The sequence below is a fragment of the Misgurnus anguillicaudatus genome, chromosome 2, assembly GCF_027580225.2.
Source record: "Misgurnus anguillicaudatus chromosome 2, ASM2758022v2, whole genome shotgun sequence".
NCBI lineage: Eukaryota > Metazoa > Chordata > Actinopteri > Cypriniformes > Cobitidae > Misgurnus > Misgurnus anguillicaudatus.
This window is the reverse complement of record NC_073338.2, coordinates 12,420,519-12,492,607: the sequence shown is the minus strand read 5'-3', so window position 1 is coordinate 12,492,607 and position 72,089 is coordinate 12,420,519. Positions and strand designations below refer to the sequence as shown.

The following is a 72,089-nucleotide window of genomic DNA, read 5'->3' as shown; positions in this document are numbered from 1 at the left end:
GAAAAGTTAAATGTACACATAAGGAACAGCTGGAAGAGGACCAATGTTTAAGAATAGTAATGTTGTCCCATTCTGGTCTAAAACAGGCTTCTAGTTGCTCAACTATCTTAGGTCTTTTTTGTCGCATCTGCCTCTTTATGATGCGCCAAATGTTTTCTGTGGTTGACAGATCTGGACTGCAGGCTGACCATTTCAGTACTCAGATCCTTCTTCTATGCAGTCTTGACATTGTAATTGATGCAGTATGTGGTCTGGCATTGTCATGTTGCAAAATGCAAGGTCTTCCCTGAAAGAGACGACGTCTGAATGGGAGCATATGTTGTTCTAAAACTTGGATAAACCTTTCAGCATTGATTGGGCCCTCTTCAGAAATGTAAGCTGCCCATGCCACACGCACTCATGCAACTCTAAACCATCAGAGATGCAGGTTTCTGAAATGAATGCCAATAACAACTTGGGATGTCCTTGTCCTCTTTAGTCCGGATGAAATGGCGTCCCAGTTTTCCAAAAAGAACTTCAAATTTTGATTTCGTCCGACCACAGAACAGTTTTCCTCTTTGCCAAAGTCCGATTTAAATGAGCCTTGGCCCAGAGAAAACGCCTGCGCTTCTGGGTAATGTTTAGATATGGCTTCTTGTTTGACCTAAAGAGTTTAAGCTGGCAACGGCGAATGGCACGGTGGATTGTGTTCACCTACAATGTTTTCTGGAAGTATTCCTTAGCCCATGTTATGATTTCCATTACAGTAGCATTCCTGTATGTGATGCAGTGCTGTCTAAGGGCCCGAAGATAATGGGCATCAAGTATGGTTTTCCAGCCTTGACCCTTACACACAGAGAGTTTTCCAGATTCTCTGAATCTTTGGATGATATTATGCACTGTAAATGATGATAACTTCAAACTCTTTGCAAATTTTCTCTGAGAAACTCAGAAAACTATTTTTCACCGCAGCATTGGTGGAATTTGTGATTCTCTGTTCATCTTGACTTCTGAGAGACACTGCCACTCTGCCAACTGCCAACATTTTTTGGAATGTGTAGCTCTCATGAAATCCAAAATGAGCCAATATTTGGCATGACATTTCAAAATGTCTCACTTTCAACATTTGATATGATATTTATATTCTAATGTAAATAAAATATAAGTTTATGAGATTAGTAAATTGTTCCATTCCTTTTTTTACTTACAATTTCTACAGTGTCCAAACTTTTTCTGATTTGGGGTTGTGTTAATGTCTATTGCGAGTAGCTATTTTGTTAAAATACAAGGGTATGTTAGGTAACTAAACCTACATGTGCTTTAAAGCTAACTAACATTTTTCTGTTGTTTTGAGAATAGCCTTTGGTGATAACCAGAATTCACAAATAGGAAATTGCTTTGGCTTAAAAGTTGCAGAACGGATAATATAATAAATAAAATATATAATATAATAAAATTGCACAGCAATTACGGGATTGGGAAACTCAGGGGAAGGTTTTCCGCTCATAAAATGCTACATGAAAGATTAAAACAAATTATTTAAAGTTGATTGTTAGGGCCCTATGTTCAACTTTGTCGTAAACTGACGAAAAATAAAGTTGGGGAGCTGAAAGTCCCAACACAACAGTAGCTAATGTAGCTAGCGTTAGCTAACATGTTAACTAATGTTGGCGAAAGAAGTCATTAAACTTAGCTTAGAGAGTAGGTTAACATTCCGGCAATTATATTTATGGTAATCATAACTTTGGTCCAATTTGTGTTCTTGCCTCTAGTTAGTAGATCTAGACAACACTGTAACTAGTTAGCTGTAAGCCTTACATTTGTGCAGGCGTATTTATGCTTTGTAAATGTTCGACACATTTAACTGAGTCGGGCCGTCCACACTGTTTTATCCATTGTATGCACCGCTCACGTTGTGTTTTCGGCTTTGGGAATGGAAAGAACACAACTCCTCCATACAATCTCTCGGCTTAATTTATCTAGTGTCCGATTTACAAACGCCGCAGGCGTTAATGTTTGTCGGACATGCTCACATAGTAACGGTTGTTGTGATATGTGATTGGACAATGGTTGTTTTTGGGGAGGAGCCGGCGAGAGGTCAATTGACCCAATTGCTTCGTAAATTGATTACGTTTTTCGAAGCGTTCAAAACACCATACACGCTGGCGACACCTGCTTGTCAAAATAGTGTAAAAGCAGCCAGATCTGTCCAAACATTTTACACTTTTTACAAAATAATAGCAAGATTGTTCTAAAAATATGTTTAAAAATATTTAATTTAATTAAGACACAATTAAAAGTGTATTGTGTTTTTAGGTTTATTTATGGCATACAAATAATTAAAACAAACTTTCTTCTGCAAATTTTTTGTCATTAAATCTGTCTATAAACAAAAAGTAGATAAAAAATGGTAGTGTTATTAGTCAGAAGGATTGAATGTTTTATAAACTTTTACAATAAAACTGAACCGAGGTCACCTACATTGGTCATTTGTGATCAGCTCCCCCTAGTGTTGAATCGTCGGATTTTCGAAACGTTTCGAAACAGTAATAACGTAATGAAGCCTCGTTTGCTAAAATCACGTGACTTTGGCCAGTTTGAAACAAGCTTTGAACCAATGATTCGAAACAAAAGATTTGTAAATGTTTCAAAGCCTCATGAAGCGTGCTTTGAAATCACCCATCACTAAGCAACATTAAGGCTCTACACCAGCATGGCCAACCGTTGGGGTGTCTGACACAACAATTTTGGATGTTGTCTCGCGCCTTGGGCTATAATGATGCTGCACTTAAGGACCTTTTTAATGGTTGCCTGGATGACCCACTACCGCAGTGGGAAATTAACGGACTAGAGATCCTGGATTTTTGGGGATTCATCAGTTACTTAGAGCATCGAAGCCGGTGGGATACTAAAGTTAAAGTCACACCCGAACCTGATGGCTGCCACCTCTAAACCACTTCACAAGATGGCTGCCACACCCGAATCCCTTCACAAGATGGCCGCCACACCAGCCTTGCCGGTTCATAAGAGGACTCAGCAGTTGAGATCTAGTCTTACGGAGACGTTAAAGTCAGTGCGGACAGTTGATGTTCCTATTCCAAGGATGACCATTCCGAAACCCATCACATCAAGAGACCAGGACGAGGTTCTAGACTGGCTATCAGAAGGAAACCCTTCCCTTAAAAGTCTTCCAGGAGGGCCACCATCATGCCTGCCCCCTTTTTTAAGATAGCCACCTTCATACCTGCACCCGTTTTTAGGAGGGTCGTCATCATGCCTGCTCCTGTTCTCAAGATGGCCGCCGCCAAGCCAGCATCTGTTCCCAAGATGGCTGTCTCAAGGTTTGCACCAGTTTTTGAGACTGCAGTGGTTATACCTGCACCTGTTTTCCAGATGCCCGCTGTCTTACAGTCACCTGTTCTCGAGAGGGTCACCATCACGCCTGCACCTGTTCTCAGGAAGGCACCGTAGGTAAGTTCTTTGGACTCTGTTTCCTCTATTAAACATGGTCCTGTGGTGTGTGTGTGGTCTACTGTCTGCTCTTCTGTTCAGCAAGATGTTTCTCAAGTCAAGAAACCTGAGTCTCCTGCACTATCTGTCACGACTGAAGGGTCCGAACCTGAGTCCTCTGGACTTCCAGTAACTGCTGAAAGGTTCGATATTGAGTCCCCTGAGCTTTCTGTCCCAACCAAGTTGCTGAGCCTACCTTTCCTGAATTTGCTGTCCTGACCATAAGGCCTGTTTCCGAGTTCCCTAAGCCATGGGTGAGGCTAGCCCCTTTTTAGGGGTGCTTCAGCACCCCTAAAAAGGAGCTCAGCACCCCTAAAACTTGGAGCAAGAAATTTATGTATTTTAAAATGTTCGTTCGTCTTTGACAAGGTTAAATAATGTCCAAAACATACTCCGTAGTTTGTGGTTTAAAATGTATATGTTAAGGATGAAAAAGAAAACCTCCCTGCTTAGCAAATGGTGTCATCCTTTTCTTCTACTTCTCTGTACCTGCATTGCTTAGCCCGACAGTCATCCAGCGCGAAACACACGCAGAGTGAGAATCAAGTAAAAGTGTTGTGATGCAACTTATTTGTTCAAATCTTACAAAATGTTTATGTTATGATTATAATGAGCGGGTACATCACGAATCAATCTTTCAAGCCTTGTTTTTGTCTTATACTGAATCACCATGGTACACGTATAATAAGTGTTTATTTTCGGATTATTTTTTCCAGCGGGTACCTGTGCCAGCGGAGTAGCACAGCACCTGGGTGACTCGTCCATAGATTTAAACGGAGAGAAGTACACAAGTACACAAGTTACAATGTTCTTCAGCAAGACACATGCTGTTTTGTGCGTCTCAGTGGATAGTTGATGCTTTAAAATATGTAATTTAAAAAAATTCTAAGGAAGAGCATGCTCCCAGACTCTAGAGGGGTAATATTCTTCTCATCTTTTTCACCCCTGACCCGTTTTCATGCCTGAAAAGTCTCCAAAAAAATCTGGATTTTGGAGTTAGTTGAACCAATGTTAAAATGATAGTTATTTTACAATAGACATATTATTGGTTTCTGTAGGAAAAAGAGTGGGTGGTGGCAGCGGAGCTCATTGGGTGCTCAGCACCCCTAAAGCTCTAACCCTAGAATCACCTCTGCCCTAAGCTCTCTGTAAAGGCCGAGATGGTTACTCCTGAGCATCCTGTTTCCTGTAGGTCAGCCAACATGGTCACTCCCAAGCTCCATAGACTCTCTACTCATGCCATGATGGCCGTGCACAATTCCCATAGGCTCTCTGCTCTTGCCAAAATGTCTGTTCCTGAGCCTCCTAGTCTCTCTGTCCCGCCCAAGATGACAGAATCCGAGCTCATTGAACTCTCTGCCTGGCCCAAGATGGCTGTCTCTGAGCTCCCTGAACTCTCTGCCTGGTCCAAGATGGTCGACCTAGAGCTCTTTGAACTTTCTCCCTGTCCCAAGATGGCTGTTACCGACCTCCTGGAACTTTTTGTCTGGTCCAAAGAGGCCATCCCAGAGGTCCCGGGGTTCTGTGGAACAATTAACCTGGCTTTGAGGGCCTTTTTTCTTTTATTTTCTCTGTTATTCAGGTTCCTGCTTCTGCCAGCTCCACCCTGGCCTCCTGCACTGCCGGCTCCGCCCTGGCCTCGTGCACTGCCGGCTCTCCCCTGGCTTCTGGATCCTTGGCCTCTACACGATCCTGGCCAACCTGCCCTCCCCCAGATCCACCTTTTTTCTTCCACCCACCTGAACTCTTTGCATTATGGAGTGTCTGGAAGCCACTCCTTTAGAACTGTCACAGTGCTAGACTGTAGCCGTTTCTCAATATGCATTCTTGTCTGTACTTGCGTTCTTGTGGACTTGTGAAACGTCATCAGTCACGGCCCAAGTACTGTTCCAATTCAAAGTTCGCATCAAGCGCAAGTTCACATAAAATCCCCGGATGTGTTCTTGATCCGCCCATTTTATCGAGGATGCATCAGAGGAGACTTGTGTGGACTTATGACAGCGAAGTTTCCCAGAATGCATTTCGCGTAAGGAGTTCATTCTTCCGAGTCTGTACTTGCAAGTTCGAACTACGAAGGACACAAGTCCGAGTTTGGCGTACTTGGTATTGAGAAACGGCTTCTGTTCTGTGTCTGTGTGTTTCATAGGGCTGTCACTTTGTGAAAAAATCATTTTCGATTTTTAATATATAAGTGTTCATTGAATCGATTGTAAAATCGATTTTCCATGTCTAAAAAAACGTTTCCATTTAACGCCAAATAACAGACAAATGTAAAGAGAGCGCCTGAAACGCACAAGTCAGCAATATTTCTTATTCATTGTCATTAAGTTTCGTGCAGAATAAAAAATAGCAACAGTAGTGCAACATTCTCTAAAAGAGTAGACTGCTGCCATAAATGAAAAACATTACTGCAGGTTCAACCGGCTGCTTTTATGATTTAGGCAATTCAAAATTTATTTTAAAAAATGATTCGATCCATTTCAAACAACTGTTCAAAAATGAAACTTTAAATAGACTTACTTAAGTTGAGAACATGCTGTGTATTTATTAAACGTAACCGACACTTAGGTGGCACTAGGCAGGCATAATGAAATGCGCAAAAAGACTAGGGCCATTACAAATTATTGGTCAGGAAAACAAGTCGATCAACATTTTAGGGGTCAAGAGCAGAGCGCTTTTCATTCACTATGTCCATCTGTTGAGAAGACGCACTCCGACCGCACTGATGTCCCAGGGAAACTCGGGTACTTCGTTGCCAGCTGCGTATTTCGTACTGCCAATCTTCCATCTCAAAAGCGGGTCGCTGTCAGCTCGCAAGGGTGGCTCCTTGTCATAACTCATCATCTCCTGTAAGGTCACAATTTCGACGCTGTCTCGTGTTGCACAGGTTTATTGACGTTGTCCTCCATTTTCTTTGCAAAACACTAGATGCAGCGATTGAAAGCGTGAAACTATAGGTGCGTAAAATTGCTGGGTATTTTCTGTCTAGCTTTCGCACACCTACTGCACTTTCGGAATGCTTTATTTTCTTTTTCTTCTTGTTTGTGAGTTTTGTTACTCTATATTTTTAACTGTTTAATTCTTTTAAAATTAATAGTGTACATATTTGGTTAAAATCGATTGCCTATTTTCGTTTTCGAAACGTTTTTTGGTTGGTCCGATCGATTGTGCAATCGATTTTCGAACGAAAAGTGACAGCCCTAGTGTTTCACGTTAGTGTTTTCACCTGGCAGTGCTCATTAGCCACTGATTAGCTCTTAACACCTGTTTGTATTCTGAAATCAGTCATTACTTGTATTTATACCTGGTTTGTTCAGTGTGTGTTCATGGAGTCCTTGTATTTGTCACCCCGCTTCTGTGTTTTTGTTTTTGCATGTTTGGACTGTCTATTTGGATTTTGACCCTTGCCTGGCTAGATAATGATACTTGGATTACCCAATAAACTGCTTTTGGATCTTTACCTCATTTGTGTGTGCGTGTCGTGACAAACATGCATCTAAGTCATTTATTAATCAATATTACAAAAAAGCTGTTTAGGTAAAATTATAAGAGTTGTTTTGTTTATGATTTATAGGTGATGAGTGTATGAAGGTAACTGTTCAGACTGGTGGATCTGTTATTATTCCATGTCGCTATAAGAGTAAATACAACCAACACAAGAAATACTGCTTCTATCATTCATTAGGATATTACAGGTCCTGCTCTATTCTGGCATATGCAAATAAAACTAAAGGAGACGTGTCAGTAATTGATCATCCTGATCAGAGTTTGTTTACTGTCCCTATGAGAAACCTGCAGGAGCAAAACACTGGAACGTACTGGTGTGCTGTGGATATTAAAGGAGACATTGATGCGACAGAATGGTTTTATCTCAAAATCCAATCAGGTATGATATTTATTTTACACTTAAACATCAGATTGCTGTTGCTTTTAATAAATGTCAATCATAAATATCATCTGTCTGTGTGATGACAGCTCCTGATCTCTCTGTGATGTCCAACAGTGTAACTGTAGATGAAGGTGGTAATATCAGTGTACAGTGTCTCTACAGCATTGAATATAAGAATAAAACCAAACAGTGGCGCAGATATAAAGACAACAGAGGTTACACAGTGGGAAGATCTGACACATCCCAGAATGCATCAGTTGAGATCAGTGATGATGAGAGAGGATCTTTGACTGTGGTGATGTCTGGACTGATGAAGAGTGATTCTGGCTGGTATTTGTGTTCTGTAGAAGATCTACGGGCTCCTGTTCAACTCACAGTCACTGGTAAAACTCATTCAATAATCAACTTTATAAAGCCATGCAAAGAAAAAAAAATCTAAAAATTAATCTGTGTTTAGTTGCTGAAGTCTCTGTTGGAAATTCAACACCTGTTGAATTCACTGCTGGAGAAGCGACGACAGGTAATACAGTCACTGATGGAGAAGCAAGAACAGTAGGGGTGTAACGGTATGTCGTGTATTCGTACTGGACCATTTTGGTTCAGGGCTTTCGGCACGGTGCACACGTGCACCGAAAGGCCGAATCTTTTGTGTGCGCCTGTGCGGAACATAATACGTGCGTTTCCACACGAACATATTAAGTGTCGGAAGTCTCCGTGTTCAGCGCAAGTCTTCTGTCAAACATATAACATAATTCGGCCCGCAGAAAGATTTTTATTTACTTAGTTGTATATTCATTTGATTATTGATGTAAACGTTTACGTGTCGTGTCTAAAAGCGCATGTTAAACGCGTGTCAACGCGCTGTTTTGTTCTTTCAAAAGTGCGTGAGAGGTTGCGCGTCTTCCGTTGCTACGCAATCATGAGACGCGCTTTCTGTGACAGCGAGAATAAGGAATGCGTGATCAGATTTTTCATCTGCACCTGACGTCAATCATATCATTGTCACAATGCGATCAGCTGGTCGGGACAGAGAAGAGCTGTAACCCGGGCTTACTCAGCAGTTACTGCGGAGGGGTTCGTTAGTTTAAGTCACAGCTTACATTGACGACACAAGCAAAGATTAGGAGAAACGTGCAAAAGATCAAAGATGGCTATGTATGCAACCCACTAATCTCAAAATGAGTGTATAATAAGTATATCATCATGTTGCTTGCTATACAGTTACACATAGAGCAGTAATTTTATTTGTATACAGAGATGGTACATAGCCAATTCAATAGTGTGAGTTAAACAATCCAAAATAAATCAAAACAGAAAATTTTTGGTGGCAAAAATGTAGGCTAATAGTTCATAAATGTATTCAGGAATTGAATTTGTTAGTTTAGTGCAAGGTTTAAGTAGAAAAAGTTTAAGAGAAGGTTAAGAAAAGAGTTACCTACTGTTATAAAATAATGTAAAAAAGAACTTTGCAGTAGTATTTTATTTATTATTTTTTCATTTTATATATATTTTATATATTATATTTTAATAAAAAGTGTTTAAAAAAGTGTAAACAAATTGTAAAAAAAAGTTTATAGTAATAAACCAACCTGCAGTTTAATGTTTGCATTTTTCCCTTACTGTACCGAAAATGAACCGAACCATGGCTTCAAAACCGGGGTACGCACCGAACCGTGATTTGTGCGTACCGTTACACCCCTAAAGAACAGGTAATACAGTCTTAGTATAAAATAATTTAAATGTTGCCAGCGGTGATAACATGAAAATAGCAAATAAAACACTGTAATTCATTACTTATTACATGGCACTCTCGAATGGTTGATTCTGATTGGTCAGTCACAACCTTCCGAAGTTCACCAACCTCAGAAAGCAAACAGCTGACACTAACAACACAGTCTCATCTGAGTAATGCGACTCATCTTGACAGGTGCAGTTGAATCCTTACAAATAAATTAAATATAAAATGCATAAATAATAACACATCCATCTATCTATTGGCTTTTTTCCATTGCATAGTACCACACGGTTTAGTCCAGTTTGGGTCGGGTCAGCTCACCTCACTTTGGCGTGGTTAGCTTTTCCATCGAGTTTAGTATCACTTCGTAGTGGGAGGAATTATAGGCGTGTCAATATATTGCCGCTGCCTACTGCTGTGACATCATACAAGTGAGAGCGTCGTTGTACATTCCCATACATTTATTTGTTTCTCAGTCCGCCAGAAAATTAAAATTGGCCACCAAAAATAGATGTTTGCACATCGCGTTTATCACTACCTCTGTCTCACATGACAGTTTCTGTTCAAACACCCGTGGCGTCAGTCGACGGCACTCCGCTGAGCCTCACTGTAGTTGCATTTAAGCATAATTCTGACGTGCTCGTCGCGAATGTTCCAGCACAAACTGCAAGTCTGGAAAAAATTGTTATGGTGTCCCTGATTCTCAACCTGTGGATGTTTTTCATTGCTAAAAGGGAGTTTGGGAACTTATAGCAGAGCACAGATGACAACATTTTTGCTCGAGACAGCGCAAGCTAGCACTATGGTAAAGCTAATCTTATTGCGATGACACTGGTAGTGACGATTCTCTCAGACCAATCAGTGATCTAGTTCAAACACCTGTGGCGTCAGTCGACGGCACTCCGCTGAGCCTCACTGTATTTGCATTTAAGCATAATTCTGACGTGCTCGTCGCGAATGTTCCGGCACAAACTGCAAGTCTGAAAAAATTGTTATGGTGTCCCTGATTCTCAACCTGTGGATGTTTTTCATTGCTAAAAGGGAGTTTGGGAACTTATAGCAGAGCACAGATGACAACATTTTTGCTCGAGACAGCGCAAGCTAGCACTATGGTAAAGCTAATCTTATTGCGATGACACTGGTAGTGACGATTCTCTCAGACCAATCAGTGATCTACAGTGTTTTCGAGTCACGTTTGGTATCAGCTCGAGTCGCTTGGAACCCCAGCTGAAGTGGTACGAAAAAAAGTATCAGGTACCATGTACTGCACTTAATGGAAAGGCTCCCAAAAGTAAGCTGATCCAACCCAAACTAAACCAAACCGTAGGGTACTATGCAATGGAAAAGCACCATATGTGTCTGTCTCTCAGTCTTTATTTCTGTTCTTTGTCTTCATTTCTGTTCTTTGTTACTTACAGGTAACAGACCTACAGCTCTCTCTACTTTAACTTTTTTTTTCACTTAAAAAATAATGCTCGACTCCGTCCTTTTCTTTCCTTCTCCGCTGCTGAAACCCTCATCCACACCTTCATCACCTCCAGAATCGACTACTGTAACAGCATCCTCTACGGCATAACATCAAAAAGCTTAAACAAACTCCATTACATTCAAAATTCTGCTGCCCGTCTACTCACCAACACCCGCACCCATGACCACATCACTCCAGTCCTTAAGAACCTCCGTTGGCTTCCGGATCCACAACAAATTCAATTCAAAATCCTTCTCCTCACACATAAAGCTCTTCATAACCAAGCCCCTTCCTACCTTACCGACCTAGTTCATCGCCTCAATCCATCACGCTGCCTCTGCTGTTCCGATGCAAACTTCTTGACTCTACCTCCCAGGACCAAGCGCCGAACCTGGGGTGATAGAGCCTTTTCTGTTGCTGCCCCTTCCCTCTGGAACTCTTTACCTCAAAAAATACGAGACTGCACTGAATTTCCAAAATCATGATAAAAATCCATCTGTTTAAACGGCTTTTAATGTTTAGTTTTTTTTCATCTTTTTCTCTGTAAAGCGTCTTCGAGTACCTAGAAAAGCACTTTTCTTTTTAAATTGAATGTATTATTATTATTATTATTATTATAAGTATTGAATAGAGATGTTCAATGCTTCAGTTGATTAATTATCATTTTTGTTGAATTAAAATATTATGTAACATTTTCTAAAAATTATTGTATTAATCTTATTTGTGTTTCATTCTTTAAGATCCATTTTCTGCTATTTTTTACTGCATTGTTATTTATTATAACAGACCATATGATCATCTGATGATGTGGCTTCTACCCATTGTTCTGCTTCTGCTGCTGATTCTGGTTACTGTGACATCTGTAACACTGAGAAACAAACACAGTCAGTATTATATTACACTTATATTACAGTGCATTCAATGTACATTTAATATCAGTATTTGTGTTCTCTTAAGTTTAAGTTTAATTATTTCTGTCCAATTGTCATTTGTATGTTTCAACAGTTCGTACTGATGTATAAGTTCTGTATAGTTTCTGTATAATTGAAAATGTGTTCTTTTACACAAGGAAGAAAAAACAATCACATCTTAAACAAGAAAAGAGACAAAGCCAGTGATGAAGTGAGTATTAATTTCAGTTTACAATAGATTAAAACACCTGCTAAATAAACCAAGGTAAATTCAGTTCTGAGGAATGTAGGAAGAGATTCTTCCTATATGAATATTACATGTAGCTTTTTGGGCTAACGTGAACTGAAAGTACTGTATTACTGCCTGATGAACATTACTGTGAACTCGTTCATTCTGATGTTTGTGAACAGCACGCTCTCTCAGGTTCCGTCCGAAACCGCATACTGTACAGTAGGTACTGAATAAGATGAAGTTCCTACTTACTTGCCGTTAAAAACAGTAGGTACTGTTATAGTATGAATCGTGGTAGTATGAATGGGATTCGGACGTACTACATCCGCCATGTTGCTACATCACGTGACCAAAGTCATCATCACGTCATGTCATTCCAGCGCGAAAACAGACGCATGCCTCTTCTTTTCGTGGGATAACTCCTCTCCCGGTGCATCATGGGATAGTGAAGTGTCCATCGTATGCACACTGCAAAAACTAACCGGAAGTAGTAGGTCATCCGGGTACTTTTCGCATACTGTTTTTCGAATACTATGTATTTGGACATACTACTTGCCACGCCTACTGCTTTTCCATACTATACAGTAGGCGGTTTTGGACGCAGCATCAGTTTAACGTCATTCAATAGGGTGCCAGATTTCTACAGAGTCTTCCAGACAAAACCCGGCTAAAACACACTGTAAACACGCCTGAATGTGTAGCAGAAAAAAACACCCAATTTGGCATCACTAGCCAGTGTTTCATGGTTGCATGCGTCATCAAAACAAAACGCAGAATGGAGGTGACACACTGACTCTGGATGCTGCTGAAATCATTTTAACATTAAATAACATCATATTTGTCCCAATCATTGACAATTAACATAGGCTGCTAAAGTTGGATATGAAGATGAAATCTGACGCATTTAGCTTCAGTGTTAAAACTGATAAAATAGGGTTGTAACGGTATACCAGTATGGCGGTATACCATGATATTAACATGTACGATTATCATACTGTAAACATTTGCTTATATCAGGTTTTGGAAAAAATTATAATAAAGCAGTTCTCATGTGTGCTGCTGCACATGCAACTTCATTCCATGTGACTGCTAGACTCCACTCGTTTATGTACAGCAGAAAAAATGTCAGAGCCAGAAACGTCTCGGTTACGGATGTTACCCTCGTTCCCTGAAGGAGGGAACGGAGACGTCACGTCGTGACCGACGAATTGGGAGCTCGCTTAGAGAGACCAATCTGCTTCGAATACTACTAAAACGCCAATGAACTTGGCATTGAGATATTTGCATAATGCTGGCGCCGCCCCGCCAGGTGCGTATATAAGGCGCACGTGCAAATAGGGAAATCAGCTTCTGTTCGCTGAGAAAGCCGGAAGGTGACCGGCCTAAACAGCAGGTGGCAGCACCTGTGGCGACGGGACGTGACGTCTCCGTTTCCTCCTTCAGGGAACGAGGGTTACATCCGTAACCGAGACGTTCCCTTTCAGTCGGTCACTACGACGTCACGTCGTGACCGACGAATTGGGAAACCCTACTAAAACGCCACTAGGGGCTGACCTCTTCCAGTGTCTGCATAAAGCCCTCCGGTTCCACTTAAGGATAGGAGAATTAGGTTTTAAGGCAGAAGGCCGGGCACTAGATGTTCCTTTAACCCACAGTAGTGCCAGCGACTGGGAAGCGCCCTATCTGAGCGGTATAGGGACGCTGCGGAAGCCACCGCCCCGTTAAGGGCTATTGGTGGGCGAAAGTCAACCGTAGTTGAGGTAAATGACAGCCGTGGCTGTGTAAGCAAAGCAGTGCTCTGCTAAGGGAAATGTGGGGCCCTGGCCAAACACGTAGGTTCGTAAGAATACAGCTAGTGAAAGGCTGACAGCCAATGCTCCGCAACAAAGGCTGTCAAGGCAGTGGAGAGAGCAAATCAAACCATTACGCATTTTTGCTCTGTTAGCCTTCCATACTGAAACTCAATTTGGAGCCTCAGTCGGAGGCTGCAAGCCGACTTGCGAGTCTGCTCTCCGTGTCCTCCCTGGTGAGGACAGAACACGAGAGGATACAGGCTCGATACGAACATTGTAGAATCTAATGAACGTATTAGGTGTCGCCCAACCAGCAGCTCTACAGATGTCTGTTAGCGAGGAACCACGAGCTAATGCCCAAGATGAGGCAACACTCCGAGTGGAGTGCGCTCTCAAATTAAGGGGCAAGGAATGCCCTGCAAATTATAAACCAGGGCGATAGTCTCAACTATCCAATGAGACATCCTCTGCTTAGTGACAGCTTTCCCTTTCTGCTGGCCACCATAACAAACAAAGAGCTGGTCTGAGGTCCTGAAGCTTTGCGTGCGGACCACGTAGAATCGCAGTGCGCGTACGGGGCACAACAAAGCCTCGGTTGGGTTTGCCTGCTCCAAAGGCAACGCTTGCAAGCTCACCACCTTATCTCTGAAGGGAGTGGTGGGAACTTTGGGCACGTAGCCTGGTCTGGGTCTTCAGTGAGACAGCAGGACCAAACTAAAGGCACGAATCGTCAACAGAGAATGCATGTAAATCTCCTACTCTCTTCATGGAGGCCAAAGCTAGCAGGGTCAGAGCTTTCATTGATAAAAACTTCAGACTCGCAAACTGCAAAGGCTAAATCGGAGACCTGAAGGCTTCAGCACCATGGACAGGTCTCAGGAAAAAAGAGGGAGGGCGCGAGGGGTTTAGCCTGCGAGCGCCTCTTTAAAATGTAATAATTAAATCATGCTGGCCAACTGATCTGCCGTAGATAAGTGAGTGATGAGCAGAAATAGCGGCGATATCAATTTTAATGGCGGAGGGACAGCCTACCATCTAACCCATGTTAAAGATATAAAGCATAATGTTAAAGGGCATTCTCTGGGTCCTCGCGTTGCGAAGAGCACCGGGTGACGAAAAGGTTTCATTAAGCGTGTAAGCCCGTCCTGTGGACGGTGCTCGAACCGCGTCGATGGTGTTAGATACCGCTTGCGATAAATCACCTAAACCTTGCGCGCGCTCAACGACCGTACATGGATATCCACAGGTCGGGGCGCGAGTGCCAAATGTGCCCCTTCCTAAGAAAGAAAGTCCTTCCTCAGGGGAATCCGCCAGGGAGGGCTGTCGCGAGGAGCATTAACTATGAAAACCAATTCTTGGTCGTCCAGTACGGACGATTAATAAAAGGCTCTCCTCGTCCTGCCTGACTTTGCACAGTGTCTGCGCAATAAAGCTCACTGGAAGGAATGCGTATTTACGCACCCCCCGCGGTCAGCTGTGTGCCAACGCATCCACGCCGAGGCTGCCCTCGGTTAGTGAAAAATAGGCGACAGTGGGTATCGTCCGGCGACGCAAACAGATCTATCTACACACAACCGAACTTCTTCCAAATTAGCTGGACCGTCTGGGGGTGGAGTCGCCATTCGCCGGGGGCGCAGCTCGGAAGCGCGTACCGCTGTATTGAGCGATCCCGGGATGTAAATGGCACGAAGGGACCTCAGATGCTTCTGACTCCAAAAGAGGAGATGACGAGCGAGATGCGACAGGTGACGAGAGCGCAAAAACCGCCTTAACGGTAAATAACGCAACAGTCGCAAAGTTATCGGTGTCGACAAATACATCCTTCCCTCGCATCTCCATAGCGGAGCGTACAAGTCCCAGATATACAGCGCACCGCTCGCGGCAGTTGGGGTGCTATTCACTAGGGGTGTGCATTGGCACTGCCCTCACAATTCAATTCAATTACGATTCAACAGGTAACGATTCAATTCAATTCGATTCTATGATGCATCAGAATTCTACTGTACACAACAAGGCACATTTTTCATCAGTCAAGTAGTAAAGTCAAGTGCAACTATTCTCAACAAAAATGGAAGCTTAGCAGCTTTAAGACAATGACAATTATATACCCGAGATGGGAATTTTACACACAGCGTAAGTCTTGTCTAGTTTCCCATTAACTTTGTAGAATCTGAAATGTGCCCATATGTCCACTTTCCATGGAAAAGGGTGCGTTTTTATTTACCCGTCTATCACGATCATCTCTCTCCACCTCAGCCATCTTGATTGTTGTTGTTATGCATCCGGAAGTAATTGAAACTTCACAACTTTATTGTCCACTCGAGGCCAGAAAATAAACAGTGACATAATCGATTATGGCAGTTTGCTGCATCGATGCTGAATCGTGCATCCACGCATTGCGATGCATTGCCGAATCGATTATTGTTGACACCCCTACTATTCACACCCCAGACTGCAGGCCCGTCATACGTGGCTGAACATCCCGTGCTTAGGGCATCGCATGCTACAGAATGCCAGGAGACCCCTCAGAGGCATATCTTGTTCTATCAGAAATGCTGGGTCTACTACGGGGAAATTTAAATGACACGCAGGTGTAGTGTTTACACAATGTATGCCGGTGCGCCACGCTCTCCTCGAGACTCGATCGTAAAGCCAACGCTGAAGCGGTCTCATATGACGCAGCTCGAACAGTGTCACGGCTGCAGCATGCTGTCATATGTCCAGGAGCTTCTGAAATTGTATCAGAGGGACCGCGTACTTCCCTCGAATTAAACCGAGGCAAGTCAGAACTGACTAGTTGCGCGCTCTTGTAAAACACGCCAATTAGTTGATCGAGTCTAATTCCATACTGAGAAAAAGGATCCTCTGCACGGGGCAAAGTTGCTCTTTCCCAGTCGACCTGATGACTTAAACGAGCGAGATGCCGAAGCATTAACTCTCTGTGTTCGCGCACGTCTGCCAAGAACGGGCTATTATAAGTCAACGTAAATAAAGCAGAATGCGAACAACGCTCTCTCTCTGATATTTTAATGCCGTGACACTTTCATGGAGACACGGAGAGAGAGAGACAGCTCGAATGGTGTACTTAATATTAATATGCCCACCCCGCGACGCAGAGCGAAAAAACGGTCTAAGGCGAGGGGAGATGGACACAAAAGTACACGTCTTACAGGTCTAAAGCTGCAACCGATCTGAATATTGAAATACGAGCCTCGGCGTTATCATCCAAAAAAGACCACCTCCGTAGAGCCGGGCGTAAATCAAATCGATCGTAACCCACCGCGTATTTCGGGTACTATGAGATAAAGGCTGGAAAAACCCTATCATCATATCATCATCTCGGTAAGAGGGACCGGCTCGATAATCCTTCGCCAGCAGGACATCGACTTATGCACGCAGTACATGTGCATCGGATACTTTCACTATAGTGAAACGAAAGCCCGAGAATTTCGGGGTTGTGCCGGTAATTGTATTTCGTAACCGAGGCGGATCGTGCGTAAAACCCAACGAAACGGCTGGGAACTGAAGCCAAGCACCCAGGCACCGTACGAGGAGAATTAACGACACTACCGGTGTACCCGCGGCGGGGCAGCGAGGCGGGACAGGCGGGACTGCCGGTGCGTCTGCCGTGACAGCATAAGCATCTACAGTATGTGTGTGTGTGACACTGACCTGAGCCCGCTGAGGGAAACGGTCGTCCGGTCTCCTCAGCTGAGGACGCAGACTCCGACGGGTTTGCTGGTGGTCCGGTCTCCTGAGTGGAGGGCTCGGACTCCTCAGAACACCCGCTGGCGATAGAGGAGAGGTAGGGTGAGCTGGTGTGTGCCCGCTCACGGCTCTCTCGATCCTCTGGAGACCTGAAGAGGGAAGAGGAATGCACTCTGTGTGTGGTTAGTGGGCACCGGCTAAACAGCCGGTGGAACATATGCAAACCAAGAATTTTCCACCCGACCCTCTATCGGGGGAAGGAGCGAATCACCGTCTCCTGAAGAGTGATCCTCTGCCAATCCAGGTCGCCCGCTTACTGGCCACTTAAACTCCCGATCTCACGGGAAGCGGCTAAGCGGGCGGGGCGAGCTGCTGACGACCGGTTCCCCCGCGCTGCCGAGATGGGGTCCGAAGAGGGGAACGGAGGTGGTCGCCGCAGGACGCCGACGGCGAGAGGCAGACTGAGGAACCGGCGTGGTGTTTTTACCAAGGGCAGCTCTCCTTCGCCGGGGCATGACCACAGAGATCGCCTCAGTCTGCGCAGCGGAGCTGTACGACTCCACGGCCTCGCCGAAGAGGCCGGTCTGTGAGACAGGAGCATTCAAGAAGTTGTTCTCGCCTGCGTCCGTCAGCCAGACACAGCCAAAGGTGGCGATCTTGAACCACTGTCGTGAACATCGCACGACTGAAGGTCGCGGCCTCCCTCGTAAATCCTTGGTGAACCCGTAGCAACGTTAATGCGTGCAGGGCTGAAGCCGCCTCTCCGCATGCCTGACGGACAGCGCCCGTAACCGGACGACTATCTACAAACACGGGAGGGAAGGGTTGGGTGGTCCCTCCAGGAACGCAGCTGCATCGCAACCCCCCGCTCCACTGGAGGGTCCCTGCCCTTAGCGGCTCCATTGGTGAGGGAGGTGAGGGGTGAAAGCTGAAGCTGAACGGCCGGATGGCCGCAAACCACGTCAGCTCTTCGTGCCGTCGGAAAGAAAGGCACAGGAGCAGAGGACCGAGAGGCCCGAGCAGCTCCGAAATACCAATCACGTGGGCGGTACGGTTCGGGCGGAGAGGGGTTAACCCCTCCAACTCTACCGTTACCGCTGCTCGAGCGGGCACGGCCGCCATCTCCGGAACGACTCCACTTCGGAGGAAATTGGACACCCCTCTGATGCTGCAGAAGTGAACGGGACCAGAAGGAGGTCCAATGGATTCGGCAGACATCGTAGAACACGACTCTGCCGTCTCCACCGGAACCTCAACCGGCTGAGGATGAAAGGCCGGTAGGTGGAGGACGCATCCTCCGTCCTCCTCAGCGTAGTGATGCGAAGAGCGTCATGCGAGCGCTTGACAGCCGCACCATGGCGGTGTCAGCACTGCAAAGACGCGGACAGCATTCCCGTAGAAACGTCAGTCGTCTCCGCAATCCAAGAGGGTTATGCTCTCACAGAGAGAACAAAAACTCTCCACGAGCGCAGCCTCAGAGTGCTTGATGCCCAAGCATGAAGACAGCGCTCGTGACCGTAACTGGAACCCTTATACCTCTCACATCCAAGATCGCACGGACGAAAAGCAATCCTGAAAAGGACGCTGATCTCCAAATATACGAGAGAGTGGCTGTCTTTAAAAAGACACAGAGCTCTCACGTATCACTCTTTTAGGGAAATCACTCTTTAGGTGCTCAGCTGATGATGCGCACAGGGAAAGGCAACGCACACACTAAACTCAAAACAAAAAATATGCAGAGCAGTGGAATACTGCGAGCGTCCGCTGTGTTAGTACTGCTTGTCAATCAACTTCAGCAACCGTTCCCAGAAGAGCAGATAGTAGCTTCTCAGTCAGATAAAGCCGGCTTTCGAAGCGAAAAAAGCTGATTTCCCTATTTGCACGTGCGCCTTATATACGCACCTGGCGGGGCGGCGCCAGCATTATGCAAATATCTCAATGCCAAGTTCATTGGCGTTTTAGTAGTATTCGAAGCAGATTGGTCTCTCTAAGCGAGCTCCCAATTCGTCGGTCACGACGTGACGTCGTAGTGACCGACTGAAAGGGAACTACAAATTCTAACCTCTATCCCCCGTTGGATAAAAAGTTAAAATCTGCAGTATGGGAATTCTTTGGGTATCCAAAAAACAAACGTGGGGTTGTCATTGAAGATGGATATCCAGTTTGCAAGAAATGTGGACAAAGAGTGGCTGCAAAAGGAGGACATACGTCGAACATGTGCTACCATATTCGCAAACACCCCTTTGTGCAGATAAAGGTGTGTTTTGTTTATAATTTTAAGCAGTATTATTTCCATGATGCAGAGGGAATCCCGAAATCCAGTAATGAAAATCGGTCATAAATGGGAACCGGATTTGTGTTTAATTTTTGGCCGATCTGTTTTCGGACACAAAGCTGTTATATAAATGCACCTTTGAAGGGAACTGTCTTGAAAAAAGTCTTTATGGCATTTTCTTTCCGTCTAATCTCAGTATAATGCCTGATAAAGAATTGTTTATAAGCGCACATGTCTGCTTTGTTTACATGGGAATGCTGGTCACCTTTCTCTCTCGCGCCCGTGCTCTCTTTTTCTTGCGTGCTCTCATTCTCTTAAAACACTAGAGCCCATTTAAGTGATTTATATTACAAGTCAATTTTAAGTTGATTATACGTAGGCCATATCTAAAGAGAAATAACTTATTCCTTATTTTGTTCAAATGGAAGATGCAGCTTTAGTTTGTCTTTATTTTTTCAAAAGTTTTTTTTCCAAAAAAAGTTTTATATAATAAACCAAATGTTCAACCAAAAACCATATCTGTTTGCATTCATTTGGTCATTGTAGGTAATGATTACAATGATAGTTTAATACCTTATACCGTGAAAACCGTGATAGTTTCAAAGACTATTTCAGTTCATATTTCACAATTTTGAACTAGTTCACAGTACCAAAAATGAACTAATTATAGTTCTTTTTCCCATATTGTTTTTTTTAATTATTGCCATTATAGCCCATATAGAACCTAGGGTTGTAACGGTAAGATATTTTCACGGTATGATAATTGTTTCCTAACACTGACAACTACAATGCTCTTGGTCAATTCAAAATGTTAACAAACCCCCAAACCTAAACAAAAGTGAAGTTTGGGCTTTCTTAAGAGAATATTTTATTATGCAACTAAATAAAAAACAAACAAGTAAGATGGGAAAATCTTTATTTACACCTGTTAAAGGGACCATGGCACAAGACTTTTTTAAGATGTCAAATAAATCTTTGGTGTCCCCAGAGCACACAAGTTTTAGCTCAAAATACCATATAAATAATTTATAATAGCATGTTAAAATTGCCACTTTGTAGGTGTGAGCAAAAATGTGCCGTTTTGTCTGTGTTCTTTAAAATGCAAATCAGCTGATGAAATTCAAATACTGATCACAATGATGGTGGTTTGTTGCAATTAAAACTCAATTGTGCTTTTCTCTGCACTAAATGGCAGTGCTGTGGTTGGATAGTGCAGAATAAGGGGCGGTATTATTATAATAAGAGCTCCTTATGACATCATAAGGAGAGCCAAATTTCAACAACCTATTTTTTCATGCGCTTGTAGAGAATGGTTTACCAAAACTAAGTTACTGGGTTGATCTTTTTCACATTTTCTAGGTTGATAAAAGCACTGGGGACCCAATCATAGCACTTCAACATGAAAAAAGTCAGATTTTCATGCCATGGCCCCTATAAAGTGAGAATAATAAACAAACTCTAAATTGACAAATAAACATTTCTGAAATTAAAAAAAATCAGTGACCAATAATGCCACCCTTCTTTTTGATAACAGTCACAAGCCTTCCAGTCTGTCAGTTTTTTTGATCTGGTCAAAATCAACAATTGTGCAGCTGCAACCACAGCCTCCCAGACACTGTTCAGAGAGGTGTACTGTTTACCTTTTACCTTACCTTCACTGTAAATGTCCTGCTTAATAAGGGCCTAAACCCTGGGTTTGGGTTAGGATATCTAAAAATGTAACAGAAAATCGTTCTAACCCCAAACACACGCGACAATGGTAAGAAAATAGGAAAACCAATTGAGTAACCAATACTTGAAACTGACACAGAAAAGTGAGTCTGTGGTATGGACACTGAAAAATGCGTTGATCCTTGATAATGAAACGGATAAATGAGCAAAGTATTCTGTGACTATAACATGGAAATTTGTGAGTTCAGGTTGTAAAAATATCTATAACCTGGAACTTATTCTCTCAATGTAAAATTGAATACAATTGAATTCACAAATAAAAAATACAAAAGCTCGCAGCACGTTTTGTCCAGAAAGCAGGAACTTCACTCATCAAAACAAAAAAAACAAAACAAAAATGCAGCATGAATTGATTTTGCAAATCAATTCAACCTACTATTTTAGGTTTTGACTTAAAGTTGCCATTACAAGTTCAAATTGTTTAATGGTGCCGTGTGTAATTTTAGAAGGTCTCTTGACAGAAATGCAAAAATAATATACAAAACTATATTATCAGGAGTGTATAAAGACCTTTCATAATGAACCGTTATGTGTTTATTAACTTAAAATGAGACCTTTTTATCTACATACACCGAGTGTCCCCTTACATGGAAGTCGTCATTTTGTGCCGCCATTTTTCTACAGAAGCCCTTAACGGACAATTTTTTTAAATAAGTTGTCTCTGACAATGATGTGTTTGTCCTATGGTGGCTACCGTAGCTTTTCTATGTGTTTCAAAAGCGAGGTGTGGACTGAGCTGTTGGTTGCAATTCGCAACCTCACCACTAGATGCCACAAAAATTTACACACTGCACCTTTAAGGCAAGGCAAGTTTAGTATAGCACATTTTATACACAGAGGTTATTTAAAGTGCTTTACATACACTCACCTAAAGGTTTATTGGGAACACCACACTAATACTGTGTTTGACCCCATTTCACCTTCAGAACTGCCTTAAATCTACATGCATTGATTCAACAAGGTGCTGAAAGCATTGTTTAGAAATGTTGCCCCATATTGATAAGATAGCATATTGCTTTGATGGAGATTTGTGGGATGCGCATCCAGGGCACAAAGCTCCCGTTCCACCACATCCCAAAGATTGGGTGAGATCTGGTGACTGTGGGGGCCATTTTAGTACAGTGAACTCATTGTCATGTTCAAGAAACCAATTTGAAATGATTCGAGCTTTGTGACATTGTGCATTATCCTGCTGGAAGTAGCAATCAGAGGATGGGTACATGGTGCTCATAAAAGGGATGGACATGGTCAGAAACAATGCTCAGGTAGGCCGTGGCATTTAAATGATGCCCAATTGGCACTAAGGGGCCTAAAGTGTGCCAAGAAACATCCCCCACATCTTTACAGTACCACCACCAGCCTTCACAGTGGTAACAAGGCATGATGGATCCATGTTCTCATTCTGTTTATGCCAAATTCTGACTCTACCATCTGAATGTTTCAACAGAAATCGAGACTCATCAGACCAGGCAACATTTTCCAGTCTTCAACTGTCCAATTTTGGTGAGCTCATGCAAATTGTAGCCTCTTTTTCTTATTTGTAATGGAGATGAGTGGTACCCTGTGGGGTCTTCTGCTGTTGTAGCCCATCTACCTCAAGGTTGTGTGTGTTGTGGCTTCACAAATGCTTTGCTGCATACCTCGGTTGTAACGAGTGGTTATTTCAGTCAAAGTTGCTCTTTTATCAGCTTGAATCAGTTGGCCCATTCTCCTCTGACCTCTAGTATCAACAAGGCATTTTTGCCCACAGGACTGCCGCATACTAGCCTGGCTAACACCGGAAGAGTCTCATAGAGAATGAGACGTGGTCTGGGAACCATATGCTTATTTTCTTGTATTTGAGGCGTGGTTTACGAATGCCCAAAGCCGTTTATTGGGCACTATGAATGTTTATCAAATGCGGGTGTACGTAGCTCATAGCCAATCATTTCAATTATACCAGATGACGTATGTAGAGCGACATCAATTCAAACGTAAACGACTTTTATCGGTTTGTGTGCACACAGCTGAAAGCTACAGTATGCAACTAAACCGGTAGGTGTATATTGAAAAGCAACACAATTTAGTGGCAACCACAGTACAGACATAATGACAATTCAATTCAATTTTTATTTATATAGCGCTTTTCACAATTTGTGATTGTTTCAAAGCAGCTTTACAATAATAGAAGCAGTGAAAAGCATAGAAAAACGACAGATAGCACAACATAATACACGATAGCAAAAGCAGCTAATTTTGCTGCGGCTATGAATCAACATTATAAGCGTGCGTATTGCTAATGTAACGTAAAGAAGAGGGTGCTAAGTTAAGCCCAAGAAGGCTGCCTCCCCGGGTTGAAAAACCCCCTAGGAGAAAAAAAAACCCAGGCTCAGCCGGGGAAGTAAAAAAAAAGTCTTAGGAGGGAAAAACCCTTGGGAGATATATTTATATATACATTGAAACGATTAAGGAGATTAGGCGGAGGTAAAGTGGGTTCTGCTGGTGGTCGTTGGTCATGTATCAGCTGGGCATCACGTTGACGGTCTGCCGGTGAGTCAGAGGTGTGCCGACTTTCACATTTACCGGAACTGGGTCTGTTTGTCTCAGTGTCCTCGGAGACAAGGACGAGACATGAAGAAAGAAAAACAAAACCCAATTAGCGTAGGGGCCATTCATATGTATACACATGTACATATACACAAACATACATATACGTATTGAAGATACAACGTCATCCCAGTGACAGACTCTGCACAGTTTGGTTTAGGGTAGGGATGCACAGAATCCAGATTTTTTAGGTTCGGCCGAATCCCGAATCCACCGTTTAAGATTCGGCCGAATCCGAAACCGAATACCGAATCCTACACGCATCCTTATTCCAACACAGTAAAACACATTAATGAAGTAAAAAACGTCCACAGCAGTGTATTTTTCATTTTATTTAATTTTAACTGTACATTATGCCAGGATGACAAGTTGGAAAAACTATTTTGACAATTACCATAAGCCTATGCATAATGAAAGCGATGCGTTGCGACACGCTCGTTTTTCCATTAAGCAAGCAGCTCCGCGCTGAAAACTATATTTAACTTTGAGTGAGAAGCTCCGCTCGTCAATGTCAGTCTTCACACGGCCGTCCAATTACAGTGGAGGAGGGGCAGGACATTACCACAGCAACCAACCGGCTCACAGTTGAAGCATCACAGCTACCAAGCGCTCGGCTGAAAAACAGCTGGCATTTGGGGTCCTCAAGGCGTTTTCAGCGGTGTTTAAAAGTTTTGGTGTGTCCAGCTGACCGAAAGAAAAAGCTCATCTCCACGTCAGCACCCGATGTGTGTAATCAATGGCTGCATGACGTCGACCAGCGTAGCGCAAGCCTAGGGTTCGGTTCGGTGGAAAAAAAATCTAGGATTCGGCCGAACCCGAACCCCGCCAAAAAGCCCAGTATTCGGCCGAATCCGAAACCGAATCCTGGATTCGGTGCATCCCTAGTTTAGGGAGAACGAGAAAAATGCACGGGACGGCGAATGTTTTAGGAAATGAATGCAGTGACACCCTTTTAAGGACTGAAGTCCCGCCCCCGACTAGTGGGCTTAACACCACAAATCTATACCCACCGAGCTTTATTGAAATCCGGACGAGCAAGGGAGTAAAGGGGAGACGGGGACGTGACTGCGCCAGCCATCTCCCTGATGCCTGTCTGGGCTTCACAGTACTCCCCTACTCGACTCAGAAACCTCAGGTGGAGGGCTGAGCAAGTGATAACATAATGCCATAAATAACTTTCAATCACTCCTCTGCGCTTGGCAATTAATGGCCCGATTCGGGGTAGGAAAAGGATCTTCCACCTTTAGACACTTTTGATATTTTAGGGATAACTAAGAGACCAGAGTTTTGCGAACACAGTGCACGTGATGGATTGTATTCTGATAGTAAAGATATGAGGGTGCTAGGCCATTTAAGGCTTTGTAGGTGGTAAGTGATATTTTAAATTGTATGCGATAATTAACTGGTAGCCAGTGTAAAGATGCTAGAATTGGACTTATGTGGTCATACTTCTTAGATCGAGTAAGCACTCTTGCAGAAGCGTTTTGAACTAGCTGCAGCTTGTTTACCTGATTTGCATGGCATCCCCCAAGTAGCGAGTTACAATAGTCTATTCTAGAGGTCATAAAAGCATGGATAAGCTTCTCTGCGTCAGATGTAGACAGTATATGGCGTATTTTTGAGATATTTCTAAGATGGAAGAATGCTGTGCGGCAGACGTTGCCGATATGACTATCGAAGGATAAATTGCTGTCGAACATCACACCTAAGTTCCTAACCGAGGAAGATGGTACCACAGTGCAGCCATCTATGTGCAACAATATGATATTAATAAATACCACTTACCATTTATAAGTTCATTGTACTTTGTCAACAACTATGCCTAGCAGGTTGGTCCCATAAAACTCTGGTTATCATGTCTTGCCATATCCAAACATCCTTCTTGGTTATGAAATTGTTTAACGCCAAAAGTTGCTCTTTTTTAAATAAACTTGCATTTTAAAACCACTTAGAACAATGTCTAAGGCTGCATTGGAAAGTAACTTCGCGTCTGTTGCCGTGTTATAACAAATAACAAAGCTACTTTGGTGTGTCGCATAGACGACGTCATAGTCTTGCTGCCCCCTCCCCGTTCTATGATTATTTCCTTATGTCAGGGGCAAAAAAGGGACATAGTTTCCATGCTAGACTTGCAGCGTGAATAAATCTGCACGCAAGGCAGCATGGGAAAACCCAGGCTAGCCGCATACTGGATGTTTTACCCTTTTTACACCATTCTTTGTAAACCCTAGAAATGGTTGTGTGTGAAAATCCCAGTAACTGAGCAGATTGTGAAATACTCAGTTCGGCCTGTCTGGCACCCACAATCATGCTACGCTCAAAATTGCTTAAATCAACTTTCTTTCCTATTCTGACATTCAGTTTGGAGTTCAGGAGATTGTCTTGACCAGGACCACACCCCTAAATGCATTGATGCAACTGCCATGTGATTGGTTGATTAGATAATTGCATTAATGAGAAATTGAACAGGTGTTCCTAATAATCTTTTAGGTGAGTGTAGAAATGATAAAACAATATATAAAACATATGTAAAAATTATTTAAAATGTAATAAATGTGATTTATATTAATTTAAACTGTTTAAAATATAAAAAAGTATAAAACAGGAGCAGGGGCGTTTGTAAAGGGGTGTCCCCTTCAATCTCATTTGGCTAACTGGATTAACTGTCAATCTGAATATGCCCACCGCACCATTGGACGTAGAGAGCTGTCAATCACTGTTTGATTTGAGACTCACGCAAATGCGAAGAAGCGAGCAAAGTAGTTCAGCATTTTTAAAACAGGAGGAAAGAGACACCAAGACACCCACCGCACCATTGGACCAGAGGGCTGTCAATCACTGTTTGATTTGAGACTCGGGCAAAGCGGAAAAGCAGGCGCGCCACAGAATCAACACTGGCCACCACAAATCGATTTTTCATGTTTACCATTTACATTTCTATTTTACTATTTAAAACGGCTTCATTCGCTGTTGCAAGTGCTCAGTGGCACTTCTCTCTCTCTGCATGAGAAAAACAGGTAATCCGAAATCACCTCGTATCAGCCCTTCAATGTAAATGTATTTTGATTTTGTCAGATGATGTCGCATTTATAATTCAGGATTTTAGCAGTAGTTAAAGTAACAGCTGGTTGGATTAAACACCAGGTGTTATTGGGTCGTGTTTTGTCACTATTTTAAACTCATTATCTGTTGTCAGACATAAAGAAAATGTAAAAACAGCATTCAGTTGTGTTAAAATACAATATAACAAACAATGAAAGTCAGATCAGACAGAAAAAAACTCTGTATAATTTAGATAGCCTACTTAAAGGACAAGTTCGGTATTTTACACTTAAAGCCCTGTTTTCAGATTGTTTATGATGAAATAGAACGGTTTTGACTGAAATTTCGACATATGCGGCTGCCCTGAGAATTTTCGCGTGGTTATGTTTCACCTCCCACCTTTACAATGGGTTTAATGGTGCACTGGAACAATCCTTCCTAAAATGCATTAAAGTTTCCTTTACAAAGACGTGAAACTTACCGAGTGGTCAGGGGTGTTCACTGATATGCTCACACAAAAATCGCTGCAAAAGATGCTTTCCAACAGCTGTTTTAGCATTCGTTGTTAACTTGTGGACCTATTTTTCCAAACGCCTCACACCCGTACATTCTTCTGCTCAGAGCTTGAATAATAGACACTCCAGCCCAGGTGGTGGCGCTAATCCGCCATTGCCAATTGCAAGAATAGAAACAAAGTTCCCGGCGCCGAGTAATACTGTACCTCACAGCACATCTAATACAAGTTAATGGAGTTGGAAAAAACTACGATAAAACCTGTTGGAATGCGTATTTTGCAGCGATTTTTGTGTGAGCATACCAGTGAACAACCCTGACCACTCGGTGAGTTTCACATCTTTGTAAATGAAAGTTTAATGCATTTTTGGAAGGATTGTTCCACTGCACCATTAAACCCATTGTAAAGGTGGGAGGTGAAACACAAACACCAGAAAATTCTCGGGGCAGCTGCATATGTCCAAATTTGAGTCAAAACCATTCTATTTCATCATAAACAATCTGAAAACAGGGCTTTAAGTGTAAAATACCGAACTTGTCCTTTAAAGGAATAGTTTACTTAATTTAAATGGTCAGTTACTCACCCTAAACTTGTTTCAAACCTGTATGAGTTTCTTTCTTCGGCTGAACACAAAAAAGACAAGAGTTAAGAATGTTGGTAACCAAAATCAAGTGATTTATAAACGAGTAACTATTCTTTAAAATCTATTCTTCGTAACAGGAAGCCAGTGTAAGGACCTGAGCACTGGAGTGATGTGCTCAGATTTTTTGGTTCTGGTCAGAATTCTGGCAGCAGTGTTTTGTATTAGCTGCAGCTGTCTAATGGTCTTTTGGGGGGATCCCAGTAAGGAGTCCACTGCAATAATCCACCCTGCTTGTGATGAAAGCATGAACAAGTTTCTCTAAGTCCTGTCTTGAGACAAAACAGCTAATTCTGGCAATATTTCTGAGATGGTAGTAAGCTGATTTGCTTATCGCTTTCACATGACTAGTGTAATTAAGGTCAGACTCTAAAATTACACCAAGGTTTCTGACTTTATTTTTTGTGTTTAGACCCCTAGAGTCAAGGTATGTGTTAACCTTGAAAGTTTCATCTTTATTTCCAAATACAATGACTTCAGTTTTGTCTTTGTTTAACTGGAGGAAGTTTTGATGCATCCAACAGTTAATTTCATCAATGCATTTACATAGTGAGTCAATGGGGCTGTAGTCATTGGGTGACAGGGCTAAGTATATCTGGGTGTCATCTGCATAGCTGTGATAAGCAATTTGGTTCTTTTTCATTATTTGACCAAGTGGGAGCATATACAAATGAAACAGTTAGTATGCCACATGTTTAAAAATGGCCATTGTTAATATACTCTGTTTGAAATAAATTATGTTTAAACTCAAAATAGCTTTAGATATACGCAGAATTCTGCAGATTTAATGTGTAATCATTGACAACCACACATACCCCGCCCTTGAGTGTTTTTGAGCAGAAGCCGTCATTGACAGCACACATATTCCACACATATTGTGAGCGGTCATTGACAAGCGGTACATAAACCCTGAGCGTGCTGCTTTCTGTGACCGTATTTAATGATGGAGAGCATGAATCATTTGATATTTGAGATTAAATAAAACTTACAGTGGAGATCTCACTTGACTCTGTTGTCTATGTGACGCAATAGTCGTCAATCTGCACATGATAATTTTAAATCCGTTTACAAGATGAATGCTCTTGATATGTTATTTATCAAGTTTACATTGCGCTGTTAAAATTATACATGCTAAATTCATAATGAGAATGCATTAACACTTTTTAAAGCTTTTTAATCTGCTATAATATTTAACAATATAAACAATAATATATGTAATTTTACATACAAAATATAATTCTGTCTTGACATGCACATTATCTGGTTCATGTTGGTCCATTTTAATTCAGAGGACTCATTGGTTTGGTGTTTTAATTTTCATTGTAAGCCTTTAGATACAATTTTGTAATATTTGCAGCTTAAATGTCTAATATCATTTGAAAACATTTAAATCATTCAGCCGAATTCAGCAGATTTAAAAAAAAATCTGCAGAAAAAGCATAAGTCTGCAGCTTCCGTCTGGCCCTGGTCATGACCTGTACATGACATACAGGGCTTCATTTATAAAGAGTTTGTACGCACAGATTTGATTGCAAAAATCCATGGCATATTTATAAAAACTGTCTTTGACGTGGAAAAGTGCTTAGCAACACATCAGGGTCTAAGCAAACATAAACACTTTTACTTGTTCGATTATGTTTATAATATTAATTAGGGATTGTTGAAATGCGGAGATCTGAAACTAATCAGCTGCGCACAAGTTTCATTTGTGATTTATAGATTTCACATCTGAACAAAAGGGGTTCGCACGTTTTCTGAGTACGTTTGTTTTATGAATCACATGTATGCATTTTTGATAAATGATCGTAATATCAAATGTAGAATGGTATCTACGCAACATTTTATAAATGAGGCCCACAGTTTATCACATTATCACCTAATGGTGAGATAGATGATTTACATGCCTATAACTTTGGCTGTGCTCGAGTTATTTTCATGGGATTATTTTCTTTTGATGGCAGCCACTTTTATGCTTTTGTAAGGTTAAATTAACTAACTCGTACATTATCACCAGCTTTGACAGGTTGGTTTATGGGCACAGTCTAAGGACACACAAAAGCTGGTGAGACAGTAGGGCTGTCACTTTTGTGAAAAAATCATTTTCGATTTTTAATATATAAGTGTTCATTGAATCGATTGTAAAATCGATTTTCCATGTCTAAAAAAGACGTTTCCATTTAACCGCAAATAACAGACAAATGCAAAGAGAGCGCCTGAAACGCACAAGTCAGCAATATTTCTTATTCATTGTCATTAAGTTTCGTGCAGAATAAAAAACAGCAACAGTAGTGCAACATTCTCTAAAAAAATATGCAGAGTGGACTGCTGCCATAAATGAAAAACGTTACTGCAGGTTCACCCGGCTGCTTTTATGATTTAGGCAATTCAAAAATTATTTTAAATAATGATTCGATCCATTTCAAACAACTGTTCAAAAATGAAACTTTAAATAGACTTACTTGAAGTTGAGAACATGCTGTGTATTTTTTTATTAAACGTAACCGACACTTAGGCGGCACTAAGCAGGCATAATGAAATGCGCAAAAAGACTAGGGCCATTACAAATTATTGGTGAGGAAAACAAGTTGATCAACATTTAAGGGGTCAAGAGCAGAGCGCTTTTCATTCACTATATGTCCATCTGTTGAGAAGACGCACTCCAACCGCACTGATGTCCCAGGGAAACTCGGGTACTTCGTTGCCAGCTGCGTATTTCGTACTGCCAATCTTCCATCTCAAAAGCAGGTCGCTGTCAGCTCGCAAGGGTGGTTCCTTGTCATAACTCATCATCTCCTGTAAGGTCACAATTTCGACGCCGTCTCGTGTTGCACAGGTTTATTGACGTTGTCCTCCATTTTCTTTGCAAAACACTAGATGCAGCTATTGACAGCGTGAAACTATAGGTGCGTAAAATAGCTGGGTATTTTCTGTCTAGCTTTCGCACACCTACTGCACTTTCGGGATTCTTTATTTTCTTTTTCTGCTTGTTTGTGAGTTTTGTTACATCTATATTTTAACTGTTTAATTCTTTTAAAATTAATAGTGTACATATTTGGTTAAAATCGATTGCCTATTTTCGTTTTCGAAACGTTTTTTGGTTGGTCCGATCGATTGTGCAATTGATTTTCGAACGAAAAGTGACAGCCCTTATGAGACAGCTACACTTGCTAGCTCTAATTTGTAATAACTTTCTTTAACCTGTTAGCCCTCATTCCATTTTCCGAACCCCCCCACAAAAACTGTCATAGCCAAACTAAAATAGATACAGTTTATGAAGTCTTTGCACTAAAAGCATAAGTTTGGTCTCATTTGAAAGCAGACACTTGGAAGTTTATTAAGAGGTGAACATTAGTTACTGTCATAATGAAAAAAGTTGTTATAGAGAGCTTAAATTATACTTTTTTATAAACTCCACCAAACATGTATGAAATATTGTTATGAAAATCTCAATGAAATTGGCCTTGGAGCAATTTAGAAATGCTCTGCAGATAAAGCCACAGGTCTGACCATGTTCTGTTTTAAATCTGAAGATGATACCTCTAAAACTCTGTATTTTATGAAATGTTTTTTAGACCCATGTCATGTAAATTTATTTAGAGAAAACAGCAAAAATGCTAAGCTAATGTTTGTTTATTTATATCTCACAACATCCTTTCAGTTTATTGTCCTATTGCTCCGTGTTTTAAACAGACTCATTAAATAAGCATCCGGATGAGTCATTAACAACTTTTAATCCTGGATATGGCTGTCTAAATGTTTATTTTATTATTATTATTATTATTATTATTAATTGCTCATAATTTCTATTTAGTGTTTTATTTCCTCCTTTTGTCTCAATTCACTTTCTTTTTATTAAAATCCTTTCTTACAAAAAGAAACTTACCTTAAAGAAGCTTTACCAGTCAAAATTATTCCTAGAAACATATATCTCATATCTCCAGACAGCAGATGTTTACAGAACAGCTAGTACGTTAGCTTAGCATACCATCAAAACACTACAAATAAAAGCATTTATAATAAAACTCACATTATAACATCAAAAGTCGAGTGCTTAAACAATCATGCGTGATCTGATGTGGCTTTGGATCATAAAATAAGACCGAAAATAAACAATTTTATGTTATTTATGCTGTTAGCTTAGCATAGCATTATAATATACAGTACTGTTATGAAAATAACAGACATAGCGTTAAAAATACAGACAAACCATATATAATCTTAATCGTGTTTATTGTCTCCATGGTTTCAAAACATCAAAACATCTTTATTTGCATGTTATTATAAAAACAGCGATCGCTCGTTGCAGGTCACTGTTCAAGTTCACGTCTGACTGACAGCTGCTGCTGAGCTCTGACGTCTTATTCTTTCTATGAAAGTTTCATATTGATACTTTAGCGCCCTCCGGCTTCACGTATGAATGAAACAAACTGAGTGTAAATGACAGCAGACTCAAACTTGCTCATATCGCAACGTTTGAAATAAAAATGGGTGAAATATTACCCCCCCTGTAGAAATTTGAAGTAAACATATAAAATTGAAGTAATATTTCTCCAAATATGCATACTTTGAATTAAAAGCCCAGATGGATGTTGTTTTATCGGGTGCTTTTATGACGATCACGGAGGAGTGTTTTTATCAATGAGTGCGGCTGAGGGTTATATTTCAAATTAAAGGTATGTACCGTTTTTCATTTTCATAACTCCTGACAAAAATGAAGAAATTACTGTCACTAGGACTTTCAGATTAAAATAAAGGTCAAAAACTAAATCTTAAGTCACAACACTTTTTAATGATGTATAGTTGTTTGATGAAAGTACATTTAAACTAACAGTAATTTAAATTATGTAAATAAATAGCTCTTCAGTACATCCACGTCCTCGCGCAGGTTATCAAGTTCTTTAACTGCAGTACTTTTGGTCTGATTGACTTAAAAATTGGCATTTAGTGTCTTTTTCTTATCTGCTATCATAATCATTCATTATGGTGCTGGTGTACCTTGATAAACATGTGTGACAGTCAAGTAAGTGAGAGACTAAAACAGATGTGTGTTTATTGACAGGAGGACTCTGTTTACTCATCCGTGACGTACAGTTCTGTCATTAAACTTCCAAAAAAGAGTGAAGCAGTAAGTGAATTCATAAAAACAAACACAAACACAATCTCTGATCTCAGTACAGTGCTTTAGTTTGTAACAGTAACATTTGTGTTATTGTCAGTATGACTCTATATGTATTATATTTTCAGTTTAGATCAGCAGATGTAGAAGAAAATGTGAACTACAGCTTTGTGTCTGAATAGGTGAGATGTTAATGTTGGGTTAATCACAATAGATATGCAATGTTGTGCACGCTGTAAATACTAAAAAAGATACTTTCTCATTTTATCAAACAGGTGTGTCTGGATTAAATACTTGAACTAAATATGAACACAGTGATACAAACAACCAAAACAAGCAGTTGTTTGATAAGATATGACATTATCAAGTTATTTTAGCATTTGACATACCCACCTCTATATTTATAATTCAGTCTGAATATATTTCGATTGTTTATGTATACGGACTACCGGCACATCCGGGAACTTGACTGTAAATTTCGTCACCGCCCCTTTTTGGGGGATAAAAAAAGCAGACCTTCCATTGGCTTCCATTCAAAATAGCGGAACAAAGCAACGTTTTTACACAGCAGGCGTAAATAACTTATGAAATCACTCAGATTAAACATATCGAGTATTTATCTGTCCACCCTGCCTGCCAAAGAGCCCAAAAGATACATTAACACATTTAGTTTGGTCAATATAAAAACATGTCCCTTTCATTCTCACAGCGTCAAATTTGTGTAACAACACCATCCAGTGATTGCTGGAAATATCGCTAAGCCAGTTAGTTGTATGACTCGACGTAAAAGTGCACTCATTACTCTAAATATAAAGACATAATAAATAAATACAAAGTAACTTTCAAATACGAAGTAAAATCATTCACTTGCTTCCCTGTTGACTCGATGAGGTATGAGTAAATGTCCGGGTAAGACACCTCTGGCCAATAGGGAGCGTTGTTACACAAATTTGATGCTGGGAGAATGAAAGTGACATGTTTTTATATTGACCAAATTAAATATGTTAATGTATCTTTCGCGCTCTATGGCAGGCAGGGTGGACAGATAATTACTCAACATGTTTAATCTGAGTGATTTCATAAGTTATTTACGTCTGCCGGCTGTGTACGAAGGTTGCTTTGTTCCGCTATTTTGAATGGAAGCCAATGGAAGATCTAGTCTGATTTCCCCCAAAAGTGGGCGTGAACCTGTTCAGAGACATTCTATGACGTTGCGCCGGTTGTGCGTATGCAAACATATAATTTTCCTAAATGTGTCTTTTTTAAATAAACTGTTTGTATTTCATTCATTTTTAGTTGATTTATATAAGAATATTCAGAAACAAGCCCGTTGGTGTTTGTAAAAAAGTTTAAGTGTAACGTCAAAAGAAACTTCATAAGAAAAATTTGCTTTCGAAAATGTTTTATAATTTTCTGTTTAACATTTAGCATCATGTAATATTCACATCAGTAATATCTTTATAAGTCTTTTAAGGCAAAATGTGAAAAGTTGTTTTATTAGTAAGTTGACTACTAATTAAAAACATGTAAATGTATTTGGTTTGGGACAGCAGTTCTGTTAAATGCTTGATACATTTTTTAACAAGAAAAAAAAAGGTTTTGAGGAACAACATACACCTCGTCTATACCACTAATATCTGTGATTTAATAATAGATGCATGGTTTTTGTATTAGTTATTTCTGACCACGTATTTCCCGGGTCTCGTCACTTTTTAACCGCTCCCTTACTCGTTATTAATTTCAGCTGTGTCCCTCATTAATTTTCCCTATTTATTGTTCTTGTGTTTGCTGTTCTCTGCACGTTCGTCTTTTTTCATCTTGTGTCCATACCGTGGTCATGCTTGTGAGTTTCTAGTTACCATGTTATTTTAGTCCTAGTCTGTTGAATGTATTTGTAAACTTTATTGTTAGTTGTTATGTCTAGTTTAGAGTTAGTCTAGTGTCGTGTTTTATCTTGTTCTGTTCTGTTTTGCCCCCTCATGGATTTAGTTTTCTGTTATTTTTTTCAATAAAGTGTTTTTTGGTTCGTCAATGTCTGCACTTGGTTGCGTTTCCTGCCAAAACCCTAACAGTCATTACATTTGACAAAGCACTGCAGGTGAATAGGATAAACAAAATAAATTACACAAAAGTTAAATATAAATATTAGCATTTTTTGGTTAATTTATAAAAAATTCTTCATATGCAAACAGATGAAGGGTACTACATAAAATATGAGAAGTGTCCTTTGTCACAAACAAGAGATAATGAATAATCACCTTGGCTTAAACGTAACAGGTGAGAGTAGTAAGCTGATTCGTAAGCATTAATTAAAGCATGTATTAAAATGATGAAGTCCAGTTACCAACATGACACTAAAACAGGTACTGTTAATGGATATTTTTTACTTAAGTACATGTGAGAGCCCATACTTCTTTACTTAAACTTAAGCAAAAAGTGAAGTCAGTACTTTATCTTTTACCAGAGTATTTTTAAACATGAGTATCTGTACTTCTATTTGAGTAAAGGATTTGTGTACTTTTCCCATCTATATGTCAGGTTAAAGGGATAGTTCGGCCAAAAACGATATTAAACCCATGATTTACTCACCCCCAAGCTGTCCGAGTTGCATATGTCCATCGTTTTTCAGACAAACACATTTTCAGATATTTTAGAAAATATTTTAGATCTTTCTGTTGATTAAATGTAATATTACGGGGTCCAGCCATAGTCCACGACCTTCAAGTCCAAAAAAAGTGCGTCCATCCTTCACAAATTAAATCCAAACGGCTCCAGGATGATAAACAAAGGTCTTCTGAGGGTAATCCGTGCGGTGTTGTTGTAGAAATATCCATATTTAAAATTTTATTAACGTAATTAACTACCTTCCGGTAGCACCGCCATCTTAGACTCAGGAGAGAGTATTAGCGTAGGGTACGCACTTTTCTTAGTGACATATGAGTGACATATGACAAAAATATATTTTTTATATATTTTAATTTTAATATAGGCTATATAGTATATTATGTTTTGTTGTTTTTATATGTGAGGTGGGGCTTCCGCGCAAATAGGTACCGGAACACAGACAGTCAAAACCTGAGAAGTCCCGGACCCTGCAGTTATTAAACAAATGACTACTTTAAGAAATGCGGGCCAGGAAGCGGGGCGGGTATAATATATATATTTTTTTCTTTGCGGGCCGAGTTGCGGGCGGGTTAGATGAAAACGTCGGTCGGGTGCGGGTTGTTTATACATTGACCCGCGCATCACTGGTGACAACCAACTGAATATTACTTTCTAGCCCCCCCCCCCCCCCATTCAGAGCGTGTTTTAACTCGTACGGTGGCCGAGTCATGCCAAGGTTAACATGGCTTTCAGTACAAAGCAAAAGCAATGAAAAATAATGAACAATTTGTAATGTCCTTTGCCTGTGATGCGTCATAGCACACAGATTCATGTTAAACATGGAAAAAGTCAGATTTTCATGATATGTCCACTTTAAATCACATACAAAAAGCAACCATAAACGTAGCTTTGGCACTACTTTTTCATCGAAGCGAGGAAAAATATCCTAGGGGCTGTTAGACTTGGTATTTAGATGTGTTTTCGTCCATCGGATCACAAGTGCATGAGAGAGACACATCACGTTTACACTTGGTATTTAAATCTGTGTCTTTTTGTCCATTTTCGACCGCTTCTCTCCAGATTACTGAGGGGATGGTCTGTGGACGAGTCCCTCTCCTGTCATTTAATCATGAGCGGGAGTAATGACAGGTTTAAATGGACGTGAACTAATATTATGTCAGAGTCCAATGCTTATGTTTTAAGTAAACGTTACCGTCCGTGTATATGTAAGAGCTTTCTCTGATATTGGTGAAAAAAGATTGTGCAACTTTCACACGCTTGTAAAATGAAACGAAAGACGCACAGATCAGCGGGGTTAGTTTTATCAATGAAAGGCTAAAAATAGCGCTGTACACCGTGTGTTTGTGCTAGAGGTCAGAAAAGATGAAAAACATTTATCTCAGTACCTCAGATTACATAAATGGGCAGAGACACGGCGTGTGGCTGTTCATACACATTAAACCACATGTTTTTACACTAACAAGTGTTATGCATAACCATGCTATAGTTAGCCAAGCAACTATAACACTTAGAGTTTACACCATAGACTGTATAGATGTAAACAAATATGCTGAATTACCTGTGGAGAAGATAGAAAGCAGGCGACTTTGGTGTCCCTTGAGCCTCATGAAACTAACATTAACTTGCTCCAATACTGACTTTGGTCTTGTTGTTTTTCGCGTTGTCGTTTTAAATCTCTTTATCGCTTCCTTGGCGACTTGTTTTAATGTCCTCGGGAATAGGTCTTCAACAGGCTTTCAAATCTGCCTCAAATCAAGGCATTAGATTGCGGGATCATCACGGTGTGTGGCTGTTGTAAAATCCGAAGGATTCAGTCTACGCAGGTCGCATAGGCTGCATACGTCATCAAGCCTGGTTTATTTAAGTTAACTGAGCATTACATTCGCAAGTCATAAGCATATTACATCAATTTACTATTAACTAAGAATAATTGTCAGCTTTATAATTGTTAATATTCTGAAATAAGACTGTCTTAAAAGCGTGAAAGGCGGAGCTTGAATTTCAGGAATGTCCCTTGTCAGCGAATGTATTTCAAAGATGGAGGTACAAAATGGATTTAGCCAGACTCGACCGTATGTATTTTAAATAGCAGATTCTACACTTACGAGAATACTTTGATTAGTGAGTGGAAGTAATTACACATGAATGAGCACATACTTTTGAAAGAACACATGGGTTTTTGCTAAGAATTAACTCAAAAAAGTACACAGTGGAGCTTTAATAACGAATGGACTGCAACATACTCTTGGTTTTGCAGTTTTTCTGTTGGGCATGGTGGTAGTGCCTTCATCTTTTGGTCGGTGGGTTTAAAAATGTTTCTTGGTAAATTAGACAGTATATCTTAAGTTTTAAGTTATTACGTCTGTCCCACATTGTCCCACTTTACCATGCTACTTGTCCCACATTTTGTCTGACTGGAGGTGGTCACCCTATTCTAGATCCACAAAAAAAATATATATATATTTTTTGCAATTATAAGAGATTTCCAGATGGGTGGCAGGAATTTTTTATTTAGGCATACTCCATGGCAGAGTCCTGCACGCAGGCGGGTGGGTACCCACAAGTATCCAGCAGGTGAGCAATTAATATTTATTGTAAGGGGTGGAATAATAATAATATGTCAACTGCAGTCCGGGTTAGGGTGGAATGGCACAGGCAGACCGCGGGTCTAAAAACCAAGACCGTTTTAACTCGATTTCGTACACGCTGATAGGCCGCATGCTTTCATAAACGGTCTTGTGCTTGTTTGTGTCCATGCTCAGTCTGGAAACAGTTAAAAGTTTGTAATAACAGCGCATATTTACAGTCTTGTTCAAAATAATAGCAGTACAATGTGACTAACCAGAATAATCAAGGTTTTTAGTATATTTTTTATTGCTACGTGGCAAACAAGTTACCAGTAGGTTCAGTAGATTCTCAGAAAACAAATGAGACCCAGCATTCATGATATGCACGCTCTTTAGGCTGTGCAATTGGGCAATTATTAAAGTGAAAAAAAGTGAAAAAAATTCTTCTGACTGAAATTTTTTTCAGGCCACGTCATATTCCTTGTAAATAGGCGACACCAATAGCATTCTAAGGGGAGATGTTTTTTTGCCATTAATGCCATATTGAAGTCTACTGTGGCATTTATAGGGTTGCCAACTGTCACTATGAAATGCAGCAGCGGTGCGAGTATGTTTTTTTGTGAATAAACAGTGTTAACACTTAATTACAACATATGATAGGTTTATTAATAGTTTGTTAATTTACAGCTTTACTTTTAACACAGTCCATTAATTGAACCATTACCTTTAATATCTGTCTAAAACACAACACTTGTGACTCCTGCACTAACAGTTAAAAACGTTATCCCGTCATGTTAATCTACTTGTGACAAACTAAAAAAATTGATTCTGTAAATTGTAGTTTGCAGGGCATTTCAGATTAAGGTGAAACCGCTAAATAACTCACTATATAAAAATAAATATGAATATCACAACCTTTAATGAATCTTAATTATTTATTAATTGTAAATCTTATTAATTTTGGCATTTACTTATACATTTTTTTAAATCAAGGTTGGAACTGTTAACATTAGTTTTATGCACCATGAACTAACATCAATTACTTTAATGACATAAACATGAATTAATAAATGCTTATATACTCTATATTTTTCATAGTTTGTTCATGTTATATAATGCATTTAATAATGTGAACAAATACAACTTTTTTAAAAGTGGTACAGAAATGTTTATATCATATTATTCAGTACACATAAACAAATAATCCAGGGTCTGTTCTGCTCACACAACAGCTTACAGTCACAGCTCTAATACAGTATGTATGAATATAAACCCTGAACGAGCAACTCGAATAAAACTCGTGTACAATTCACACAGAACGCCTGTAATCATAGTGACAGTAACATTAAATGACTGTACCCTTTATCAACAAATTATTATTTTACAATAGAGGCAGGGCTGAGGTGCTATTTTCGCAATGTTATGCACTTAAAACAACGCATTGTGCGCAATGTGCGTATATTACACAAGAACAAAATTCAAGCTCACTAAGGATAAACAGTCAGTGATGAAATAAGGATAATAAACAATAATGTATCTTAGTCAAGGTAAAAATTGATTTAGTCAGTGAAAGATTAATTGTTTGATTAACATTAGTGACAGATATAAGCAAAAAAGGTAACTTACCCTTTTTTCTGCTGTTTACTTTCTCCTAAATCCTAAATGGTCGTGTTTGAGGATACTTGCAAAGAGGGGATTTTTGACGCATAACCTTATGTGTATTTAAGGCCAATAAAGCGGCAAAAATACTCACAAGCTCAAAGAGAAGCGAATGCGCGACTTGCTTATTCCCCTCATACAGAAACAGCGCGCACATTTAAGACTGTTGTTATTGTTTCAACTTGCTTTTAAATGCGGATACATGTACAAACGTCAAGATTTCCTGACCACGCGCACATGCAACTGCAAGAACTGACAGGTGGGTGACATCAAAGTACTGCGAGAGCATTTCGGAAGCAGTCTCGTCTAATGAGTTCTCGGTTCGCTCTCACAGGATTTTGATGTCATCTTTGCGCCACGTGAAGTTTACCCAAGAGTTTAACAAACTCGTTGTATCAGCAAGTTGTTAGATCAGCGTAGCAGTAAAAAACGATCACGTACGAGACAAATCAATTACCCCAAAAATACAGGACCCTAGGCTTACTGTGCAAAGACACGTAAATGGCTGTTTGAATTTCTTAGCCCACGAACTGAAAGCTTGCCAATCTTCCTCATTTCGCTAAGCCAAGTTAATCTCCATTGGTCTTATACACCTTTATCGATGTCCAAAACATCGGGTCCATACCTTTCTGCATTACAAGTATGTCCATGCTAGCAGAAATAAAGTTACCTCAGTTTAACGTGAGATACAGCCAGAAAACCCGGAGTGGATCTGGTGTGTAGTGATTAGAACGCTTACAGTGGAGAGAGGAACGTGATTTGGCTCCACTCAAGGCTTTGATCACATTCCACTTAACAAGGTGAATACACGGCGTCTTTATGAAAAGATATTTTAATAATTTTTCAACTGACGGAAATCCGTCGTAGACTCGCTGCAATCGACGGAAATCCGTCGCTACGACGGAGAACTTTAATCCATGCAATTAGTTGAATTAGTTGAAAGGGGTGTGTTAAAAAAAAATAGCAGTGTGGCATTCAATCACTGAGGTTATCAATTTTGTGAAGAAACAGGTGTGAATCAGGTGGCCCCTATTTAAGGATGAAGCCAACACTTGTTGAACATGCATTTGAAAGCTGAGGAAAATGGATCGTTCAAGACATTGTTCAGAAGAACAGCGTACTTTGATTAAAAAGTTGATTGGAGAGGGGAAAACCTATAAAGAGGTACAAAAAATTATAGGCTGTTCAGCTAAAATGATCTCCAATGCCTTAAAATGGAGAGCAAAACCAGAGAGACGTGGAAGAAAACGGAAGACAACCATCAAAATGGATAGAAGAAAAACCAGAATGGCAAAGGCTCAGCCAATGATCACCTCCAGGATGATCAAAGACAGTCTGGAGTTACCTGTAAGTACTGTGACAGTTAGAAGACGTCTGTGTGAAGCTAATCTATTTTCAAGAATCCCCCGCAAAGTCCCTCTGTTAAAAAAAGGCATGTGCAGAAGAGGTTACAATTTGCCAAAGAACACATCAACTGGCCTAAAGAGAAATGGAGGAACATTTTGTGGACTGATGGGGGTAAAATTGTTCTTTTTGGGTCCAAGGGCCACAGGCAGTTTGTGAGACGACCCCCAAACTCTGAATTCAAGCCACAGTACACAGTGAAGACAGTGAAGCATGGAGGTGCAAGCATCATGATATGGGCATGTTTCTCCTACTATGCTGTTGGGCCTATTTATCGCATACCAGGGATCATGGATCAGTTTGCATATGTTAAAATACTTGAAGAGGTCATGTTGCCCTATGCTGAAGAGGACATGCCCTTGAAATGGTTGTTTCAACAAGACAATGACCCAAAACACACTAGTAAACGGGCAAAGTCTTGGTTCCAAACCAAAAAAATTAATGTGATGGAGTGGCCAGCCCAATCTCCAGACCTTAATCCAATTGAGAACTTGTGGGGTGATATCAAAAATGCTGTTTCTGAAGCAAAACCAAGAAATGTGAATGAATTGTGGAATGTTGTTAAAGAATCATGGAGTGGAATAACAGCTGAGAGGTGCCACAAGTCGGTTGACTCCATGCCACACAGATGTCAAGCAGTTTTAAAAAACTGTGGTCATACAACTAAATATTAGTTTAGTGATTCACAGGATTTTTGTACAAAATAGTTTTGAGTTTGTACAGTCAAAGGTAGACGCTGCTGTTTTTTTGAACACACCCCTTTCAACTAATTGCCCAATTGCACAGCCTTAAGAGCGTGCATATCATGAATGCTGGGTCTTGTTTGTTTTCTGAGAATCTACTGAACCTACTGGAAACTTGTTTGCCACGTAGCAATAAAAAATATACTAAAAACCTTGATTATTCTGGTTAGTCACATTGTACTGCTATTATTTTGAACAAGACTGTACATCAAATACATCGGGGCAAAAAGTTCAATTACTGCTGCTGTTGAATAAGGCTCAGGTTTTTTGTTAATTACTGCAAGTTACATCAAATATTAGCGGTGCACCCTCTTGCTTCATTATAGCTGCTGTCACCTTAGCTCCTCCCCTCCATTCGAGACTTTTTATACTGAAATGCCTTCCGTTTATACTGAAATTACTTTCTTTTAAACTGAAAGTGTGTATGTATATGCGAGTGTTTAATTTGTCTATGCGTGCATGAAGTTTGTATGTATGTGCAAGTGTGTTCTTGTGTATGTGTGCTCAAGTTTATATGTATATGGGAGTGTTTATATGTGTATGCGTGCATCAAATTTATATGTATATGCGAGTTATTCACAAGTGTATATTTATGCATAACTTCATACTACTGGTATGAATTTCACATTAGTATGCAAACATATTTCATAGGTATTTGTTTAAACATCTGACGGTATACATGTATATACGGGTGTTTATATGTGTGTATGCATTATATATGTATTCATAAGTGAAGTATGATTTTCTATTCGCTTGGCCCCTCATAGTCTTTGCCTTCCTTTGTTACAAAAGATGACTTTAAATCTGCTGTCGGTTCTCTACAAAAAATACGGCAAATAACATAGTAGCATTTTGTGTGCTTTGTCTAGAAAAGGTTAAAGTATACCAAATTTCTGATTTGTTGATTTATTGAAACATTTAAGGTTGCAGAAATTATTTTCATGATTTGTCCTGACATAATTAAAGCATCTGTACATTTACAAATTCCCATATCAAATAATACAGAATCATATTACAGTATGGTAATCTCACCAGATGTGCTAAAGTTTATAATGGGGGATTTTAATAACATCTTTAAGGACTCTTCAGCTGACCTGCACGAACAGACAGAAGCTATCTTGGGCTATATAGACTTTCGTGTGAGTCTATACCCAAATAATAAACGGTGGGTGACGAGAGAACTAAAAGATATACTAAATGAGAAAAACGGTATTCGCTTTAGGAAGCTTACAGAACAGAAAAGACATGCAAAGGAAGGTCAACAAGGTGATCTATATGGCCAGGTGTCAGTATAAGGACAAGGTGACCCTGCATACAGTACCCTGGCTCCAGGGAATTCAAGGGATGCATGGACTGGTATAAAGTTGATGGCCTAAGCCCCCTTTAAGACATGGGAAAAGACTTAATGGAGGACACAGCATCCTATGTTCTGGCCAACAACTTAAATTAACATTTTACCCGTTTTGAAATAAATGAGAGTGATAATGTCTATGCTTGGCAACACACTGACATAGACGATGCTGGGAGGGAGAGCACCTTGATTATTATGGAGGAGATGGTCCAGCAAGTGTTTGAGAGGACTAATGTGCGGAAGAGTCCAGGGCCGGATAACATTAGAGGTAGAGTGCTGAAGCACTGTGCGGTCCAATTAAGTGGATTTTTTCCCTCTTTCGGCTCTCATTGAACAATTTTATTGCTATGGAAAACAGCTGTCATGACCCCCCTTCCCAAAGGCTCTCATCCATCCTCACTCAAGGATTACAGGCCTATCGCTCTCACTTCTCTTTTAGTTAAATCACTTGAGCGGATCATTAAAACACATATCATAAACTCCTGTAGAAATGCACTTAACCCTTTACAATTTGCATATAGTCTTGGGAGAGGGACGGACAATGCCATTGCAGTGCTTTTAAATAATCTGTAAACCCACCTGGAGGATTGTATAGCGTGCGTTTTATTTGCAGACTTTTCATCAGCATTCAATACAATCCACCCACACATTTTAACAGACAGACTAAAAGACAATTTCCAGCTTAATTTAAGATTAATTAAATGTATTTTGGATTTCCTGTGTGGGCGGCCACATAGAGTAAGGGTGGGAAATACATTATCTGGGGTCCGCTTTACCTCAATTGTGACACCACAAGGCAGTGTCTTGTCACCACTGCTCTATATATTGTACACTGACTGTTGTCGCAGTAGTTACCCAGGACGTCATATAATTACATCTGCAGATGATACAACTGTTATTAGTTTATTGGAGTGAGATGAAACCGAACATGGTCCAGTGTTGCAGGAATTTTTTGACTGGTGTAAACCCAGTTGCAGTTGAACACATCCATGACAAAATAATTGTTTTTTGATTTTAGATGTGCGGCTCCCTCACCCACTCCGACTCTGATAAGAGGAGAGGAGATAGAGATACGGAGTACAAATATTTTGGTCTCATTATTGATCATAAATTGTCCTGGGATCAGTGTGCCGATGCAGTTTTTAAAAAGGGTCAACAACGTCTGTATTTTCTTAGGAAACGTAATTATTTTAATGTTGACAAAACAATTTTGACTCTCTTTTATAACTCTTTTATCAAGAGTATTATTTCCTACTGTATTGTATGTTGGTATGGACATTCCAAAATCACACATAGGAACAAACTGGGGAAGATTGTTACAACATGTGGTAAAATTATAGGTAGGCAACAGTAGACCTGTACCAACTATTTCTGGCCAGATTGGTACAGAAGGCAAATAAGGTTTGCATGGACACAACCCATCCACTTTTTTGTGAAACTCAAGGTGCTCCCTTTCCGGTCGCAGATATAGATACCCCAATGTCAGAACTAACTGAGCAAAACACTAATTTATTCCTATGGCAATAACCCAATAAAATAAGGTGTAGGGAGGAGTATGATTGAATGATTGAATGAATAGATGTTTAGTGGGATAACATTTATTGATGTGTTAGATGAATAGCGCTGTAGATGTTGGTTCAATGTTTGTATTTTGGATTATATGTCATATGCCTGTACTCTACAACAAATTACCTCTCGGGGACATTAAAGTTTTTCAAGTCTAATGAGGTCTGTTGTTGCCTTATGCCGAGTTCAGACTGCACGATTTTAGCCCTGATTTTGACTCGCCGACAGGTTTTGAGAAATTGTTGACAAATGCCCAAAATCATAGGCAAATCGATGCTCGTGCACGGGAGTGACAATCACATAGTGTGAATTATCAAAAGACGTGATCTGAGAGAATCGCAGACGAGTCGCCAACACCTGTGAGATATCTGGCATGCTAGATATCTGAACGTGTCGATATCTGATTCAAAATCATGCGGTGTGAAATGTGTGACCTCTGAGAGAGCAACATACAGGTAGCTGGAAGTTCGGGGAGGAGTCTCCCAAACCATTTCCTTCTTTATAATTTGTATTTATTTTTCTTCTTTCTGCTGCAAATGAGCACACATGTAATTTGTATGGCAAGCTTCTTGCGGCCTATCATTTTTAATAATAATCCCAGTCTCATGTGAGAACTCCAGTTTTGCATGCTTGACCTTGCGTTGTTTCCTTATCACTTCTCGCGTGCCTTTGGTTGTGAGACGTACTTTGTGGACCAGGACAAAGTTGTTGGCGATTCTTCCTATGGTAAAGTCAGGCAGTATGAAAACCCCTATCGCCAAATCAATCATGCAGTCTGAAAACAATCAGCGACTGAACGCTACCCCAGATAGTCACGCAGTGTTAAAAGATCTGTGACCCAACTACTTTGAAAATCATGCAGTCTGAACTCAGCATTAACTCATTCACCGCCATTGACGAGTTATCTCGTCATTTATGAGTTCATATTTAACTAATAAATATGCCTTTTTGGACGAATTTCAAAGTGAAAGTGTAATACCGCTTTTATCCACCAGATAGCGCCAAATCGAATTTATCAAAAACGGAAGTTAAAAAGATTTAATGGTTATTTTAACTGTCTTTATGTTTGATAGTCATTCTGAGTCTGATCTCTAACATAAATTCCTTTACAAAAACGCAATTTTTTAGGCTTTTTGCTCAAAATGTATTTTTGAAGAGAAATATCCATATTTCAGTGGTTAAATTAAGTAGAAAAAGTAAATATATAATGAAACGTTTTTTCCCCATTTTGTTTGTTTGTTTATTGTTTGTTTGAAAGCAGAGGGTGTGTTCTTTAATTTAATATAATTTGTATGTTTATATATTTATAGAAAATGATTTTTCCTGCAAGGAATTTTGTGAAAATTTTGTTAAAATCACAAAAATGCAGGTGGGCAACTTTTCTCAAAAAGGCTGGCGGTGAATGAGTTAATCTACATGATATGACCCAAGCAGTTCAAGTCTATAGTCACTCACTTTGTCAGTTGTATATTTGTCATTTTAAGGTAGTGTTAACATTCTGGGGCCAAACTCTTTATTTTTCAATCACTCCGCAAAGAGACTTACATTACTCTGCTGATTTTTGACATACAGATATGATTTAAACATCATTTAAAACGTTAAAGTGTCTATTTTTTCTGTCCACTCCCAATAAAAACAGAATGTTGTGCTTTTCGCAAAATTAAGAAAATAAACATGATGCGCGTTTTGTTCTCTCTCCCTCAGTGAAGTCCTTTCTGAAACGCGTCAAATTTTTTACTGTAACTTAACAAATACTTGTCATAGAAACAAAAGATAAATATCTACATAATGCTTGGAATGTCAGCTTTTAAATGATGTAAGTGAGATCGAAAACAGTTTTTGTCATTCTGTGTAAACTGTATGATAAGGAGGAAAAGTACCGTCTCTCTCCTGTTACCTGATTATCTGTAATGAAATGAGATCGCCACACCCCCACACCATTGAAGTGAACGAGCAGAAACAAACATTGATACGCTTGTCTCTTGTTGTGTTTCTACTATAATGATTACAAAAACACAAATAAGAGTCCAGACAACGATAGGCAGTTGTTCTTTTGAGCTTTTTACTGCACAAAAGTAAACCTCTCGCTGGCCAACCTGTGTGTTCATTTTACAATGGCCAAACAGTACCTTTACCATGATTAGGCTACTATGGTTTTTAAAGGTAATTTATACTTGTGAAATTAATAGAAAATATTTCAATAGAAATATATATGTGTGTGTGTGTGTATTTACATTATATTGAAAAGTAAACCGTATCATGGTTTTACTACAGAGAAAGTTACATTCCTGTTGAGCATCCCCACAAGGCTCATTATGTGGCTCATTATGCAACTCTTTTGTTCCTCAGCTGTCAATCACTGATTATTCAGAAGCTTTCCCGCCTCCATACATACAGCCTTTCCCAAGCAAAAGTGTTTTAGAAATTTTAAATCAATATATTGTTTTATGTGAATGAGTAGGCTGAATGATTTCACATCATTTTGAAGAAAAAACTCTAGACTACTAGATCCTGTTTTGAAAAGTCTTGGAAAAACATGTTTAGAATGAGTTTTGTGGAGTTTAATCAGTGACTTAAAAATTTAGCTTTTTAAAAAACCATGCATAAACATTTTTCTCTCAAAAATACAAACATGTACATACATGTTGATTATATAATATTGTAGCCTAGTTTATGCTGAACACAGTGTTATGAGACTTTTTGCCATTAATATGTTTTAAGCAACTGAAAAAGGCACATATGTCAGTGCATGTCAACACTTCCACAGGGCCCTAAAACCCCTTAGACCCCAGATCATCATGGCAGAATCAACTTAAAATACTCCATCATTAATAATCATACACTTACGTGTTTGACATCATTTGAAATGGTAAAGGGTCTTCTTTAATATGTGTTCATTCACAATAACAAGAGATCTTTGTCTTTTTGTCAAATAAAGAAAATAAACAGGGTGTGCATCCAGACATTTCTGTCTCCGCCAGCTGTCTCTCAGCTGTGCAAATACATCCACTGATGCTACTGGACACATCTTCAGTGATGTTCCTGGAATCATTGTGTGTTTCGGGTCTTTCAACATCAGACACCCTCATCCAGGTGACCCAGCTGTGGCTGATCAGACCCCATCTTGTGTCCAGTTGGCGAATCGAGCTACATTGACCCCCATGGATCTCCTCTCTTGAGCCATATCCATCTCGAGGCTTTCTTGGCTGCTTCAGTGATGTTACGGATGGCTCTTCTTCTCTTCACTCCATTAATGCCTAAAAGACTGAAGGCTCTGTACAAGGATCGTGCTACAAAGCCCCTGCGTCCTACCTCTATTGGGAGACACCGTGCTCTCCACCCAGCTTGTCGACACTCTCTGACCAGTCCCTCATACTTGGTGAGCTTCCTCTCAAAGACCTCTTCCAGTTGGTCTTCCCAAGGGACTGTAAGCTCCAGCAGAACTATTTGTTTGGTGGAATTAGACAAGAGAACAACATCTGGCCTTAAGGTGGTAGTCACAACGTGGCCAGGGAACATAAGTTGCCGCTCCAAGTCCACCAACAGCTCCCAATCCCGTCCGGTGGCCAGGATGCCTGCAGTTGTTTTCACAGCGGGTTTTGGCTGCTCTCCCGCTCTGACAAAGGCAATGGCTTGCCTGGCGGGGAGGGAGCGCTTGGCCCCCTCTACTCCTATAGCAATGGCTTCAGCGATGGCCTTTAACACCTGGTCATGCCTCCAGTGGTACCTTCCCTCTCCCAGTGCCTTTGAGCAGCAACTCAGAATGTGCTCTAGAGTTCCACACTTGGAGCACAGTGGGCATGCTGGTGACTCCACCTTGCCCCAAATGTGAAGGTTTGATGGGCTGGGAAGCACATCATATACCGCCTGGATGAGAAATTTGATCCGCTGTGGCTCTGCCTTTCACAGCTCTGCCCATGTCACTTTCCTCTCGATCGCATTCTCCCATCGTATCCAGGCACCCTGTTGCCTCATTCCTACTGTCCTACTGGTTCTCTCATCCTCAATCGCTGCTCTCACCTCCTCCTGGACATGGCAGCGCTTCTCCTTTCTGTTGATGGTACCTATATGGGGAGTTGGAAAGGAACCCAGTCCAGCCCTACCTCTTGTTACAACCCTCACCAGCCTTTTGTTGTGTAATCTTGCCTTTGCTTGTCGAACAGCTTCCTCAGCCTTCCACTTCCGGCCAGTCCTCACTTCAATCCCAGCCGCTGCCACCATTAAATCACTTGAGTCTCTGTATAGCAACACTTCCCTAGCTCTTGTTACCTTGAACTCCTCTTCCAAAGACTTGAGCGGCAGTTGCAATTTGTTACGGTGCCCGTAGAGTGCGATGCCACTAAGACTTTTTGGAAGCCCCAACCATCTTCTGAGGTGGCTGCTGACTTTCCTCTCTAAGGTTCCCACAGTTGAAATTGGTACCTCATAGACAAGTAGTGGCCACAGAATCCTAGGGAGAATGCCATGCTCGTATAACCAAGCTTTAAACTTCCCTGGCAAACCAGACCGGTCCACTGACTTTAGCCATCTGTCCAGCTCAGCACAGGTTGCCTGAATGGATGCAGAGTCCCTGATGGTGCTGTCAAACACCTTGCCTAGGCTCTTGACAGGCTTCTCAGTGATGGTTGGGATTGTTACACCTGCGACGCTGAACCGAAATTCGTTGTCCACCTTTCCTCTTCTCAGCACCATTGATCTTAACTTGGCTGGTTTAAAATGCATCCTTGCCCACTCCGTTAGCTTTTCGAGACCCTTAAGAATCCACCGGCAGCCTTGGACGGATTCTGTGGTGACAGTGAGGTCATCCATAAAAGCTCTGATCGTTGGCTGACGTTGAGCTGACTTCGTCTTGGGCCCTCTACACTCTGATTCAGCAGACTTTGTGAGCATATTCATAGCCAGGGAAAACAGAATTACAGAGATGGTACAGCCTGTGATAATTCCAATCTTTATCTTAAGCCAGCCTGATGTCACTGCTCCTGCAGAGGTTCTCATCCTGAAATTGTCGTAATAGTCAGCGATGAGGTCTCTGACTCTGCTGGGGACATGATGTTTTGTCAGAGTGAGCTGCACCAGCTTGTGTGGTATTGAACCATATGCATTTGCCAGATCGAGCCACAGCACTGACAGATTGCCCTTGTTCTCTCTGGCCTCTCTGATGTGCTGACGTTACAACACGTTACAAAAATCAATTGAAACTCTGCGAGTACTCATCACACAAGCATGATACACATATCAAAAGAAAGCCTGAAATTTACTTTTAAAAAGCTAAATATAATCGAAAACAAATAATGCCTGTTTATGTAATCTGCATTGAAGTAAAGAGAGTACCGTTTTTCCTGGCTGACTTCATTATCTTTAATTCGGTCACGCCCACAGCTGTTGACATGGTAATGAGGACACGAGCTGTTCAAACCAAGCAAAGCATAAAGTTTGATCAGATTTAAAGACTTTACCGCATGTTTGGGAGATAAACTTTACACACACGTGAGGAATATCTTCATTTATGTCTGGACATTGAGGAAGAGAAGCATTTATCTTTAACATTATCTTAGAAGAACAATGGAGGACGCACTGGAGCTGGATTGGAAGTAAGTAACGTTAACAGTTAATTTATACCATTTATATTTGCTGTCATGTAACTTAATATGCTCATGGCTTGTGCAGTTCAGCTTACATACAGTAAGCAACCTCAGCAGACGCTTCGGATTGAAAAACTTTCGCATTGTTTACAAACGGACACGATCTCACATAATGGCGGATTTCACTGTTGCATGCTGTAACAGTGTTAAACACAGTTATTCACTTATATCCTTCATGGCAACTTTCAGTAAGCCTGCACTGCTGTATCTTTTAAGTGTGTGCTGTAACATGATTCCATGTTTACATGCTTATTTACAAACAAATCCGCGTGACCACCCGTAATGGCGGATATCTGTTACATGTTGTACAGCGTAAGACACAGTTATTCACTTTCGTATCCTTCATGGCAACTTTGAGTAATGCTGCACTGCGGGATTTGCTGTAAAATGATTCCATATTGTTTACATGCAAGGTAATTCCATACATTGCGCTTTACATGCGACACCGTTTTTATGAGCGCTGCACGGAGATGCAAGCTCGTGCACATGCAATGTGTTTTTAAAGTTCATACGCGCTTACAGAAACACGTTTAAAACAGAAGCTAGACGATAAGGGGATGGGCATCTGAAAACAGTCATCTGAAAACAGCTTTTTATATAACTAATTGCTGCAGATGTTTATCTGAGATTAAGTTTATGTACAAGATAGTTTATGAATGTAGTATCAGTGATATTTACCCATCAGTTATATATGTAAGGGTATTTCTGTGGACAATTTATGCTAACAGCTGTTTATAACTCTCTTAGAGGTCTGCATCTCTCTCATCAGTACAAAACTATGAAGTGGAAAAACACTTTTTGGACATAAAGTTATATGGTAACATGAGCCACATGAAGTTTACAGCTCTGTTGTGTATCAGTTTCTTAGTTTATACAAAGTTTTTGAATAGGGTTTGTTTCCAAATAAACTTAAAATGTCCTACTAACCATCATTTCTATTTTGATTATATTGTTAACTTAATAAACCTCAAACAAACATGTATACATTTGTCCTCACATTCTTTACTATAGTTCATTCTCACATTCCTGCCTCATTATGCAGCTCATTATGCGAGCCTTTGTTTGCTAGCTGTCAATCAATCCTTCTCGCATACGGCCCCTCTAAACAAAAAGTGTCTTACAATTTCTAAATCAATACATTGTTTTATGTGAATAAGTAGACAGGGTGATTTTCACATCATTTTAAAGAAAAAACTCTAGACTACTAGATTCTGTTTAGGAAAGTCTTGTTAAAACATGTTTAGTATGGGTTTTGTGGACTTATATCAGTGACTTAAAAGTTTTGCTTTTTTTAAAACCACACCATTATATGTAGCTCATATAATATTTTAGCCCAGTTTGTGCTGAACGCAGTGGTATGAGACACTTGCCATTATTATGTTTTAAAGCAACTGAAAAAAGACCAAATGTAAGAGCATATCAGAACCTCAGAGAGTGTCCCAAAATGGTCGGACCCCAGAGGGTTAAACCATGAAGGAAACTACAAGCTACCAGCCACAGAAAACAGGATATTGTATTTTGTCGTTGTAAAAACTGGTGATGTTGTTAAAATGTGTAAGCAATGAATAAAACATTTGTCTGGATAAAACTATTGTGTTATTGTCAGTATGAATCTATATTATATTTTTTAGTACAGAGCAGATGTAGAGGAAAATGTGATCTACAACCCAGTCTATGAATAGGTGAGATGTTACTGTTGTGTTAAATCACAAAATACGCACAATGTTACACTGTAAATACTGGAAATATTTTTTTTTTCATTTTATCACACAGGTGATCTGATAAAATACCTGAACAAAATAATAACACACATGCAAGAGCTTGCAAAAAATAAGAATGTGTTTGTCACAGGTCGGGGCGGACCACAGATGTAAACAGCCACCCCCCTTCCTAGTTTCCATCTCGAGGAGGTCCCAAAGCCAACCCAATGACCAGACAAACAAAGCGTAAGTATAATTTAAAATGAAACTTTATTTAAATTACTTAAAATAATGTTTGAAAGGGGAAAGGAGGAAGTTAAAATGATTCCTCTTCTGTCCTCCAGATGGACCGTACAGGGGGGAAGAGAGGGGCCAAGTGCCAGGGGTCCAAGGCACTGCTGAGGGGCGGAAGGGAAGACAGGGGAACAAGGCTCCTATGCCTTGTTTTCTTGATCCCGTGGCACCCTCCTCGTCTCCTGGAGGCAGAATTAAAAGAAAGGTACAATAAATGTTGGGTTCAGTGAAGTGGCTACCTGACACTTATCGTGTGTTAGAGCTGTCCGTTCCTCGGCTCTATCGTAGTGGGGAGCAAGGTAGGTTCTCCCAGGCGACTGGACTCGCACTCTCTCCTTCCGCAGACTTGCAACTGTAAACACAGAGTATTACTTGCCGGTGACTAAGACTTTTTCTGTCACCCAGGTAACTCGTAGCGGTGTGCAAGTTAAGTATTTCACAGGTGCTGGACTTGGACTCTCTCCTTCTGCAGGCTTATAGCTGTAACACAGAGGATTACTTTTACAGGTCTGGGACTCTTTCTCTCACCCAGGTAACTCGTAGCGGTGTGCAAGGTAAGTATTTCACAGGTGCTGGCCTCGGACTCTCTCCTTCTGCAGGCTTATAGCTGTAACACAGAGGATTACTTTTACAGGTAACTGGGACTTTTCCTCTCACCCAGGTAACTCGTAGCGGTGTGCAAGGTAAGTATTTCACAGGTACTAGACTCGAACTCTCTCCTCCTGCAGGCTTATAGCTGTAATACAGAGGATTACTTTTACAGGTAACTGGGACTTTGGCTGGTCACTCTGGCGGCTCGTAGCAAAAAAGCAGAGGTAAGTAATATTCGGTAGCTGAGTCTCGTATAGTCATTCTCTTAGCTGGTAATAACTTGGACATTCAACAGGCAATTCAACAACAATTACTGCTCGTGGGCGGTGGACTTATGACTTTCTTACTTAATATTTTTGTCTTGTTTTCAGTAGAAGTATCTAAAAATTCTTTTTCTTGATGATGCCTTTTCTTGATGAGCAAAATGACCTGAGTAAATAAGTCTAGTTTTAAGACAAATAATATACAATTTAAGTGAAATTGTCCTTAAAACAAGCAAAATTAACTGCCAATGGGGTGAGAAAAAAAAATGTGAAATAAGATTTTTTTTTTGTTAAACACTTAATTCAAGTAAAATTTTCTCACCCCATTGGCAGATAATTTTGCTTGTTTTAAGCACGAATTCACTTAAAATGTATATTTTTTGTATAAAAACTAGTATTATTTTCTTAGGTCATTTTGCTCATTAAGAAAATACATCTTGATTTAAGAATTTTTAGATATTTCTACTGAAAACAAGACAAAAATACTAAGTAAGAAAGTCATTTTTTGCAGTGTGAATATTATACTCAGCCCGTGATCTTTATCCTTCTCTGCTTCTTCATCCAGTAAACATCAACCTCTGCCGCTACCAGACGTGACTTCGCCCAGACCTTCACTCCGTACACCGGAACGGTTTGTCAGCACACCCAACAACAACAAAGCACTGCTAATACCCCACCTTTTGCGTTTTTAAAGCTCTCTTTATATGCCTCTCCTTCTTCGCCTCATCCAATCCCCAGCCGCCGCGTTTGCCACTCACACCTGTGTTTAATACGGCTTGGTGGGAACCAAATCCGGGGGGAACCAATGTTCCCTAATTTTGGTTCAGCCCCTTGAAATCGTCACCGTGTGACATGTTCTTCAAACTTAGGTTGTGATCTGCTTGTGTGAATGGCAGAATGTTGTTACTGTAATATCTTATTTTTGCTTGTTAATTCATGTCCTGATCTGTATATATATATAAATTGGCAGACACAGTTCCAAGTATTTAGATGTGTTTGACTTCACTGATCAGCGTATGACATCACTGTACAACAAGAGTGATGTAGAAGCACAATGATCTGTAAATGCGTTCAAGAACTTTAAAGGAATAGTCTACTCATTTCCAACATTAAAATATGTTACCACCCCAACCAAGAATCGTTGACACATCCCTCTATCATCTGTGTGGGTGCACGTAAGCGCTGGAGTGCGCTGCGACGCTTCGATAGCATTTAGCTTAGCCCCATTCATTCAATGGTACCATTTAGAGATAAAGTTAGAAGTGACCAAACACATCAACGTTTTTCCTATTTAAGACGAGTAGTTATACGAGCAAGTTTGATGGTACAAAATAAAACGTAGCGCTTTTCTAAGCGGATTTAAAAGAGGAACTATATTTTATGGCGTAATAGCACCCTTGGGAGCACTTTGACTCATCTGAAAAGTCCGCTCCCCTTCTCACTCTCATAATGGGAGAGGGAGGGTGTTACTGCGCCGAGTCGAAGTACTCCCAAAAGTGTTATTACGCCATAAAATGTAGCTCCTCTTTTAAATCCGCTTAGAAAAGCGCTATGTTTTATTTTGTACCACCAAACTTGCTCGTATAACTACTCGTCTTAAATAGGAAAAACGTTGATGTGTTTGGTCACTTCTAACTTTATCTCTGAATGGTACCATTGCATGAATGGTGCTAAGCTAAATGCTATCGATGCGTCGCAGCGCGCTCCAGCGCTTACGTGCACGCACACAGATGATAGAGGGATGTATCAACAGTTCTTAGTTAAGGTAATAACATATTTTAATATTGAAAATGAGTAGACTATTCCTTTAAGCATGAGCCTTGTCTTCACATCATATGTAACCTGATCCAGCAAAATAAGTCACAGTGACCCAAAATTAAAATTTTCAAACATTTCAAAACTTGAATGGGTTTAAAGATATAGACATATAAATTAAGGTTGTCTGCCCTCTTTTTCCAACTGAGGCTACGTTTACACGTGGGCGGCTATTTTAATAAACAGACATTTCAACCTCTATGGTTTCAAAAATAATATCGTGCACAAATGTCAGTTTTCAGAAAAGTGTTCATTTACACGTACCCATGCATATATGCCGTCAAGAGAAGCTCAAGTCCACGTAAGCCAATCACCGGCAGCGCCGGTGGTGACACGGACTGGTTCTTCGTGTTGGACGAAGGGGTTGTTGCAGTAGGTGTTCGATGATGTCAAGGTACCTAGAGAGCGATTCGAAATTACATGCATCCCATGAAGTCGAACATATGTAAAATTGCTGACCTTCGAGCACTTGTCTCTGCTCCTCGACATAATGGAGCAGCTGTATGCAAATACAAAACACACGAAACGCGTTTGCACGAACATAAATGTTATCATGGAAGCATCTACAGTAGCAGTCACATGTACACATAGGTCGCACTTTTGATGTAGGTGCGACCTCTGGCGCATACTGTGACATTTAGCCGCCTAAACATCCGTTTGTCTCAGTTCACATGCAAGCGTGCAAACAAAGGTTTTCAAAATATCCATTTTGGCTGGAGTTTTTAGAAAGAATCGGTTTCAGAGGTGAAATCTATGTTTATGTGTAAACGAAGGGCGCAAACGAAGGTAAAAGTCTCAGTTTTCAAAATAACCATGTACGTGTAAACGTATCCTAAAAACCTGAGAAATCCCCTTTAAAGTTTTTTGTAGATATCTTTCAAAATCCATTGAATTTTTAAAGCGATAAACTATTTATTTTACAGCTTAATTTGACCAAAGAGATTAATATATATACATGCTATTACAGTAAACCCGGCTGAAGCATAAATTATTGTAAAGTATGTATTTGAATAAATATTTTTCATAAATGTGTTCATTTCCAGCTAATTTAGTAAAACTTTTTCAACTTTAATAGTCATTTAAATACCTTTACTCAGTTATTTGGACGAAACTTTGGGAGATAATTTTGGAATGTCTGTTCTTTGAAATTAGCTAAAAACATTTTTTGATAATTTTATTGTTATACATATCTTAAAATGGAACGTTGCGACTTCCGACTCATTTCGCCAGAGCGGGCTCACATATTATTTAAAGATTATTTGATCACCATATAACTGATGTCTGTGGAAAACATTGAAGCTTATATCCGTTGTCGCCTGTATCACTCTATGAATATTTTGACCACAAACTGACAACTTCTGCAGTCACTTACAGGACTGTACGTCTTCAGCTTTATATTTGTCTTTTAGCTAAACAGTGTAAACTCATGAAAGGAACTGCAGGCTACCAGCCACAAACAGAAGAAAACATGCTGCAAAAAAATGCATGAGGGGAAATTGTTCTCAAAGAATTAAAATGATATTGCAATACATGAGTTAAATATGTAAGATCTTCCTAGAAAGTTAAACTTTGTTATTTGTAAATTATTATGCATCATTTTTATCAGCCTGTTTGTCACAAGCAGCCAGAGATGAGATTCAGGAAGTGAGAGGTGTTATAAATGTTTAACACACTGTGAATAGACACTATAATGACCTCCTTCAGTTCTGTGTCTCCTTCATGTTTCATTTTTTAACAACAAACCAATGAAAATCCAGACTGACATGATGAAGATAATGAGAAATGAAACATCAGTGGTTTGGTATGCAGACAGTCAGTTTGAAGTTCGTTCTGGTCATTCTTTGGCTCTTACACAGTATGTCTTCAATTCAGTTTACTGTTATTTTCATTTTAAGTGTTGTTAAAATGTACTAAGGTGTGACCTGCTACACCTTAAAATATATTGGATTGGAGTTAAACTTTGTCATTTGTAAATTATTATGCATTATTTTTATCAGCCTGTTTGGAAACTGTTCTCACAAGCAGCTAGAGATGATATTCAGGAAGTGAGAGGTGTTATACATGTTTAACACACTGTGAATAGACACTATAATGACAGATGACCTCCTTCAGTTCTGTGTCTCTTTCATGTTTCATTTTTTTTAACAACAAACCAATGAAAATCCACATAGAAATGATGAAGATACTGATAAATGAAACATCACAGGTGTTTGGTATGCAGACAGTCAGTTTAAAGTTCATTCTGGTCATTCTTTGGCTCATTACAGGTACAGTAGGTCTTTAATTCATTTTACTGTTATTTGTATTTTAAGTGTTGTTAAAATGTATTAAAGTGACCTGCTACACCATAAACTATATTGGATTTAAAGCAACTAAACTGTGGTTGTTTTGCAAACTAATTAGTGGTAAAAGATGGATAAAGCGGCCTTTCTGATCATCTAAATTAAAAACAAATATATGTTCCATTAAAAAAAATATATTTCTTTGTTTGTAAGAAAACATCTTTCAATTCACTTCATAACATATATGCTGTCTGAAAAAAGTTCAGATCAGATTTTGACACAAAATGTAAATAACATTGAGGTTTTATTTACAGAAATGCACATTTTCTAATTAAAAACCTTTTTAAAATATTTTTTACAATAAACAATTACATTTTCTCTTTTGTTATGAAAACACTCAGATAATGTAAAATTTCTATCTATGTACTGTATATACGTTGATATATTTGTTTGCTAATAATATGCAAAAATGAAACCCGGCAGGCATATGTAAAAAAAACTTTGTAACTAAAATTTTAAAATGTTGTTTTGTTTATGATTTATAGGTGATGAGTGTAGGACAGTAACTGTTCAGACTGGTGGATCTGTTACTATTCCATGTCTTTATGAAAGTAAATACACCCAACACAAGAAATACTGGTGCTATCATTCATCAGGAGATTATTATTTCTGCTCTATTCTTGCATATGCAAATGAAACCAAAGGATACGTGTCAGTAATTGATCATCCTGATCAGAGTTTATTTACTGTCACTATGAGAGAACTAAAGGATCAAAACACTGGATATTACATGTGTGCTGTGGAAATTAAAGGAGTTAAGTATGATGTGTATGAGTGGTGTTATCTCAAAATCCAATCAGGTATGAGATTTATTTTACACTTCATCATCAGATTGCTCTTGTTTTTAATAAATGTCAATGACAAATATCATCTGTCTATGTGATGACAGCTCCTGATCTCTCTGTGATGCCCAGCAGTGTAACTGTAGATGAAGGTGGTAATATCAGTATACAGTGTCTCTACACTTCTACATATAAGAATAAACACAAACAGTGGTGCAGATATAAAGACAAGAGATGTTACACATCCCAGAATGCATCAGTTAAGATAAGTGATGATTGGAGAGGATGTTTGACTGTGGTGATGTCTGGACTGATGAAGAGTGATTCTGGCTGGTATTACTGTTCTGTAGGAGATCTACAGGCTCCTGTTCAACTAACAGTCAATGGTAAAACACATTTGGTTATCAACTTTATAATATAAAGAAAAAATCTTAAATGTTTTATCTGTGTTTAGTTGCTGAAATCTGTGTTGGAAATGTAACACCTGTTGAATTCCCTGATGGAGAAGCAATATCAGGTAATACAGTCTTAGTAAAAATGGTTCAAGTCTTGCTGGTGGTGATTACATAATAATAGCAAATAAAACATTGTAATTCATTATTAATTATTTGACACTCTGAAATGCTTGATTCTGATTGGTCAGTCACAACCTTACAAACTTTATTATCCTCAGAAAGCAATCGGCTGACACTAACAACACAGTCTCATCTGAGTACTGCCAGTCATCTTGACAGGTGCAGATTAATCCTTACAAATACATTAATCATAAAAATGCATAATTTAATAACACATCCATCTATCTGTGTGTCTGTCTCTGTGTTTTTTTTCTGTTCTTTGCTTCTTAGCAGACCTACAGCTCTCTCTACTATAACACCAACTCCCAATAACAGCAATCAAACATCAAGCATTGATGAGACACATAATAAGTATTGAATTAGGATGTTCAGTGCTTCTGTTGATTAATGTTAATTTTGTTGAATAAGAGTATATTTTATTAAATTTACTGAAAATTAATGTATTAATCTTATTTGTGTTTCATTCTTTAAGATCCATTTACTGCTTTTTTTACCGCATTGTTATTTATTATTACAGACCGTATAATGATCTGAAGATGTGGCTTCTTCCCATTGTTCTGCTTCTGCTGCTTATTCTGGTTACTGTGACATCTGTAATACTGAGAAACAAACACAGTCAGTAGTACATTTATGCATTTAAAAGTATTTTGTATTTGTGTTCTCTGGAGTTGTTGATTAATGATTTCTGTCCAACAATCATTTGTATTTTTCAACTGTTTGTAATGATGTATAAGTACTGTTTAACTTCTTTTACAGAAAGAAAAAACATGCACATCTCAAATGAGAAAAATAATGAAGCCAGCGATGAGGTGAGTTTTTATTTCTGTTTACATGTGTTAATTTAGCAGATGTTTTAATACAAAGTGACTTCAGTTCTGAGGATTGTAACCCAAGAGATTCATCCTTATCAGGGACCCAACAGCCAAACTTCCTTTTTTCTATATCTGAAGTTCAGATGAAAAAGCTGTTAAACACCAGCTCCATCAAAAATGAGATAATGATACTTTTGCATTAAATCCGCCTAATCCTGACGTTAGGCCATTCTGAAATAATGGTTTGTTGGCAGAATCCATTAAGTCAAATAAAAAATGTTAAGTTAATCAACAAGAAATCATTCCAGACGCATACCAGGTTTTGCATCTGAGATCTATATTTTTTCTATTCTGTTTTTTCTACATTTTTAAATAATTACAATACATGTTAAAATATCTGTAACCTGGAACTTATTTTCTCAGTGTAAAATCTAATACAATTGAGTTCACAAATAAAAAAACACAAACAAACCTCCTAGCGTGTTTCGTCCTAAAAGCAGGATCATCACTCATTAAAACTCAAAAAATGCAGCATGAAGTTAAAACAATGACAATTTATTTACATAGTACAATTAACTTCAACTTGCGTCGACCAATGTGCTTTCCATGAGGTCATTAAAAAAAAAATACAACAGACAAACAAAAATAGTACAAAAATCCTATCAGCCATGCTTTTGAAAATAAAAATGTATTTAGCCTGGACTGAAAGATATTGAGAGAGGTGCAGTGTTAATTTTGGCAGAAAATTCTGATTTAGTCTTAGTCTTTTGAATAACACACCATTTAGTTTTAGTCTTATTTTAGTCATCTGAAATATTTTAGTCTTAGTCCAGTTTTAGTCGACGAAATATCATAAGAGTTTTAGTCTTAGTCTAGTCTTAAGTTTTTTAGTCCGTTATGGAATGGTATTAAGGTTTGAATATGCAATACAGAGACAGATTTAATGGTTGTTATAGAAAACACGTATTTTATTCTTAATGTAAAAAAAACTGACCGTGGCTTTTTCACAAAAGATAATATCACATAAAATAAGCATAAGGCCCGCTCTACCTAAAAATATACATGGTCCCTGAAAAAGATATGCATTCTCCCTAAATGACATGCACACACACAGACACACACACGCACGCGCGCGCAGACAAACAGATAGAGAGACACACACACACGCACTTACACACGTACTTTGTCCAGTCATGTAAAGCCACAACATCTACTATAATAGTAACTTTACACATTACATTCAATTTGAGGACACTGAATATTTATACTCAGTATTAATTCAGACAACCCAATACAATCAATACAGTTCAGAGGTGTATTCCTTTAGTTTCAATGTTATTCCAAGTTTAGCGAAAACACGGTAGTTTATCTGATCAAATAACCTTAGCGTGCATGTTTACCTTTGCATGTATTTCTGGATGTCGTCTTTACAGGCTGTTGTCTTGTCATATTTGAAGTGTGACCAGATTAGACGCTAGCTCTGACATTTTTGTTGTTAATGAGACATGTCTTCGGACCGGGTGCACCGCAAAACGTTAGCGTGTTGATAACGAGCAAAGTCAACTGAAATCAGCCAAAGCAGGGTAACTAAGACTGTACAACTAAATATAATGTAAACAACCTGTTGTGAAAACGAACTTTGCCGCGGGTTTTTAAAATGCCTCTAATGCCTGCTTCTGCATAGATCAACCTACCCTCAAAGATTCGCTCTGATTGGATTTCTTCCCATCTTGTCCCACAAAATGAGTAGCTCTGATTGGATCTCTTCTCCATTCGTCCCTCCCTAACATTTTCGTCTTATTTTTATTCGTTGACTAAAGTGTCAGTTATATTTCGTTACAGTCTTCGTCATCATATCTGACTTTTATTTAGTTTTTATTTAGTTTTCGTCTGTCAAAAAAGTTTAACACTGGAGAGGTGGCTTGTCTAATGGACAGTGGCAAGGCATTCCAAAGCCTGGGGGCAGCAATAGAAAAAGCGTGCTCTCCCCTGCACTTAATTCTCGACTTATGGGAGACAAATAGATCCTGGTTGGAAGACCGGAGGGATCTAGTGGGTTGATACTCAGTCAGTAACTCACTAAGATAAGGATCCTCGAATCAACTCAACCTACTATTTAAAGTTTTGACTTAAACAGTTGACATAACTTATAAAAACAAGTTGAAATTGTTTAGCTTAATTTGTTAAGTTAAATTAACATAAAAATATGAGTTTATTTGACAAAAATGCTGCATTTTTTTAACAGTGTGGATAGATTACAAAGGACACTTCGGGAAGGGGACGCCGCATAAACATGCGCTCCAGATAAAGAGAAGATGACTTTGTTTTCATTGCTCTATTCTCCAAGTGTATAACTGCCACACTAGGCTATGAGACACAATTTCACAACTCCCAGAGTTTACCCATGAGCTTTGATCTTTGAAGGGAACAGGACATAAGGATGATCACTTAGAAAATGCACCCCTTTTTAGTGTTTGAATTATGTCAAAGATTATTGGAGGGGGGGGTCCCATAGCATTTTTACACCTCAAATTAGTGTGAAATAATAGTTTGAGAATAATTTTTTTAAAAGTTGTTTTTTATTTGGGTTAAAAGTTTTTTGGGGGGGAGGGTTTAATGATAACTAAAGATTTCTACTGTAAACAAGGTGAAAATAATCCACAGCAGAGACATTGACTCGTCTGTCAATTCCTCCAGAAAACAACATGAAGCGCACTTGAGAGTTTACGTTTATTTCATACAGAAATCTTTTGGATTTATTTTTTCAAAATTGGGACAAATAATGAATAGTATTACTTTGTGGCAGCGCAGCACAAGAATTTTAAATCCATGTGGTATTTTAATTTTAATAAAATCCAGGGGACCACCCATATTTATATTTTTGTGCTTTATAGGGGGTCCCTCAATGCTTATAGGACAGGGCTAGTCAATTGCCAGCTTGCAGGCCAAATGCGCCCCTCCAATCATCTTTATCCGGCCCAATAATTTTTATTCCGGCCCAATTTAAGTTTTGCAAGCGTAAAAAAAATAAACTTGTGCAACTACACCGCGTGGCACGCCGACCGAGTTATGCCACTGGGAGACGATCACAACAGAAGTAATGTACAGTAATTATTACATAGTTGAGAGACTGAAACATTTGTGTTGATTGACAGGACAACTCAGTTAATTCATCCTCAGTGAATCCTGAATGTGTTGTGATGTACAGTTCTGTGATTAAACATCCCAAGAGTAAAGCAGTAAGCGAATTCATAACAACAAACACAGATAGTTCAACAGTTTCACAATGATTGTCTGGCAGGTGCTTTATCCAAGTTGACTTGCAATGCATTCGGTGTACATTTTTATCAGTAATTGTATTGCCTGGGGTTTTAATGACATTGAGATAAAGAGATTTAAGGATGTATCTTCGCCAAACTTACATGTATTGGCACGACACTTGGAACTTGTGATTGCAGTCATGGCCTAAGGTTGCAAGTTTGTCATAGCGCCACCTACTTGTAAAAATAAATAGAAAAAATTAAAACTATTGCAAACTTGTGTGAAAAGTTATGACAGTGGTCTCGTTAGATTCCTTAAGGCATGCTAAGTTTAACAGTACCCAGTGTTCCTCAATTTGCCATTTCAGGCATCATTCATTTTGAATATCATCATGAAATGCATTATTTTATGAATGCAATTGCATATCACTACGAAACTTAGCATGCTGTTTTAGCATCTTGTTCTGAGAGGACCTGCAGTTTTGGGCCCCCTAGTGGTCAAACTAAATAACAAAATGTACAAAAATGCTCATAACATATGGTTTGCCACTTTGACATGAGAGTGATATCATTAGATTTAGTAGGATTTGATCTGTATCTTAACCAAACTAACATGTTTTCATGCAAAACTTGGTACATGTCATCACAGTCATGACCTGTACATGATGTACATTTTTATTACATCACCACCTAATGGTAAGATAAATGATACATTTACGTGCCTATAACTTTGGCTGTGCTCGAGTTATTATCATGGGATTTTTTCTTTCAATGGCTGCCACTTTTATGCTTTTGTAAAGTTAAATATTTCTAACTCATACATAAAAAGAGACGAAATAGTGACTGCTACACTTGCTGACTTTAATTTGTATTAACTTGTTTGTAACTGCAGTACTTTTGGGCTGATTGACTTAAAAATTGGCATGTAATGTCTTTGTCTCAGTTGCTATCATTGTCATTCATTATGGCACTGATATACCATGATAAACATGTGTGACAGTTAAATATGTGAGAGACTGAAACAGATGTGTGTTTATTAACAGGACGACTCGGTTAATTCATTTTCAGTGAATCCTGAATGTGATGTGATGTACAGTTCTGTCATTAAACTTCCCAAGACTAAAGCAGTAAGTAAATTCATAACAACAAACACAATGAATCTCTGATCTCAGTAAGTGCTTCAGTTTATGTTACAGTAACATTTGTCTTATTATTAGTATGACTTTATATGTTTTATATTTTCAGTACAGTACTTTTGGGCTGATTGACCTAAAAATTGGCATGTAATGTCTTTGTCTCAGTTGCTATCATTGTCATTCATTATGGCACTGATATACCATGATAAACATGTGTGGCAGTTAAATATGTGAGAGACTGAAACAGATGTGTGTTTATTGACAGGACGACTCGATTAATTCATCCTCAGTGAATCCTGAATGTGATGCGACATACAGTTCTGTCATTAAACTTCCCAAGACTAAAGCAGTAAGTAAATTCATAACAACAAACAAAATGAATCTCTGATCTCAGTAAGTGCTTCAGTTTATGTTTGTCTTATTATTAGTATGACTTTATATGTTTTATATTTTCAGTACAGTCCAGCAGATGTAGAGGAAAATGTGATCTACAGCTCTGTACGCGTATAGGTGAGATGTTACTGTTGTGTTAATGACATTATAAAGATATTTTCGCATGTGACATACCCACCTTTATATTTATAATTCAGTCTGAATGTATTTGGTTTGTTTATGTATGCAAACATATAAAGAATGTGCCTACATGTTTCTTAATTAAATAAACTGTCAGGATCCTGCCATAAGAGTCTTGTTAGGGGCCAAGCACCGAAGGTGCTGAGGCACCTATTGGAACTGTCAGTATTATTATTCTTCATCTTCTTCCCCAATGGGAATCTATGGCAGCCCTATGAACCGTACGTAGGAAAATGATGAAATTTGGCACAGTTGTAGTGGTGGTCTTAAAAACTCATGTGACCAAAAATGGGGTCTCTAGTCCTAACTCTATAGCGCCACCAAGCAGTGCAAAAATTCAATGTTCAAATGGTTATAACTGCTGATCCGCTTGATCTATGAAAATTCTACTTAGTACACGTGATTGCTCTCCTCATGCTTGTTGTTTTTAATACCTTACACTAAAACTCCACCCATTACAGTAGCGGCCATTTTGAAATGTACAGTATTCCGTTTATTCGCTACTCCTCCTTCAAATTTGGTTCAATTGTTATGAAATTTGGCACAGGTGAACTTTGGAGTGAGCCGCACAGAAATGACCGAACAGAATTTTGATATTTATCTTTATGCAAAAGTAATAAATGCGTGAACTTAACGAGGTTGATGCAATAATGGTTCTGAAGCTGTACCTCGGTCATTCTTTGATCAATTTGGTACACTTCATGTGGACCATGAACTTAGGGTTCATGCCGAATTTGGTGACAGCGCCACCTATGGGTCATGAGATATGAAAATAGGCTATTTTTGCCCATAACTTCTGAACTGTTTGTCAGAAAATTATGATCTTGATGTCTATGGATTGCTTACATCATGCCGCATCTGTCGATGTGTATTATGCCGGGTTTGACCAAACCGCGTGTCCACCGTTTTGAAATTTCACATAAATTGATATATTTTTTGAACTATTGGACATATCCGCGCAAAAAGTGGTAAGGAGCTTTGACATGATGTCCTGAAGGTACCTGGGAAGTCAGAGTACGGCGCCACCTAGGGGTAATAAACTATAACAGTTCTTATGGAACTGCTTATAACTTCGGAATACTTTGTCTGATATTAATTTCTTTGTGAAATTGTATTCACTGGTTTATGCCGATTGCAACGATACCTCGTTTGTCATTTTCCAACATTCTGTTCATGTGTTATTGTAAAGCATATGGTAGATGATTTTTTCGGTACTCCTTTTACAAATTTTTTTATTTTATGCCAGGTACTGCTCGTATAATGTTTGGAGCAATCCACACAGAAATGACCGAACAGATTTTTGATATTCTGTTCTCTTTCTTAGAAATACCACTCCAAAGTTGACCGTGCTTGTGACATTGTCTATTTGTCATAGTAAATTAATGTGACTGTATATTACATTGTATAGCATTACTATACAGAATGATCTTCTTGTCTTCAACCTCACTTGAGCTTTTTGATTCTCATATACATTGTATTTCTGTTAGTTCTGCTCTGCACTGTCAGTTCTGCATCTGTGTTGATTGGCACATGTCAATCCTTGCAGCACCTAAGCTGTTTTTTTGCTGCCCTTTGAAGCTGTGTTAACTGAGTTGTGCATCTGGTTAACCACCTGCCATGAGATTCTGAGGTCATGGGTTCGAATCCCATGTGAAGTGATATTTTGTCTTAACTTTTTTCTCACTTAAGTTTTGTGAATCTCATACTATACATTGTATTTCAGTTATTTGTGCTCTCTGTTGTCATTTCTGCACTTTTGGTAATTGCTGGATATCAATGTTTACAGCTCTAAATCTCTATTCTATAGCTTGGACACACCAACTCAGTGGTTTAATCGTTTACTCAGTGGCGCATGCGGTAACTGCTGTGCTTTGGGAACCTGAGGTCATGCGTTCAAATCCCATGTGCAGTGGTTTTTGTCTTAACTTTTTTTTCTCACTTAAGTTTTGTGAGTTTTATACAATACATTGTATTTCAGTCATTTGTGCTCTCTGTTGTCATTTCTGCACGTTTGGTAATTGCTGGATATCAATGTTTACAGCTCTAAATCTTTATTCTATAACTTGGACACACCAACTCAGTGTTTTAATCGTTTACTCAGTGGCGCATGCGGTTACTGCTGTGCTTTGGGAACCTGAGTTCATGGGTTCAAATCCCAGCTCTTACTTTCACTTATTGAGATTTCCTTTTATGTTCCCTTTAACACCTTCTTCTCGACCTGTCTGGTTTTCCACACGTGTTATATTTTTGCCATCTTTACTGTTGTTGCTCCGCACTGCAGTGGTTCTGCTCTGCATTTGCTTTGCTTCGGGCTCTGTATTGCGCGCTTTCTGCGCTTTGCGCATTTGCTGCGTCGTGTGGTTTTTGCTGTGCTTTGGGTGCTCATTGCGCTGAAGGTGCTTGACCCCGCAATTGCTGCTTGCAGCTATATTTTTATATTTATGTTTGATGCCAGGGTTCTAACAACCTCATGTTCTATGTGGAGGCTCATGGCCTTGTATATTGGGTTATGTGCCTCTGGTGTCTCGTTCCTAGTCCCCGCCCCTTGTTCTCCCTGCTAATAATTCATTATCAGTTTATCCCATTCACCTGTGTTGCCCTAGTAATCTTGTTTAGTTTTCCCTATTTAATCTCCTCTTGTCTCTTGTCTTGTGCTGGTTCATTGTGTTCAGATGTGTGATGAAATGTAGTCTTCATTGTTTATTCAGTTTAATGTTTCATCAGAGTCTTGTCAATAATGTTATGTCAGTGTTTTGTAATATCGTGTTTAATGTAGTTTTGCCCCCACGTGGGCTTTTGTTTTCTGTGTTGTATGTATTAATAAATGTTTATTGTTCACTTCCACGACATCGTCTGCGCTTGGGTTTTCTCGTCCTCTGTATCCCTGACATAAACTGTGTTTGTAATTCATTCATTCGGTTGATTCATAAAAGCATCTTTAGAAACAAGAATGTTGGTATTTGTAAATAAAAAGTTAGGTTGTAATGTGTTTGCCAAGTGTAAACTTCATAAGAAATATTTGCTTCCGAATATGTTTGAGCATTTTCTGTATAACATTTAGCATCATGTAATTTTCTCATCACTGATTTCTGTTTAAGTCTTTTAAGGCAAAATGTAAAAAGTTGTTTTATTTGTAAGTTGCTTTGGACTAAATGTCTGCTAAATAAAAACATGCAATGTATTTGGTTTGGGACAACAAGGCAAGGCAAGGCAAGTTTATTTGTATAGCACATTTCATACACAGAGGTCATTCAAAGTGCTTTACATAGAAATGAGAAAACAATATATAAAAGAGAAAAAAAAGAAAATCTAAAAATAATAGATAGACAATAAAATCACAATAAAAACAAAGATACATGAGAATTTCAAGAAAATAAATGTGATTTTAATAAAAACAGTTTAAAATGTTAAAAGGAATAAAACAGATGTAAAAGTGACTTGAATTAAAAGTGCAGTCAGTGTGAAGCAGCACAGTGCTCATTCAGTAAATGCAGATTTAAACAGATGTGTTTTTAATCTAGATTTAAAAGTGTTTACCGCTGAAGCACATCTGATCTCTTCTGGAAGCTGATTCCAGCTAGAGGTGGCATAATAACTGAATGCTAACGCACCTTGTTTTGAGTGAACCCTTGGTATTTCTAACTGACCGGATCCTAATGATCTGAGAAATCTTTTAGGTTTATATTCAGTTAGCATATCTGTCATGTATTTGGGTCCTAAGCCACGAAGTGATTTATAAATGAGTTACAATACTTTAAAATCTATTCTAAATGTAACAGGAAGCCAGTGTAAGTACCTGAGGATTGGAGTAATGTGCTTAGATTTTTTGTTTTTTGTCAGAATTCTGGCAGCAGTGTTTTGTATTAGCTGCAGCTGTCTAATGGTCTTTTTGGGGATCCCAGTAAGAAGTCCATGGCAGTAATCCACCCTGCTGGTGATGAAAGCATGAACAAGTTTCTCTAAGTCCTGTCTTGAGACAAAACAGCTAATTCTGGCAATATTTCTGAGATGGTAGTAAGCTGATTTTCTTATCGCTTTCACGTGACTACTGAAATTAAGGTCAGACTCTAAAATTACACCAAGATTTCTGACTTTATTTTGTGTCTTTAGACCCCTAGAGTCAAGGTATGTGTTAACCTTGAGATTTTTATCTTTATTTCCAAATACAATGACTTAAGTTTTGTCTTTGTTTAACTGGAGGAAGTTTTGACGCATCCAACAGTTAATTTCATCAATGCATTTACATAGAGAGTCAATGGGGCTGTAGTCATTGGGTGACAGGGCTAAGTATATCTGGGTGTCATCTGCATAGCTGTGGTAAGTAATTTGGTTCTTTTTCATTATTTGACCAAGTGGGAGCATATACAAATTAAACAGAAGCGGTGCTAGAATTGAACCCTGCGGGACTCCACATGTCATGGGTGTCACTCAGATTTATGGTTACCTATGTTCACATAGTAACCTCTTCCTTGTAGGTATGATTTAAACCATTTGAGGACCATCCCAGACAGCCCTACCCAGTTTTCCAGTCTATGTAAGAGTATGGTGTGAACGACTGTGTCAAAGGCAGCACTAAGATCTAGTAGCACCAGCACTGATATTTTACCTGAATCAGAGTAAGCGAATATCATTTATTATCTTTATGAGCACTGTCTCTGTGCTGTGATGCTGACGGAAACCAGATTGAAAATTGTCCAGATAGCCATTTGAGTTTAAGAATTTGTTCAGCTGATTGAAAACAACCTTTTCAATGATCTTGCCTATAAACTGAAGATTTGAGATTGGTCTGTAGTTGCTAAGTATGGTTTTGTCTAGGTTACTCTTTTTTAGGAGAGGCTTAACAACTGCTGTTTTTAATGACTCTGGAAAAGTGCCTGTGATCAGAGAGGTATTTACTATTTTTAAGAGGTCAGTTTCTAAGCAGTTAAGTACCTTTTTGAGGTACTGTTAAATGCTTGATAATTTTGTAACAAGAAAATAAAATGTTTTGAGAAACAACATACACCTTGTCTGTACAACTAAATATTTTTTATGTAATAATAAATATAATTATTTTCCTTTTGTAAAAGTGTGAAATATTTATCTCAGTTAAGCAGAAAACAAACACACTCCAGCTCAGCAGGTGCACATGTTTTAATGAAGATCATGTGAGGAGTCTTGCAATACAGTACATTTATAAACCTACCCAGCCTTCTATGCTTAATCCTCTGGGGTCCGACCATTTTGGGACACTGTCAGAGGTTGTGACATGCTCTTACATTTGGTCTTTTTTCAGTTGCTTTAAAACATATTAATGGCAAGTGTCTCATACCACTGCATTCAGCACAAACAGGGCTAAAATATTATATGAGCTACATGAATGTACATGTTTGTATTTTTGAGAGAAAAATGTTTATGCGTGGTTTTTAAAAAAGCTAAACTTTTAAGTCACTGATATAAGTCCACAAAACCCATACTAAACATGTTTTAACAAGACTTTTCTAAACAGAATCTAGTAATCTAGAGTTTTTTCTTTAAAATGATGTGAAAATCATCCTGCCTACTTATTCACATAAAACATTATATTGATTTTGTAAGGTTTTGTTATGTGTTCTGGTTGTGTTTTGTACTTTTTATTTTGACACCCTGCTCTGTTCTGACTTTTATTTTGATACCATGCCATGTCACACTTCACTTCCCACTTCCTAGTTGTCTTTTATAAAGCCACCTCAGTCCTGTTAATCATGGCTGATTAATGCTTAGCCATACCCACCTGTATCTGTATTCTGTTTACCCTGTTCCAGTTACCTGTTTTTGTATTCTGCCTGTTTTTGACCTGTGCCTGAATTTGGATTGTGATTCTTCTCTGCCTGCCCTGACACTTTGCCTGTTTTTGGATTACGTTTGTTGGATTTGCCCTTTGGATATGTTTGCTGGCCCTTTTGGGATTTTACCACAATAAAACCTTTTTGCACATGGATTCATTAGGGGTCAAGCCACGAAGTGGCGTAGACACCTATTGTATCTGTTAGTTTTCTTATTATTATTCATCCTAGTATTTCCCTTGCTTTCTTTAAAGCAACCCCGTTACAGATTTAGAAATTGTAAGACACTTTTTGTTTAGAGGGGCCGTATGCGAGAAGGATTGATTGACAGCTAGCAAACAAAGGCTCGCATAATGAGCTGCATAATGAGGCAGGAATGTTGGGAACTACAGTAAAGAATGTGAGGACAAATGTATAAATGTTTGTTTGAGGTTTATTAAGAAGTTAACAATATAATAAAAATAGAAATTGAAGGTCATTAGAACATTTTCAGTTTATTTGGAAACAAACTCTATTCAAAAACGTTGTATAAACTAAGAAACTGATATACAACAGAGCTGTAAACTTCATGTGGCTCATGTTACCATATAACTTTATGTCCAAAAAGTGTTTTTCCACTTCATAGTTTTGTACTGATAAGAGGCAGACCTGTAAGAGAGTTATGAACAGCTGTTAGTAGGGCTGGGTATTGTTAGGAATTTCACAATTCGATTCCATTTCGATTCTTGAGGCTTCGATTCAATTCGATGTTGATTTACTTGCTTCGATATCGGTTCGGTAATACGTAAATACACAAGCAATTAAGTACCTGAGTATATTTTTTAATAATGTGTGTAGTATTACTAATGTTTGATCACGTTGATGGTGCAGGCTTGAAAGAAGTGCTGCTGTTTGCCATCTTTGATTTTTCTGTTTTGATAAAGCACGTCTTGTACAACGTTTAACGCTCTCACTAGAGTGTTGCCCACAGCGTCGCCACTGGCCAGGGGGGCCGAATCGATTCATAGGATTTGATGAATCAATATTGAATTGAGAAACAAATAATTGCAATGCATTGATGAATCTATATTTTTACCCAGCCCTAGCTGTTAGCATAAATTGTCCACAGAGATACCCTTACATATATAACTGATGGGTAAATATCACTGATAGTACATTCATATAAACTATCATGTACATAAACTAAATTCAGAACATCTCAGATAAACATCTGCAGTGATTAGTTATATAAAAAGCTGTTTTCAGATGCCCATCCCCTTATCGTCTAGCTTCTGTTTTAAACGCATTTCTGTAAGCGCGTATAAACTTTAAAAACACATCGCATATGGCATCCATGTGCGCGAGCTCCCGTCTCCGTGTAACGCGGCGCTCATTTAAACGTGTCGCCTGTAAAGCGCAATGTATGGAATTGCATTGCATGTAAATAATATGGAATCATTTTAGAGCAAATCGCGCT

General features: G+C 39.3%; 1 pseudogene; it reads right to left on the bottom strand.

Moving 5' to 3' along the window:
• Nucleotides 1-48,191: 48,191 nt before the first annotated feature.
• On the bottom strand, nucleotides 48,192-55,838 carry LOC141351390 (uncharacterized; annotated as a pseudogene).
• Between the last annotated feature and the right edge of the window lie 16,251 nt (nucleotides 55,839-72,089).